At 45.1% G+C, this 57,920-nt stretch overlaps 5 protein-coding genes across 6 annotated transcripts; 2 read left to right on the plus strand and 3 right to left on the minus strand.

Moving 5' to 3' along the window:
• Positions 1 to 1,288: 1,288 nt before the first annotated feature.
• On the plus strand, positions 1,289 to 7,237 carry LOC117837237 (probable RNA-dependent RNA polymerase 1). Its single transcript, XM_034716827.2, has 5 exons — positions 1,289 to 1,435; positions 2,303 to 2,847; positions 3,570 to 5,416; positions 5,702 to 5,852; positions 6,132 to 7,237. The coding sequence occupies exons 2-5, from the start codon at positions 2,317 to 2,319 to the stop codon at positions 6,963 to 6,965; spliced, it is 3,363 nt and encodes a 1,120-aa protein (XP_034572718.1). The 5' UTR covers positions 1,289 to 1,435; positions 2,303 to 2,316; the 3' UTR covers positions 6,966 to 7,237.
• A 3,473-nt stretch (positions 7,238 to 10,710) lies between these two features.
• LOC117837245 (MACPF domain-containing protein At1g14780) lies at positions 10,711 to 16,961 on the minus strand. 2 transcript variants are annotated; one of them, XM_034716848.2, is made up of 8 exons: positions 15,893 to 16,961; positions 14,712 to 14,953; positions 13,453 to 13,651; positions 13,255 to 13,341; positions 12,995 to 13,178; positions 12,697 to 12,866; positions 12,517 to 12,581; positions 10,711 to 11,644 (listed from the first exon to the last, which is right to left on the minus strand). In XM_034716848.2, the coding sequence occupies exons 1-8, from the start codon at positions 16,133 to 16,135 to the stop codon at positions 10,978 to 10,980; spliced, it is 1,857 nt and encodes a 618-aa protein (XP_034572739.1). In that variant the 5' UTR covers positions 16,136 to 16,961; the 3' UTR covers positions 10,711 to 10,977. The 2 variants fall into 2 exon arrangements, with proteins under 2 accessions (XP_034572739.1, XP_034572731.1); XM_034716840.2 differs by having other exon boundaries at positions 13,255 to 13,374.
• A 149-nt stretch (positions 16,962 to 17,110) lies between these two features.
• Positions 17,111 to 21,259, minus strand: LOC117837261 (dihydropyrimidine dehydrogenase (NADP(+)), chloroplastic). The gene is made up of 7 exons (XM_034716855.2): positions 20,927 to 21,259; positions 19,762 to 20,025; positions 19,511 to 19,681; positions 18,821 to 18,933; positions 18,561 to 18,744; positions 18,250 to 18,359; positions 17,111 to 17,506 (listed from the first exon to the last, which is right to left on the minus strand). The coding sequence occupies exons 1-7, from the start codon at positions 21,197 to 21,199 to the stop codon at positions 17,350 to 17,352; spliced, it is 1,272 nt and encodes a 423-aa protein (XP_034572746.1). The 5' UTR covers positions 21,200 to 21,259; the 3' UTR covers positions 17,111 to 17,349.
• Positions 21,260 to 22,679: 1,420 nt separating this feature from the next.
• On the minus strand, positions 22,680 to 28,651 carry LOC117837279 (nicastrin). Its single transcript, XM_034716879.1, has 16 exons — positions 28,444 to 28,651; positions 27,771 to 27,884; positions 27,531 to 27,648; positions 27,223 to 27,302; positions 27,065 to 27,141; positions 26,876 to 26,953; positions 26,693 to 26,764; positions 26,499 to 26,572; positions 26,188 to 26,320; positions 25,952 to 26,023; positions 25,536 to 25,655; positions 25,187 to 25,258; positions 24,374 to 24,514; positions 24,158 to 24,242; positions 23,636 to 24,077; positions 22,680 to 23,363 (listed from the first exon to the last, which is right to left on the minus strand). The coding sequence occupies exons 1-16, from the start codon at positions 28,634 to 28,636 to the stop codon at positions 23,099 to 23,101; spliced, it is 2,136 nt and encodes a 711-aa protein (XP_034572770.1). The 5' UTR covers positions 28,637 to 28,651; the 3' UTR covers positions 22,680 to 23,098.
• Positions 28,652 to 29,203: 552 nt separating this feature from the next.
• On the plus strand, positions 29,204 to 34,967 carry LOC117837272 (ATP-dependent RNA helicase DEAH13). The gene is made up of 11 exons (XM_034716868.2): positions 29,204 to 29,337; positions 29,409 to 29,481; positions 29,596 to 29,664; positions 29,753 to 29,802; positions 29,903 to 29,963; positions 30,046 to 30,414; positions 30,539 to 30,751; positions 30,865 to 31,095; positions 31,522 to 31,635; positions 31,735 to 32,946; positions 33,046 to 34,967. The coding sequence occupies exons 2-11, from the start codon at positions 29,416 to 29,418 to the stop codon at positions 34,519 to 34,521; spliced, it is 3,861 nt and encodes a 1,286-aa protein (XP_034572759.1). The 5' UTR covers positions 29,204 to 29,337; positions 29,409 to 29,415; the 3' UTR covers positions 34,522 to 34,967.
• Positions 34,968 to 57,920: the final 22,953 nt, after the last annotated feature.

The following is a 57,920-nucleotide window of genomic DNA, read 5'->3' on the forward strand; positions in this document are numbered from 1 at the left end:
AATTCCTTCTCTTTGTGACATGACTATATATCATTTTTGGCAATAAAGTTTCCATGATCGTTAAAGCAACCATGTAGGATTTTAATGAAACCACCTCAGTTGAGTTGCTGGCATGCAAAATTTTAAAAATCACCTCAACAGCATGCAAAATATTAGCTGATCCAAAAGCTAGGATTGTACTAGGTTTTATGGGACAATTTTTGAATCTTAAGATTGTATCCATTTTAAAAAAAAACATGAATGACCCTTGAGTTCCGAGACATGACATTTCACATTATTAGGCTTCCTTCCAAACTGGCAATCCCTCGTTAAAGGATCATGACACCAATGCCCTTTCACGAGCCAATTCAATTCTTAATTATTTTAGCCATAAATATATAAAAAACAATTAGCCCGATTCTTTTTACCCCATCCTTAAGTTTGGGGTCTCCACCCCCGCTCATCCGGCTCTGGGTGTTTGATTATTAAGCTAAATTTTAGTCCATGTCACATTGAATTTTCAGAGGCTAATTAGAAGGACTAAACCTGAGTTAATTATAAAACTAATCACACAAATGGAGGCTAATTCGTGAGACGAATCTATTAAGTCTAATTAATTCATGATTAGCACATGTTTACTGTAGCATCACATTGTCAAATCATGGACTAATTAAGCTTAATAGATTCGTCTCGCGAATTAGCCTTCATCTGTGCAATTATTTTTGTAATTTGTCTATGTTTAATACTCCTAATTAGTATCTAAACATTCGATGTGACAATTAACCTCCATCTGTGTAATTGGTTTTGTAATTAGTCTATGTTTAATACTGCTAATTAGTATCTAAATATTCGATGCGACAGGAAATAAACTTAAGGTCCCGTTTGGATACCCGCTCCTAAAGTTTAGCACATGTCACGTCGGATGTTTAGATGCTAATTAGGTTGATTAAACATAGGCTAATTATAAAACTAATTGTACAGATGGAGTCTAATTCGCGAGACGAATCTATTAAATCTAATTAGTCCATAATTTGATAATATGGTGGTACAGTAATCATTTGCTAATGATGTATTAATTAGACTTAATAGGTTCGTCTCGCGAATTAGCATAGGGATTCTGCAATTAGTTTTATAATTAGCTCATATTTAATCTTCCTAATTAGTACCCGAACATTGATATTGATAAAGTTTAACAACTATTATCCGAACAGCCCCCTAAGTCCCGGAAGCAAACGGGGCCTGCCGTGTCATGGAAAAAAATCGACGGCGCTGCGCCCTCCGACTCTATCCAATTCATCCCAGAAACCATCGGGCCCACCATCCCGTCACCGTTTAAAATTTTACGTGCACATTGACCGACTCCATCACAAGTCTCCTCGCGCAGCCCGCCGCATTCACCATTGTTGTTGGCGACAGAAACCATCGTGCTCTCATCGGCGAGCAGCCGCAACAGAAGGTGCGATCTCTTGCGCTATCTGACTATCTCCCCCACTTCCCATCCCCGGCCGCCTCCGTCTCGCCGGCGAGCGCGCGGGGTCGCGGAATCTCGCCGTGCGTGCGATAGCTGTCTTCAGTGCTCCCTGGGTGCTGCAAATTTTAGGTTGCCCCTTTTTGTATCGGTGGATTTGTTGCGGAGTTGCATGCCTTTTCGGTCCTTCTAGGTGGCGTGAGAGGGTGATCTGGTGGTAATGCTTGTTTTTTCCGTGAGATTTAGTCGGGGGAGGAAGGGTTTTGGGTGGTTTAAGCGGAGGTATCTCAGTTGTAGTTACTAATAATGACGTGATGACCTTTCGTGTTTTTCCTTTTTTTAAAAAAAATAATTTTCGCATTTTATTTTTGAGGAGGATTAAATGTGGGGAGTGCAGCAGTGGAGACGTTGGGGTGTACGCACGTGTGTCTGATGATGATCAACGAACGTGTGTCTGTTTGTTGTTGCTTACTGAAGGAGCGACCTTTCAGTGTTTGGTTCTCTCGCCACGTTTCTGCTACTGCATTGCCGTGATTTAAGTTCCTGAGGGGGAAATGGGATGCTTTATTTTTGTAAGATATAATTATGTCTCATATCGAATCAGACAATGAATTATCCAAATACGTAGATTCCCGGTATCATCATATTCCAGTAAAGTAGTGATGGTTGAGTGTTTTGCATGCTTATGTTTCTGTTCTTTCATATGTCCTTGTTTGCTTCTTTAATTTAGAATCTGTCTGGAGAAAGAGACAAGTAAAATATGTGTTTCCTGAAGATTAGGCCTGGCTTATATATCCAGAGCTATGTGTCCTTCCTAATGACTAATTGATTTTATCACAACTTGTGTTGTTGTAGTTGTGATATGCACCATGGGAAGGACTATTCAGGTGTCAGGATTTGCTCTAACTGACAGTGCCGAGTATGTCAAGGATTTTTTGGAGCGAATTGCCGGCGCTGGAACCGTCTATGCTCTCAAGCTCAGGCATCCGAGGAACATCACTGCAACCTCAAAGGCGTTTGCTATAGTTCAGTTCCAGACACAGGAATGTGCTTCCTTGGTAGAAAATGCGGCCCAAAGAAATGCTCTCCGGAGCGGATGCATTTATCTGAAAGCCAGACCTGCAGATCGTGACATTGTTCCAAGACCAAGAATTGCAATGTTTTCTCTGGATGCTGCTGCTCTGCATTTGGGTTGCTTGGTTAAGGAAAACATTCTATATACCCTTTTTAGTGTGAGGAATATTTCGGTTCAATTTGGATTTGATATGAAAAAGATTTACTTTTACCTCTCCTACAATCTTATTAAATATAAGCTTGAACTTTCTTATGAGAGTATATGGGAGATGCAGCTTCATCGCCCCCCTGCTTATTTGTCACGGACAAAGTTCCTTTTGTTTCAGGTTTGTTTCCTGTACAATACACCTTTCTTGGAGATTTTCACTGCATTTTTTTTAGGTTCTACCTTCTTAATCCTCTGAAAGATACATAACTAAGTGATGCAAGCATAACTGACTACAAGAATGAGTTATGCTTATGTCTTTCTTATCTTATACATCTTCATATTTTCTTTGTATAAGTCTATAAATTGTGAACCTTTTCATTTAGGCAAATTTTTCCTTTTTATGGCTATATCTTTTCTAGCATACTAGGCAATCCAGTCACATAAGATTTTTTTTATCCTCTGAAAGATACAGAAATAATTGATGCAAGCATTACTGACTACAAGAATGGGTTATTTCTTACTAATGTCTTTCTTGTCTTTGCTTTTTTTTTTCGATCTTCTTTGTATTTTGTCTATGGTGCACCTTTTTCATTTCGGCAACCTTTTCTTTTTATGGCTCTGTCCTTTCTAGTATACTGGGAAATCCAGTCACATAAGATTATGTTAAATGACTTTAGCATACTTTTTAGTTTAGTGAAATGGAAATGACATGTTGGGTATAAATAATTTCCAATATGACATGAGTTTAGCATATTTCTAATTTCTAACATTATACCCATCCAATCAGTGATCCACCACAGTAGTCAGTTATCAATTTTTCAGCTACCTAGAAATGCTGCTATTTGGTGAAAGTTTTGAGCTTTAGAGTTCAGATAAACTCAAAACTTTGTAATGTTTCAGGTTCAGGCAGCTCCTAAAATTTATGAATTGCTCCCACGCCGTTCAGGTCTTATGTATGAGGATCCTTTCTTCAACTGGTTTAGGGACGACACAGATGAACAGTGGACAAGGACTATTGATTTTACTCCATCAGCTAGCATCGGGCAATCATCTATTCTCTGTCTGGAGGTGCCACAACAGTGTGAGCTCCCAAACATTGCTGACTACTTTGTTTACTATAAAGAGCACAATCTTGACTTTGAATGTCAGAAAGGGTATTCATATTCCTGTGGTAACAGCTTTGTTCCAATTGTGAAATCTCCTGATTACATAGAGGTCCCTTATGAGATACTCTTCAAAATCAATCATTTGGTTCAGAATGGGACACTCAGTGGGCCAACATTGGATGACAACTTCTTCTGTCTGGTTAGCCCAAAACATGTACCTATTGATCATATAAAGCGTGCACTTTTAAAGATGTCATATTTGAAAAGCACCTGCTTGAATCCAACAAATTGGTTAGCTCTGCAATACTCAAAAATTCGGAAATCGCGCTATGCACTGCAAAGGTCATCTGGTATATCTCTGGATGATGGATTGGTTTATGTCCACAGGGTGCAAGTTACCCCTGCTAAAGTGTATTTTTATGGACCTGAAATAAATGTCTCCAATCGTGTTGTACGGCATTTCTCTGCTGATTTAGATAACTTCCTTCGGATTTCATTTGTTGATGAGGACTGTGAGAAGCTCCGTTCAGTTGATTTGTCACCTCGTTCTGCTTCTGGAAATGATGCCAGGAGAACTGCTCTGTATAATAGAGTTCTGTCAGTCCTTTCAAATGGCATCAGTATTGGTGGCAAGCACTTTGAGTTTCTTGCCTTTTCCTCAAGCCAACTCCGAGATAACTCTGCATGGATGTTTGCTTCTCGGCCGGGATTGACTGCAAGTGACATCAGGAAGTGGATGGGGGACTTTCGCAATATCAGAAATGTGGCGAAGTATGCTGCAAGGCTTGGTCAATCTTTTAGTTCCTCAACAGAAACTTTAAAGGTACACAGGTATGAGGTGGAAGAAATTCCTGATATAACAGATGGCACGAAATACATATTCTCTGATGGAATTGGAAAGATCTCAGCTAACTTTGCATTGGAGGTGGCTATGAAGTGCAAATTGAAACGCTTTGCTCCTTCAGTTTTTCAGATAAGGTATGGCGGTTACAAAGGTGTTGTCGCTATTGATCCAGGATCAAATCGTAAGCTTTCTTTGAGAAAAAGTATGTCAAAGTTCCAGTCCGAAAATATCACCCTGGATGTCCTTGCATACAGCAAGTACCAACCATGCTTCTTGAATCGACAGTTGATCACTCTTCTCTCAACACTCGGAGTTAGTGGTACTGTATTTGAACTAAAGCAGGAGGAAGCTGTGAGGCAGTTAAACAGAATGGTAACTGAACCGCAGGCTGCTAGTGAAGCAATTGAACTTATGCCCATGGGAGAAGTAACTAATGTAGTTAAAGAATTGTTGTCATGTGGCTACCAGCCTGATCATGAACCATATCTTTCCATGCTGCTACAAACTTTTAGAGCATCCAAGCTGCTAGAATTGAAAACAAAGTCAAGGATATTCATCCCACAAGGACGGGCAATGATGGGATGCTTGGATGAAACCCGCACACTGAAGTATGGCCAGGTATTCATTCAAGCTTCTTACTGTGCAGATGACCATCGCAAATTCGTCGTAACAGGAAAAGTAGTTGTTGCCAAAAATCCTTGCCTCCACCCCGGTGACATACGGGTTCTCCATGCTGTCGATGTTCCGTACCTGCACCACATGTTTGACTGTGTTGTCTTTCCACAACAGGGACCAAGGCATGTATTTTAACAATATACTGTCATGTTTACTAGTAATTTTCAACAAGCTCTTTTCTTAAGAAAAATTAATCCTTGGTTTCATATGTTTGTACCAATAGAAATCTTTTGAATGGCACTGCACGTCAAGTTAAAGTTTTAGATTGCGTAACCTTTTTATTAGTTAAGTTTGGGTATTACTGATGGCTATGATGTTGTCCATTTTTGTCTTATGTGGATGCTAATCCTTGCATTGTGACATTTCTTCTCTAAACCACTTTCAAATTCTGGTATTCATGGATGCAGACCGCACCCTAATGAGTGTTCAGGGAGTGATCTTGATGGGGACATATATTTTGTTTCTTGGGATCAAACTCTTATTCCAAGTCGTATGGTGGAGCCTATGGACTATACTCCAGCACCAGCAGACATATTAGACCATGACGTTACAATCGAGGTAGTTTCTAATTTAAAACCATTCATCTTTCACGCAGTTGTTGCAACACTTGATCTATTTGCATTAATGCTATCATTAAGTTGTGTGTTGGTCTTTGAGTTGCTTTTTCTCATTGGCATTTTTCTCCTGAACAATAAAGTATTTAGTTGTATTTCTCGGAGTTAAACATTGTGTGCTCGTGGTGCTGTTATATTCAAATTAAATAGATAGAATCATCATCCACTTGTGAACATATCTCATACCATGCTTTGAAATGATTGATCTTATTATATTGTGCAGGAAATACAGGAGTATTTCACAAACTACATAGTTAATGAGAGTCTGGGGATTATTGCCAACGCGCATGTGGTCTTTGCAGATAAGGAACGTCTTAAGGCTGAAAGTTTACCGTGCATTGAACTGGCCAAGCTCTTCTCTGTAGCTGTTGATTTCCCAAAGACTGGAGTGCCGGCTCTGATTCCACCTGAGCTACATGTTAAGGAGTATCCTGATTTTATGGAAAAGCTCGACAAAGTCACCTACGAATCAAGTGGTGTGATTGGGAGGCTATACAGGGAAATAAAGAAGCACACTCCTCACATAAAGCACTTTACAAGGGATGTAGCAAGGCAGTCTTATGACACTGATTTGATTGTTGATGGCTACGAGGATTACATTTCCGAGGCTATAGAGTTTAAGGAAGAGTATGATTTCAAGTTGGGCAATCTTATGGACCACTATGGCATAAAAAGTGAAGCTGAGATAATTAGCGGATGTATTCTTAAGATGGCAAAGAATTTCACCAAGAGTAGTGATGCTGATGCAATTAGAATGGCTGTGAGATCTTTGAGGAAGGAAGCTAGGTCATGGTTCAACGAGATGAGCACGGGCGAGGATGGAATTGGTCAAGATGCCATAGAGGCCAAGGCCTCAGCTTGGTATCACGTTACTTATCACCCACAGTACTGGGGCAGCTACAATGAAGGTTATGACCGGCCACATCTTATCAGCTTTCCATGGTGTGTATATGACAGGCTTTTATGCATCAAGCAGAGAAGAAATTTCCTCAGAAAGATGGAGCCTGATTTGACGTCCCTCCTTAATAATATGAATCAGAACTTGAGATTCCATTGAGCACTGCCAGCAGGTTTGCTCTTGTACATATCCTCATCATTTGCAATCAGCATGTTGATTGTGGTGCATGAATGGTCTGATGGATCAAGGCAGGCAAACCGCTACGAGCTGATATCTGGTGTATATGCGACTTGGAACTTTTGTGTGCCGTCATTTCACTTCATGCTTGTAGCTTGATTTGCATTGGAACCTTGATTCATTTTTCGCCTTATTCTGAAGTTTGTAAAGTTTCTACCTTCGCTTAGTACGACTAACTACAGATATGTTGCTTATGAATGTTTTTAATGTTGGTGCTTCCGTCATCGGGTCAAATAACGCTTTCTGGTTCTGCAACAGTTTTTGGTTGCAAGTCATGCCATGCATTCTGTTCAGTTAACTGTATGGAACTTCCCTTAACAAAAATAAAATGATACATCTCGTTTGCAATGTTAATTTGCTACCTTGCAGCAACATTCACAGCACTCTTACAAGAACCAAAAACATGAAAGAATGGTTGAAAAACAAAAAGGGCAAACAAGATGTGTGTTCTTACAGCGGTTGGTTTTGAGGTTCAGAAAAAAACTGTACAATCTCTGGATGATGAACATCTTGTCAGTAAGCTAAACTTGACGTGCAGCGAGATCCTCCCGTGTCCCGTTGTCGACGTCGAGCCTTGCGCCGGTGACCAGCCAGTACCCAGGGCTGTCCTGCGGCCCCATGGTCACTTGCGAGGTGTCCGCAAGCCTCAGCATCTTCTGCGCGGCCACCGGCACGGGCGGCCAGCCGGCGAGCACGCCAGAGTCGATGTTGACGGGGCTGCTGCCTGTCCTGTGAACTGCCACTGCGCCGCCGCTGGAAGACCCCGCGGAGGACACGGCAGAATGGAGGCTCGACTTCCCGGACAGCCTCGCCGCGCCGCGCGTCCACCTGGACTTCCCGGACAGCCTCGCTGTCGCCGGAGGGGAAGGGGGAGTCCCGAGGGAGGAGCACGGAGGATCTCGCAGGCACAAGAGGGACTAATTTGAAAATACCAGGGGGGTTCAGTGCAAAAAATTGGAATCGCGATCCAATTTAGGGGGGTATATGAAAATATTTGGATCCCGATTATTAGTAGGGGTTTTCTGTAAAATAGTGGATCAAATTAAGGGGGTTTGTGTAAAATTGGCCAAAAATAGTGAAACCAATTTAATTAGTTGTATTTTATTTTCTTTTATGCATTAAAAATTTTTAAACCCTAAGGGAAAAATAATAATTTTTTAAGTATTTATTAATGCCTTGACGAAGGTATTTAAATAAATACTTAATCTTTATAAAAATGAATAAAATTCTGAATAATGTTTTATTATTCACAAATAATTATTAATCCATTGGATTTAAGTTTTTTTAGATTAGAAATTAATTATAATACTTTTCTAAATAAAAGAAAATACTTAAGTTAGGTAGTTAAAGGAAATTAAAATTGTGGGTTAATCTTTATGGGTAGATTAGTGCTGGCTTGTAGCTTTATCATGAAAATGAGTTGTATAGTCTTCTGTTTCAACAAGTTTTGCATCTCTGACTTTGGCATGCATCTTATCATAGAAACAGAAGCTTCGGAAGTGGATTTCTCGAAACTCTATGAAGAGCCTCAGGAATTCGAAGAGGTTATTGAATTGATCCCTTGTATGGAAGGATCTTCCAAGGATACTAACTTTTTTGTGAATCAAGGCAAACCCCGGTGCATCTAAGCCTATCTATTTTCAGAAATTATTATTCATGAGTCCAATTATTGGTTATTTTCTTATGTATGCATTAAGTCCAGGAGTTGATTGCAACCTGCTCTTGTGCATAATCTAACAAGACATTTTTGCTACTTGTTCAATTATTTAGTAATCATCCTAAGTAACTTTTGTTACTCAACCTTTAAGGTAAATTTTGGTCATACATGTTAATCATGGAAAATAACTTGAAATTTTGGAAAGGTGGACAGAAGCTAGAGATGGTAGTTCTGTCAACTAAGTTAATTTGGTTAAGGCCCGTTCGTTGTCTTAACCTTTGATCAAGTGATATTATCTGGTTGCTTACTATCTCTGGGGACCAGCAAAGCTCGATAGGTTAGTTGGCTCGTTGATTGGAAATATTTCGTACCCGTGCTTGACGTGCTGGAGAATGGTAGGGGCGTAGCCTGAAACTCACATGGAGATCAGGCTAGACGTGGGGTCCTATGTGGGGGTGCGTCCCTGGGTTCGGGTAGTTATATTTTCGATCTTTGGATATGGCTAATCGAAAGGTTGTTATGCATAACCTGATTCGTTGTGCATAGCTGGTGATGAGGTATCTCCTGCAGGATGTAAATCGGTCCGATCGCTGCAATGCTCAGTTATGAATGCACTTGATCATCGCTTAAGCATCATAGAGTAATCAAGTTGAATAAATGTTTTCCTGAAATTAATATATTGTATGACTTAGTTCCATCTGGTTGCTCAAAAATGTTTTATTCGTCTAGACTGGTTAGGTAACAACTAAACTGAAATAAAATGATAAAATTAAGGTTCCACTAAGCTTTCCGCAAATTTGTGAGTCAGCCAGTACACCATAAAGCTTTCATACAGTATTTTTAATCTATATATTAGTCAAGTCAGTCTTGTTGAGTACCCTCGTACTTAGGGGTTCCCTTGTTCTTGTTTCCAGAAGCATAGCAGAGGACAACCAAAGAAGAAGTCCCGAAAAACTAGGGTATTTATGGGTCTCATAATACCTAGAATAAAACTTAGTTGAATAATTACTTGCCATTGGACTGGTTTCATGTTCAAAACTCCTAGCAATGATTTAACTTGCACTGATAAGTTTATTTCAATCTACGGTTTGTAATAATTCGTACCTCCTGTATGTCTGTAAAAATGTAATATTTGTTGACGCTTGCCCATCGTGGAAGCAATCCTAAGGTATGGCTATGAAACACGTCGTGGATGTTTCGAGGCATCCTAGAGACACTCGACGGACTACTGGGCTTACACTATTTTAAGTGCGTTTTGTATAATTGTCATTTCAACAGCGATTAGGCGCACTTAAGTCAGTTTAAGTCGGACGGTTCCGCCACAGTTTTGTACCCGATGGATGAGGTTATGGGCATTAGTTCTTGCCCACGGGTGAGGGTACGGGCATGAATTCTCGCCCGCGGGCAAGACGCGGGTAAGAAACCTTACCCGTGGGTATATGTCGGGTTTCATGTAAATTACCACTCGTCAAAGTCCAATTACATAGATATGGTCCAAACTCACCAAGAAATTCTAGCCTTTATATTGTAGTGCTTATACATGACTAGTGAGATGCTCAGATAAGATACCCTACTATATTTATTTGGCTTGTGTGTGGCTACTAGACAATATTTAATCCTTATATTGTAGTGCTTATTTGGCTTGTGCGAGTGAGACTTATGCGTGTTGATATCATTTTGTGGATGGATTGATCACCGGTTGTGAACTTTGAATTGTGTTTATTGCTTATATGGTATTGTGGTTGTCAAATTATTGTTGTACTCGTTGATATGAATTTGTTGATATGTCTTTATTATGGCGCCTGACAGGCGCCGATACCCGCCGGGTACCCTGTGGGCACGGGCACGGCCATAGAATTTTACCCGAAACGCTTCGCGGGTACGGGTAAAATTCATCTTGTCGGGCATGCTTTCGGACGGGCAAATGTCTTACCCGCACCTTGCCCAACCCGTTGCCATCCCTAATTCCAACAATGTTTAGCTGCCAGTCATCCATGCATTCCGTTCATAGATATTACAAGGGTTGCACTTTACTGTATGGAATTTCCCTTAACAAAAATAAAATGGTACATCTCGTTTTTTTGAAAAGTAGGTACATCTCGTTTGCAATGTTAATTTGCTACCTTGCAGCAGCATCCACAGTACTCTTACCAGAACCAAAACATGAAAGAATGGTTGAAAAACAAAAAGGGCAAACAAGATGTGTGTTCTTACAGCGGTTAGTTTTGAGCTTCAGGAAAAAAAAACTGTACAATCTCTGGATGAATGAACATCTTGTCAGGAAGCCGGGGCAAGCAGGGAAAACTTGACGTGCAGCGAGATCCTCCCATTGTCGACGTCGAGCCTTGCGCCGGTGACCAGCCAGTACCCAGGGCTGTCCTGCGGCCCCATGGTCACCTGCGAGGTGTCCACGAGCCTCAGCATCTTCTGCGCGGCCACCGGCACAGGCGGCCCGCCGGCGAGCATGCCGGAGTCGATGTTGACGGCCTCTGGTTTACTCGGCTGCTGCCTGTCCTTCTGCGAACCGCCACTGCCGCCGCCGGAAGACCCCACGGGGGACACAGCCGAGAGGAGGCTCGACTTGCCGGACAGCCTCGTCGCGCCGCGCGCCCACCTGGACTGCACGACGGCACAGCCGGGGAGCTCGGCGTAGAGGAGGCCAAGGTGCAGTACGTCGGTGGAGTCGTGCGCCGCGACGTGGAGTCGCGCGCCCGTCACGACCCAGGCCGCGCGCCGGTCGCGGTCGCCGGCGCCGGCGCCCCGCCACCCGGGGTCGTACTTGACCGGTGCCGTGCACACGCGCGCGAACATCCGCCACTGGACCGGCTCGTAGAAGCGGTCGTCGGAGGCCGCCTCCGACCCTCGCCATGCCGGCGGCTTGTCGTGGCGCGCGGCGGCGATGAACGCCGGCGTGGTGGACAGGTGCTGCAGGTGGATGGCCAACCTGATGCACGAGCACGAACACGCTATAAGCAAGTCGGAAATCGAGGCCGTAACAACTGCGCAGGTATGCAACCGCTAGCAAGGTCGGACAGGGGCGACGGTGGCGAGAGACGGGGTACGCGGGGGGCGCGGAAGAGGAGATTCGGTGGCGATGGGAGGAAGAGGAGATACGCAAGACGAACGAGATCCCATTCACGCGGCGACGCGGCGCCCCTCGCCGTCGCCGGAGGGGAAGGGGGGAGCCAACATGGAGGAGCACGGGGGTCGCAGGTACAAAAGGACTATTTTGAAAATTATTAGGGGGTTTAGTGAAAAATATTGGATCGTGATTATTAAATCGCGATCCAATTTAGAGGGTTATATGCAAATATTTGGATCCCGATTATTGATCGCGATCCAAATTAGGGAGGTTTATGTAAAATTTTGGATGCGATTCAATTTAGGGGGGTTTGCGTAAATTTTCTTAACAGTCCGGGGAGCAAGCTTAATGGCGACTTCGGGTCACCCCGCCGCCGGGAATCCGGCGTCGGCGGCGCCGAAACCACCCCAGCTCCCCACTTCGACGATGGGGGACCACCAGATCTACTAGTCCCCCGCCTTTTCCCCCGTCGCTCCGCCACCGTTCCCTCGCCGCGGCGGGCAGCTGGCACCCGCTCTTGCTCAGGCCGTGCTCACCCCTACGCCGGCGGCGACCAACCACCGGCAGGCGGCATCGATTCCTCTGCTCCCACTACGGAAAAGCCTGAATGAGAGGGAGACGACGACGGATGGATCTCCAGATTGTTTTTCCTCTTGTTTTTTTAACAAAATTATTCAGTTATCCATCAAGAACAAACGAACTCGTATTTCCAGTGATCAGGGAACATGTCTTACCGGTTGTGTTTCTTGCCCTCCAGGTGCAGTCGCATCCCAGTGACCGGCAATTTAGGAACAATCACCTGCATTTTGTTCAGTGATCATGTCATCTTTCAAAGAAACGAGCGATCATCTCACTGGTTTAAAAGCCTGCAAATTCTATACTGAATCTGCTAGCATTGGGTACAGAATCCTCACCTGGCTTGAGCTGACATAGAGCTTGGAACCCAGCGGGCTGAAATGCAAGGCCGGGCTGGAGCCCTGCCGGTTGGAGCACGGGCCGAGGGGCAGCTCGCCGAGCACCGGAGCCCACATCTTGTGATGCTGGAAATCCAGGAAGTACTCGAGGTCAGCGACATGAGGTTTATCTGTAAGTAACAATCACTTTCGGCTGTCATTTTGCTTGTTACTATGCGCCGCTGATGATAAACTACTAGTTACTGATGGCCACCTGTGCGAGCCAAATGTGTATGGTAGATGGCAATGGTGTTCTTACATCTGAGATAGAGGTTGATGGCGTGCGAGAGGTAGCCGGCGCCGGCGACGCCCTTGATGAGGGAGGTGATGGGCACGGCCTTGACGCTGATCAAGTCGGGCATCGCCGGCACGGTGAGGAGCCACTCCGAGTGGCTGCCCACCGTCGTGTTCCCACCCCTCTTGGAGTAGATCACCGTCACGCCCTGAAGAAGAACCAGCTCAAAACCTCAGCGAAATACTCTCTGCCTACTTTGGTCACAAGATCGTAACAACTGTTACCTCTTTGGAAGATACCAGCGTGGTGATCCCTGCTTGAAGCCGCTGCTGTGCTACCTGGGCATCGAACACGTTAAAGGCCTCCGGCATCTGGCACCATTTCAGTGTTTCACCGTGAGAATTCTACTGCAGTCATTTTGAAATTACTACACTGCAGTCTACAACAGTAACTAACACTGTTAACTAAGTAGTAATTTGGACCTTGAGCTTGTCTTTGGACTTGCCGCGCAGGGGAGGCATGGCGCAGGCCCCGGTGAAGAGCTGGTCGCCGAGCCTGTCGAGATGCTCCTTGATCTCCGATGGCGACAGAGCCGACGACTCGTGCTGCTTCACGTACACCACGTCCTGCCCGCCCATGCTCAGCCCCACGACCACATGCGTCCCGTACTTCTCGATGAACCTGCACAATCATACGCCCACCGGATCGGATCAAGTCAGCCAGATAAGTGTCAGTGTCAGCGTCAGTTCAGAGTCTGAGAGCTACGCGTCTGGTCTCCATGGTTCAGCTCGTCAATGCCGAACCTGTCGGCATGTTCGATGGGAGTTCAGACTTGTTCAGATTCAACAATGACGGACAAACAAATTCGAGGAAAAAAAAAGGGAGATCTATCATCTATGTGTGTGTACAGGTCAGAACACGGTGCATCATATTCAATCAGCTGAAGAGCTAGCTGTCTGGATTCTAAAGCAATCGGAGGCGATGAACCGCGTTGTTTAGTTTAGAGCTAAAAAGAATACCCTGTCCCCGTTTGTTGCAGCGGATCTTGGACGTTGGACATCTGAACTGCTTGGTGCTTGGTTCTTCAGACCTGGAACGAGTCCAAGTCTTGCAATAACTGCCTTCGTTAGCTTTTGCAGTTGAACGTAGCGTGATACGGAGGTTTCGGAAAGGTGATCGAAATTCGAAAACACTTGTTTGGTGAAGTCAAGGAAGTCTACGTCGTCGTTCCGCAGGCATCTAGCCCTTTCAAGCTCTCTGTCCATGTCACAACTGTTCTGTCCTTGGGCGTACTTGCATGGTGACACCAACGTTTCAGGACGTAGAGCCGCCGCCGCCGCCCATGCGTTGTGAACAGGATCCTTGGTCGGGAACCTCCGGAAGCACAAGTCTCGGCTCAGCAGTTTTAACCTGTTCTCGGTGTGAACTTACTGTTTTGTAGTGATGCTGCGTTCGTGATCGACTGTCAGAATCACGGCCGACTAAACCATCAATCGGCAGTTTAGTCATTGCCACTCGTAATCGCTACGAGCTCGACACACTCGAAACCATTCGCCTCAACTTGCTGGCAGTACTGATGAATAAGCGACTTCCATTCCCTCCTTTTCATGATATTTTGGTAGAAATGGTAGAAGTTTTTTTTTATGCAGTAGCAGTGCTACTTTCTGAGGACTAAAAGGGAAAAACAGGCCATAAAAAATTACTGTGCCGCAACGCAATGCGGTTAATTTTGCGTACGAACCTTGCGATGGCGGCGGGGTCCCAGGCGGCCGGGACGTCCCGGAGGACGTGGTCGGCGAGCGCGAGTGGGCGGCGGTCGAGGCGGAGGTCGAAGAGGGAGATGAAGTAGCCGTCCATGGCGAGGCATTTGGTGGCGGGGGCGTCCTGCGCCCAAGCGCCGCTGTCCAGGTCGAAGCACGCGTTGAAGAGCCCCGACGGGATCTTCCCCTCCACCGAGCTCCGCTGGTTGAACAGCTCCGACATCTGCAACATTCTTCTCTGTGAACTCCGTGAACATTTTTTTTTAAAAAAAATTATATCATCTGTGATCATAGTTTAACGACGTGTACTCTTGCAGGAACCAGCAGGATGCAGAGGAAGATGAACTGCATGATCTCTACGGCTTCCCTTGGGTCAAAGTCAAACGAGGGATCGTCCAATTCGACGTGCAATAGTTTATACACGGATGATTCCTAACTTACACGGAATTTGATTCGATCACAACATGGAATGTGCATAGTTTACGATCAGGACCAGCTAGGCTAATCGATATTTTTCTCCCTCTTTCTTGGTTGGTAATATTCCACTCAACTGCAGCATTCCTGACGGTTGACATGGACAGTAGTGCACCACAATTGGGATAAATGTTTATTCTCCCTATAGATTGCTGGAGAGACGTTGATGATTGCTTCTGTTGGTGAGATCACGTAGATTTGCTCAAAGTCCACTCAACATATTTAAGGGGACAAAATCTCTCTACCGACACTAAAATGTTTTTAGCTGAAATTGAAGTTAAGTTTCTCCAATTTAGTGAATTAATATGGCATCTTAATTCCCTAATAAGAATTAGCTCACATCCTATTAGTTTATACATCTTGTATTGGAGAGGGAAAGAAAAGTTTCTATATCTTTAATGGAAGAAATGAGATTCAGGCTGAGGACTGAAGATATCCTGAGACAAAAACAATGCAATCTAAAACATAGTTTCAGAGTTGCTAGCTTCTAATTGAACAGCACACTCCTTTTGATTATATTCAAACACTCAACTTATAAAAAAGAAACAGCTCAAGTTTACTTCTTTTTAAAAAAAGTTTTTCCTACAATTTATACAGACAACAACTTTAAGCAAAAAAGCTCAAATGGAACAAATGATCTGATGATGTCAAGCTTTCATGCACGGTATTATTGGTACGCATTGCTAACCTTGCTGAACTCGAGCACGCCGGACTTGAGCCGGACGCGGTCTCCCTTGCCGCACTTGACGTCGGCGGGCGCGCCGGCGACCGTCCCGACGCCCGGCACGGCGAGCGGCGCCGTCTCGACGCCGCCCCGCTCGACCAGGCACCCACCGGCGTCCTTGCAGTACTTGAGACTCATGTCGCACGTCATGTCGAAGCCCCCGCCGAGGCACCTCACCGCCTTCTCGGCCGCCGCCGCCACGGCCATCGCGCGACTTGCCTGCTCCTCGCCTGATCTCTGGCCTGGTCTACGATTCTATGCCGCCACCGCTGCCTGCAGCCATGTCCTGCTGGTAGGCTGCTACTGGTTGACTATATATGCCATTGCTTGTGCCTTGTGGCAACAAGTAGTGGCATGCCTTGGGAACTCTAGCGACATGTTGCTGTTACATACCGTGAGGATGTCAAGGACTTTGTGTTCTTGGTGTCAAACCAATCAAACAGGGATCTCTCTCTTCTTTTTTTTCTGCCTTTTTTTTGTTTTTGAAACGAGGTTGCTGGTTCTTGTGGTGTGAATCATGAGTCATGAGTGAGTAGTGGTTGTTGCTATATATGGGCAGAAGAAATGGGTATGGAGAGGACAGAGGAGACATGAGTGGCAATGCTAGTGGGAACCGAAGTTCCTTTGGTGGGCTTACCGAAAGGTTGAAGTTTGACTGACGGCATGGTGTTTCTCTGTTTTGAGTTTTAAGTTTTAGCCCTTGTTAGCGGCACTTGGAATTAGAAACCAACAAGCTTGGGTTTCTAGGCCGAGTATGAATTGGAAATTTGTAGAAAAGATCAGACTGCTGGCCCCATTTCCGTTTATGTAGACACATGTCTTAGCTCTAAAACCTGAACATGAAGTGAACTTGACTTCTCTGATAGACTGAATCGTCCTGTCCAACAGATCAACACCGTGTCGCTCGCAATTGGAGCATGTTCGTCGGTTACGCAACGAGCGCTGCAGCGAACAGGATGAGTATATGGTGAAGACTTGAAGTTGGACCTGACTTGAAGCTGAGGCCAGCATGTCCTCACACATCACTCAGGTCCGATAAGGAGACCCCGTACTGGACTTCAAGTCTACCAGGTCAAGTCCAGATATTCCTCAGCCCAGTGTTGCGAGTTCATGTTCACATGAAAAATACATCGCACAACGTTACCTGTTGTCACGGTTCACCAATCACCAGACGCTGAAAACGACATGCAAACTTATCATGACTTGTTCTATAGACTGAAGGTCCAAGGTTCTGATGATTACATGCTTTGGGTATGGCATTCTGGTGTGCTAAATTTATTTAACATGATGAAGCAAATGTTTTCCCAGTCTTTCGTCGTCAGGATGAAGCAAATGTTTTACATTCTTTCCTCGAACATGATGAACGCGGTTTAGTCACAAGTTGAAGTATGGTGGGTGGGATGGGGGATTGCAGAGATGCATCAGTTGGATACCATGCTTTCGGTCTCCTTGACAAACCCATCGCCTGTCCAGTCCTTGTCTGATTGAAGGCCCTTCTTGATGGCCTTCCTCTGCTTAATCGCTTCCTGTTGCCGGTGAACCAAATCTGTGTGTGTCGTGAAGTACGGGAGCGAGGCCCTGAGACGACGAGAAGACCGGTTTTAGTTTATGTGATTCAACAAAAACAGAAAAGCAGAAAATATCAGCATGTTTATCTTAAACTTGAAAAGGGGCAGCCCAGGTATTCTCTATAAGTGGTGTGCATATCTGGCACTGAACTAATGATGCTTCTGAGAAACTTCCTAGTGATAACAGACAACAGAGTAAAACGAGGTCAAATTGTCAAGGAATCAATCATCACATTGGTACGCAAGACTTTGTTCCACTTCCACATCATTCACACAGAGTAGGGCCAGGCGTGCAAAGCAGGGCACAAGGAATGTTTCTATAGGGGACATACTTAAATTAGGACTTGATCGTTACCAATTCCTCGTTTAATGATTATGTTCAACCCATTTACACCGCATCATTTTCTCTTTCTGGAAAGGGGCAATCTTTTCTAAGACTTGAGGGACGTCTTCGATAAAAACTCGCCTTCCACTTAGTAAAAACATGTGGCCGCAAAAGATTAGAAAGGAAGCAAAAGACATGTAGCCAATAGTCCTGAGCATTTATTTTTACTACGGAGGGCCCTGAGCTCTCATGTTGACGATTTACTGACAAAGTTTAATTGCCATGCTTTAGTAATGAAATGGTCCTTGGAAGATTGGGGCAAAGAGTTGAAATTTGAAAGGTAGAGGTAACACAGGACGTACAACATAAAGTAATTCCTCCGGTTGGCTCTAAACACAATAATCATGATATGGGGAGTAGTTGCATACCCGCGAAACTCTTCAATCGATGAAAAGTTGTGCTCTCGCATGAAATCCTGCAACTCTGCGCAAAGCTTCTTCACAAGGGGATAACCATGCATCATTACACCAGTACATACCTGTGAGTTAGGTCATTCATGGTTAGACAATTTCCAAGATATGCAAAGTGATAACTAGAAAGTAATGTTTGTTAAATAAACAATACAACTCAGCACCAACTATTGTGACAGAAGAAGCCATGAGTATGCACAGTAAAAGGCCTAGCAATATTGCTCCTCAGATTAGTAAGCAAATACGCTGTTAATCATTTTAAAGTTCACCTGTACAGTATCTGCACCAAGAAGAATAAACTCAGCAGCATCATTGCCAGTCTCAACTCCACCAATGGCAGAGAGAGACTGTCCATCAGCAAATTCTTCTTTCACCATCCTTGCTATCTGCATGACCTTAGCCAGTGCTATAGGGTGCACAGCTCTTGCAGAATAACCCCCAGGTGTAGAATACCTGCAAAACACGATGATGTTTCAACTTTGTAACAAATAAATGAGCATGTTAAATAACTCGGGGAATCGAATCTAACCCTTCCACACAAGGTTCCGGGCGCAACGTTTTGAGATTAATCCCCATCACACTCATAATTGTGTTAATGGCAGAAACTCCTTCACATCCAGACTTAAGAGCTATTCTTGCAGGCTGCAAAATGTTAAGTCAAGATGGGAAAATGAATTCTAATACCAAGAAAAAGAATAAAAAACTGACTCAGCAATCTAATGTACAAAATAGCAGTTCTACAGTTCAGTAAAGTACTACGGTACCATTGAGAAATCAGTAACTCTATTGATGTGAAATTTGTATTCCATAACTAATATGATGTCAGGGCCTCATGCCTTTGTGTGATGTCCAAAAGTATGATAAGACTTTTTTTAGGGAGATAAGTTAGCTGCTACGTATGTGGTTTCATTTACAGAAATGGCCAGAACTCACATCTTGATTTAATCCAAAAGTCATAAAAGATGTAATGGAAAAGGTAATACAGATAAAGCACATTACTTATTTTCTAATCAGACTTATTCTGGTTTTCTGGAGGATCAGCAAGATTTAAATCAGAGAATCATACTTAAATAGTGGAAAACAAGCTGAGGACGTGAAAACAAGTTAGGGAATAAATAATAATGTAGGAATTCATTGGTTGTTGACGCAGGTCAACAGAGAGAGGATAGTGTGACTATTTAGTACTGCATAGATGCATACCGACATATATTAAACTAACCTGTGTAATATCAGTAATGTTAGGAGTCATCTTTGCCCAAACAGGCACGGTGGCTTTCTCATTTATCCAGCCACAAACTTCCTCTAGCAAATCACAGTCTTGTCCCACAGCAGCACCCATTTTCCTCTCTGGCATGCCATGCGGACATGAGAAATTAATCTCAAGAGCATCCTAACAAAAACAAATATCAGTCGCATTCCATTATGATCAAGTATGCAGATGCACCAAAATAAACAAGTGAAAAAAGGTACCACTCCAGACTCTTCAACACGTTCAATAAGCTCATGCCATGCAGCTTTGTTGTACTCCTCCATAATTGAGCCAATGAGTATCCTGTCAGGATACTCTTTCTTCAACTGCTTGAACTCATTCAGCATGGTCTCCAGAGGCCTGTCACTGATGAGTTCAATGTTCTGCCATCCAATAATGCGCCCCATGGCAGCCCCATTTGGTTCTGCCCGAAGTTTTGCATAGCGAGGAGTTACGTTGATAACTTTTTCAGCATCCAAAGACACCTAAAAGGCATGACGAAACAGCAATGCTTAGCCAGTGTTAAGGGATCAAAGAACAGATTGGTGGTGAAGTGATGACTACACAGGTGTAATGCAGAGTGGGACCATCAAAGCTAAAGTCATGAACTCATGATTGAGAAGGTCCAAACCAATGCAGAACTGGCCCAGCAGAGTGAAAGTTTCTTTCTTATATTTACTAGTAACTAGGGAGGATACAGGGTTGATCAGAAAAACTGGTTATCCAACTCAAAATGCAGGTCAACAAATTATTGGAACAATGTGGTTTGTCACATTTCGCAGAAATGGCTTATTCTTAGAAAAAAAGCTTGGCCATTAGGAGTTTAGGAAAAGTGATCTACATTAGCAGTTCAGTGAGGTCAAAATGTATATGCTGCAGGCAATTCCCTGGTCATACCCTAATAGCAGCTTCTCTGCATTGTTCCATTTTTATCAACTGATATCAATTGTCGCTTGGGCACCCACCATAGGATTTGTCCCCAGAAGAAACTTATGCGATCAGCACATCCACAGTTCCATGGTTAGATTTCGATTTCGCTCAAGCAGCCACGCAGCCCACTACCCCCACCTGTTCGACACTAACCTAAGAGAGAGCACTAATTCATAGTTCTCAGCAACCTTTTTTTAGAATTGGTCCCCGCTGTACGTTCCCACCCGAATCGAAATCATACGGCCAGACGGCAATGGCGTCAACTCCTTAAGTGATCGGAGGAATCGAGCACTGAATTTCTCAACTACGGCCCACAGATCGTACTCAAGTGCACCGTAACGACGACGGATTCAGACCAAACAAGGGTGCCAACATTGTGAGGCAACCACACAGCGCAAGTGCGCGACACCAGTGCCACCGCGCGCGGAGGGGGTGGAGAGGGAGAGCGAGACTCACGGTCTTGGCGATGACGCCGCCCCAGCCCTCGTCGAAGGCGCGCTTCATGACGGTGTAGTTGGTGCCCGGCGGCCCCGACCCGATCACGAACGGGTTGGGCATCTGCAGCCCGTTCACGCGCACCGAGAGGTCCGGCTCCCCGGCGCCGGACGCGGACGCCGCGGCGCGGACGACGGACGTCGTCGCGCGCTGCCGCCCAGCCGGCAGCCGGCGCGTCTGCAGCGGCGAGGCGGCGACCGCCGGCGAGGCACGAAGCGTCATCAGCGACTCCATGGTGCGGTGGCTTTGGTTTTTTCTGCGAGGTGTTTCCTTTGTTTCGATAAGAATCTGTGGGAGTATCACGGGTGAGGGAGAAAGGCAAGGCAACACCTTTTTATAAATACGGGAGCTTTGTTAGATGTACACGTTAATTACCATTTCAGTTATCTAAACGAGTGATCGTGGGATAAGCAAAAAGCGGAAAAGGTGGGGTGTGGATTGTGATCATGAGTTATCATGACTCAGCTCACAGGGTCGTCGTGTTCTGATCAGATGTTGTTCAGTTACTGGAGCACCGTAACTATTCGTGTCCTGATCATGCTTACGTCTCGTGCTTGCTCCTCCTGTCATCATGCACAAGAGAGTCCTAGACAAAGACAATGCAAGATGATTATTAAAGATACAGCTGCTAAGCTGCTTCTTCTCTTTTAGCTGATACTACGATACGGAATTACGTATCCACGTTTTCTAACAAACCTTTTTTTCGGATACACGCCTCTGACTTGACTTGTGAGAGTTCTCTCAGTTCTGTAGCATGAGGAGGACAATCACGATAGCGACGACGTAATCAAGGGGACGTTTGGATACCATGCGCTAAGCTTTAGCTGTATCACATCGGATGTTCGGATGCTAATTATGAGGATTAAATATGAGCTAATTATAAAACTAATTGTAGAGCTTCTAGGCTAATTCGCGAGATGAATCTATTAAAGCTAATTAATCCATCATTAGCAAATAATTACTGTAGCACCACATTGTCAAATCATAAACTAATTAGATTTAATAGATTTGTCTTATGCAATTAGTTTTATAATTAGTCTATATTTAATACTTCTAGTTAGTATCAAACATCGGGATGTCCCCCGAAATAGCATCGAGCATTGCCGTAGTTGCTCGATTGGTCCATTTTATGGATCCTTTGCTTTTAGCAAACAGACCCTTAAAAAGCTAGCTTGATTTGACAAGCAAGAACTTCTGATGCCGTGTGGACGACTGACGACGTTAACAGCAACAAAGATTCTCGAACCACCACTGGTGCGGCTGATTAGAATATTTGGGCCGTGACTTGTGATCACGTCCAAACGGGTGGGTGATAGAGGCCGGTGGCATCGTTGTCCTGCGCTGGCGCCGCTGCGAACAACGTCGTCTCGAGCGGAAACCTCCATCTGTCGCTTGCTCCCTGCAGGATCTGTGCCACGCATTCCATGCAGCAGGAGACCCCCACAACTGCTCAAGATAAACTGAGCTGCCCGAGCCTACATGCAAAACGAGCTCGTTCAGTTCTCTTGTATGAATTTGCAGATGCAGAAGCATGACGTGCTTCTCATCCTCCCAACCCAAGGTGGCATGCAAAACGAGGTCGACATGAGTCACATGGCAGCTGCTTGATCGTCGGTGGAGGAGGATAGGATCGGAAACGAACGACAAACTTATTCCATACCATGACAGCTGGAATGGAAGCCAAACCCGGCTCATGATCCAATCACGATGCGAGTACCAGACTACCAGTATAATAATTGGCGTGTGCAAATCCATAAGAGTCGTGAGGGACAGGCAAACGCAACCAAAACTGGATACGTAGCATTCACCCAATGATCCACAAACCCAGAAAAAGCACACGTTCCTGGAAACATCCACCTCGAGACAGAGGCGTATGATAATCTACCAACCTGTTCAGTGCCAAGCGTATCTGGGGCACCTTTTCACATCACAACAGCCCAGGACAAGGGCTCCTTAGCTGGACGGCTCCATAATTCCTTGCGGCTTCTCGGCAGTTCAATCACCCTATCACATGTGCTGATGTGTAGCTAATGTTCTACAAATTGCCAACTCAATCAGTTGTATTGTCCAGATCAAAATCCCAGAACATATAGACCGGGGTACCCAGAGTCAGTGGAGCAGGTCAATAATGCTTCAGTCCCGCTTGACGACCTTCGAAATGTATGCTCTGCCAACGTGCACGGCGCAGTAGGAAGCGGTAGTGACACTGAGCCCGGCAAGGAGGATAAGCCAATCGTATGTTGAATCTTGCACTGCGTAGACCCTGAGGCCAATTGTGTTCCAGTAGCTTTCGGTCCACACAGGATCCACGACGCCCATTGGATCTGACGAGTTTGCTGGAAGTACGTGCCATGCATTGTCCTCAAACTTCACCCGTGTCGAATACGCAGGAACATACCTGGGAAGTGATGTGTTGCAATAATCAGTAGGTATCCAGGGTGAGAAAGGGAGAATGTTAAGGAATCGGCCTTTTGCTAAATCACAAGGATTATAAGTGAATCATTTATAAGTTTTTTTTAAAAAGAAGAATCATTTATAAGTAGGGTGATAACATAAAAAAGTACTAAAGCCAGAGTTCTTCTGGGTCCTATAAATTGTTTCTTCAGCAGCAGCTGGATATAGTAAAAATAACGCAAAATTAGCAGCATAACTAGTAAACCCAGAAGGTACCTGGTTGTAGATACAACACATCTACCTCCACCCTCCACCTCTGCCCTTATGCATACTTCACCTTCATCACCACACTTTCCAGTACAAGAGCTTTTATTGCCCACTGAAGTAGAAGTTCTGTCTGCCAAGAAGTTCCATACAAACCGAGAGGTGTCATCTGCATATGAAGGAAACTGTGTGCCGGAAGGGTCATCCAGAAAAACACCAACATAGTGACTTGGGCAGGAACTGCTGCTTGGAGAAATGAAGCTTTTCACGAGGTCACAAGAAAAACCAGGATTGCAACTAAGTAGACATCCAACAAGTTCTTTGACCAATGAAACATTCACTTTTATAGTGTTCAGTGTCATGAGATCGACAACTGAGTCAGCACTAGCAAGAATATACAGCGACCTGGCAGCTAAAGCAGCAGCTGCTGCTATTGATGAAGAATTGATGTTTGCTGCCAAAAAGGGAAACGTCACAAGTTAGCAGATGAGTTTTCACAAGAAATGTTGTCACATTTATGCATTTTCAGCTTACCAGGGTTATCCAAATGGCTATGATAGAATCTATTGGAAAAGTGGGAATCAAAGTCCTCCAACACAACTCCAGAGGTTGACATATTCTGCATTCATTAATTAATAACAGATCATGAGCAGAAATCTTCAAATAAAAACATATTGGGAAAAAATGTTATGAATGTTCAAGAGAAAAAAAAATGTCCCTCAAACAGATATTTGGATGGTGAACAGCTACCTTTCTTATGAACGACATTAATGAGGATGGTGGAACCCCAGGATTTGATGAAGCTGCTTGCTTTACTTTAACATTATCAGAACCAAGTGATTTGCTGGCACTTTGCAGTGCATCTAATATTTTCTTTGAAGCTGATGAATTCTGTACAAGCAGAGAAAAAATATAAATAGGAAGGAATGGTGTCTATGAATTAATCACTAAATTTGCAATTTTAGTCACAAATACATCCATGGCCATTCATATTAGGGCCCCCTGTGTGATTTATGCCTTTACTCAAGAAAGGAACAGCATTTACTCTGGTAGATCTCATCACATAAGTATCTTCATGCATAACATAATGATACATGGTTGCCTATAAATTTGAAGAAAAGAAAAACTGCTTCTCTTCTGAATTGAACAATCAAAAGGATTGCAGCCAGAATTAATTGTACATAGAAGTATGTTCATACATGATATAATGATACATGCTGTCCTATAAATTTGAAAAAAATGCTTTTCTTCTGAATTGAACAGTCAAAAGGATTGCAGCCAGAATTAACTACATAGGATGTCCCATAGACACTTATCAGAAAGGTTCAGTATATGCATAGAGTCTCTGCAATGTCCATAACAACTAGCACAGAACAAATACAATCGCCAAGGTCAAGGCTGGTCAGCTTTTGTGTAAAGAAAATGGTGTGGTTGTTTAACATATAACCATACTAGCACTAAGCCATCACGAAAGGTATATTGAACGAAATAATCTAATTGCACCATGTGGTGAATGGTAATCAGTCAGTTCAGTTCATATAGTGTACTTCCGAAAATCCTTACCCCTGCAGCATGTGCATAAAATGATGGATACTCCTCAATCACAGCCTGGCCAACAGAACCAATCTCCAGTACCTAAATCATATCCAAAGAGAGAGCTCAGATAATTACACAAGTGAGTACTAGGAATGGTATTAAAACAGATATGTATATCGCTTGAGATTCGAAGCTGCAAATAAATTTCCGAAATGAATATTCATTACAATTAGGAGCACATAAACTCTGCAGAAAGCCAATATCATAACACAAGACCAAAAAAAAAAGTGCTGCAAACAACACCTTTATATGTTTGAAAATTATAAATAATAGTAGGCTGCCATTGCCAAAATTAACTTGTCTGGCTGGCACTCACCTGGTCAATCATTAAACTGTTAATTCCATTCACAGAATCAGCACCTTCATCTAACTCATGTAAGAATCTCCGGCTACCAAGATAACCCCAGGCTTCACCATTAAAAACAGCGAACACAAGCTATATGAGAAAAGGGGAAAATGTCAGGAAGAAGATGTTGCTTCAGGATCCAATCACAACAAAACCTCAATGAGTGAGATACAAAGAACCACAATAGATCTTACATTCCGTGCATAAGCTAAGGTATAAAGAAATTAACAAAGGTACCAGTAGCTAGAAGCTCACGACGAGGATAAAAAAAAGGTAAACATGTGGACAAGATCTGCTGGTTACCTGCTCTAAGTAAGAGAGGAAAAATATCCATCGTAATAACATGGAAGCAACTAGCACACACAATTCCAGTGGTCATGTCATACCTGTTTCTTAAGGTTGCTTAGATCAGGAATGTGAGAAAGAGCATCGACAGCAGTGAGCAAGGCAATCAATCCCTGTAAATAACTGAAAAATTTATTTTTTATGCAAACAGGTAATATGAATCAACATCAACATCAAAGCCTTTCAGTCCCAAGCAATTTGGGGTAGGCTACCCAACAGGAACCACTTAACAAACAGGTAATATGAATAAGACAATAAAAAATGAGTACCAACTTACAGATATGGGAGAATCTGAACCAATGCTACGGTCCCGAAAAAACGATGCAGAGTCTTGCGATGTGATAGCCAATATTATTGGTTTCTGATGCTCTGCAGATCCATTTTTAATTGGCGGTAATGAAGCCCATACACTGCCCTTCAAATACAAGGATTTAAACAATGATATAAATCAAAACTAAATATAAAGATATCGTACTCAACAGGTACAGGTAGCAACTTCTGACAGGCAGACTTTACTGTATAGTGTATATTTATTATGCAAGCATAAGAGCAGTGTTGCAACATAGCTATGAAAGAAAAATCACACACCTGTGTCCTCCTAAGGGCAAGCATGAATGCTCTTTGAGGCAGGATGCTGAATCATGTGTTTGAGCTTTAGTTGTCTGAAGTTCATGTCAATTATAAGAAGAGAATCAGAATCCCATGTGATCAAAGGTCATGCTTCTGTTGTCAATAAGACATAATAATGTAAGACAGGAAGGACTATTAAAAAAAATTCAAACCTGCATAATGAGGTCGAATTCTGCAACATTTGCTTTATATCCATTGTCAGTCTTCTCATTTTTTTCAGAAACCTTTTATTGACAGTCACCAACTCACCATCAATATATAACACAGTGCTAGAGATTGGACAAACAAGACTTTGGACATAAAAAAAGTATATTACAAAGCAGCAAGAAAACTACCTCTCGCAGAGTCTGAGTGCTCTCCTCTGAGAGTAGAAATACAGGAAAGTCATATCTGTTCCACATAATACCTGATCCCTACAATATATAGAGTAACTAAGACATATTCAACGCATGATGTAACTTTTACTTTGCAGGGAAGCAGCATGTTTGACTCTTGATACCATTGTGATCAACCCTGTTACTTACAGCAGGATTCCAATCATGGCTGCGATTTGAGTAGGGTGCAAAAGCATCTTGTGGAAATTTTCTATCCGGTGACAACTCTATATAGCCACAGCATATTCTTAGGATGAGGCAAAATATGAAAATAACACATAAGAAATTCGAGAGATGCTAATACTGACCTTGCAAGTTATTATTGGCACCATTTGACTCGATCAGTACACCAGACACTTTCTGGTGAAATTCTGGATTATTGGATACCCTGGATAATAGCACCCAGACATTATCATCTATTAACACCTCAAAGGCAATATGACTTTAAATGAAAACCACAAAAAATTGTAAATAAGCTTGATTGCCTTTGTTTTCTAGCAAGGCAAAAAGACAAAAACTTTGACACCCAATGTTTCACAAGCACATACAACCTAAAAGCACGCAGATCATACAAACTTAGAAAAATGCAAATAATTAGAATTGTGACCGCACTTACCTCAGAAAGAAATCTGACATCTGGTCTAAGGGAAGAAGAACAGTGGATGGTTGAACCAAATGATCGCTGCCTTTTTTGAATCTTACAATAGGTGCAATGATCTTTTCGCTTCCAGGATCTGACAGCACAAAAGTCATTCCGATAATGACATGAGGGGGTCAGCTTTAGCGATGACAGAAGATGCCGGATGCCTCTATTTAAGCATAAATCATAAGTGTAAACTGGAGAGTGGAGACTCACTAGAACAGCCAATTTCACCAGAAAGATTCAGCAGCCTCACACAAGGGAAGCTTTCAATGTTTCGGTACATTGCCTTCACAAGGTCTGGAACTGACTCCAACGTGGCACCATCTCCTATAAAATGAAATGGCCATAGCAACCTCCAGTTACAGTCGAACAGACGAGTGGAGAAATATAAAAAGAGCTATAGAGCAGCCATATACCCCATATGCCCCAAACATGTCACTCTTATCTCCCAGATACACCAAAATCATAACTCACCCCTGACAGATTTTCGTTTGCCCTAAGAGGGCATGTCACAATCTAACAACACGAATCCACACCCATTCCAATCCAAAACTGTAGTCGGAGCACTGGCAACAATTCATTCAATGAGAAGTACAAAGCAGCGGGGGGAAGTCTCAAAGCGCCATCTGCACAGCTCCAATCTCAAGTTGCCAGCACAGCAGCGAAGGAGTTTGCCAAAGCTTAGAGCTAACTAGGTTTACTACTCTACTACCCAATTCACCTCGAAGTCGTGCTGGACCTAACACCTAAACCCCATGAGATTTACCCGAAAATATCAGCATCGCATAGAGGACTAGGCAACGGAAGCAAGCGACCGCCTCGATTAGACTGAACAATTCCCGCATAAACAACTCGAGTAGGCGATGGAATTAAAGGACCAACTCACCGGAGACAGCGGGAGCGAGGACGGCAAGGGCGAGGCAGACGGCGGCCGCGACGAGGGACAGCGCGGAGCCGGCTGCCATGGCCGAGCCGAGCGAGGGGCCGGCGATCTGGAGGAGTGGCCGAATGGGAGACTTGGTAGCAGTGGAGGTGGAGGACCGGAGGCAGAGGCCGTTCGTTTGCACTGGCCTGTGCATGGGTCAAGCGACCCACCCAATCCATCCGTGTAGACCCAACCCAATTCGAAAAAAAAAACTACATCCATAGGTTGTACCTCGTGACCTCGTGAGGCGCAGGCCGGTTGGGCCGTGTGAGTTATCGATAGATAGTGGGCCAGGCAGCTAGTCTGAAGCTATGGGCCGGTCCATATCACCGGCCTGCGTATCGGATACGTATCAGTAAGTATTGGAGAAAAGAATAATTAAAAAAATGTTGATACGTTCGCGGGTACGTATTTGGACGATTTCGAGATACGGCCCAGCCCAACATCCCGGCAGTCCCCAACCCCGACCCCCTCGAGACACATTGCGCCGCCGCCGGCTCGCCGCTCGTGCGCCGCTGCTCGCTCGCACGGCGGCATCACGCCGCGCCGCCGCCGCTCACCCGTACAGCGGCAACAAGAGCGCTGCCGCTCGCCGACGAAGGACCTCCACCAGACCACCACGCACGTCCAGACAACGGCAACTCCCAATACGGCCCCCCATTCGCCGCCACCATCTATCAGGGTCGGCGGCGCCGGAAAAACGCCGCCTCTGGCCCCGCGTCGCCTCAGTGTTCGCCGGCGAGTTGAAAACAAAGCGCGGGAGCAGTCCAGTATACCTAGGGGCCGTCGTCGGCTCGCTTCTCAGCCGTTGCTTTTCTTTCCCAGCGACGCCGGGCGAGTGAGCGCAGCAACAAGGTGAGTTCAGTCTTCAGGCAGCCTGTGTTTGGGTCGTCCCTGAGCTTTGTTCGAGATTGCGGCCTTTGCAGCGCAAGCATGGAGGATAGCAACGCCCTGATTTTGCCCTGCAAGAGGAAGAACAAGGGGCAGGGGAAAGCCAAGGTATCAGCTTAACATGGAGCCTGTTTATTAGCTTTCCTTGACAGCTCCTTGCAAAACCAATGTTATGAACTTATGATGGTTCCTGTGTGAGCTCTGTAACCTCTGAATTGCCAGGACGGTAAGAAAGCCAAGGAGGACCCAAAGATGAGCAAGACTAAGCTAAAAAAGCTGCAGAAATTGGAGGTACGCCTACTTACCCTTACCAATTGGTTCCCTTTTTTCGCTGCTGTTATTTGGCATTTACAGCTATTTCTGGCTTGGCTGCGCCCAGGAGGAAAAGCGAAAGAAGCTGCTGCAGGCTCAAAGCATTGATATTTTGCAGTACGCACCTTACCTTATTCTGTACAGAACGAGACATGTTTAGTTATTTACTATGATACCTTTTCTGATGGTTTTATACAACACTGATCCCATACAATAGGAAGCACAAGATCTCAGAAGATGCATATTCACTGCTGCATGCTTCAGGGACTATTGGTCAAGTATGGTGGACCAACCTATGACCCTCATAATTTAGTTATTTTATCAATATACAGGTGCATTTCAAATTACTCTGTTATTCAGGTTGAGACTTTGAAAGAAAAACGTAGGCGTGCCATGCAGTTGTCCAAGGCTGGTTTGGATGTTCCGGAAGAACTCTCGCTATTCAAGAGAAATGGTGATCAGAAATTTTCTGAAAACAGTGACCCCGTGGAGCACATTTTGCCACCCAAGTTTGTTGAGCCTGTAAAAAGTGAGGATCCTGGTAGGTTACATGAGAAAAACATGAAGAATGATCCAAGGAAAGCTATGGAATGCCAACCAAAGATGGATGTTGGAGTAAGCATTCCAGAGCCCAAAACTGAGGAGCCTAGTGATAACGGCCACCTGTTGGCAAATCAGAAAATTCAGTCTTCAATTCCAAGTTGCTCTGGATCAGAGCTAAATTTGCAGGTGATCAATCTGCATATCTGCTATGTTTAGCTCACCTTTATGATCATCAGTAATACTATAATGGTAACCTGTGTTGTAATTATTTTAGTAGTTATTTGATCATAATAATTCTTTGTATTGGCAGGATAAAGAGCCAGGACAAGGGGAAGCTGCCATGCAGGAGTGCATAAATCCTCCAATTGTTGTGCCTGTGTCAAGACCGCATGAGGTTGAGAAGGCAAGGAGAGATCTCCCAATAATAATGATGGAGCAGGAAATAATGGAAGCTATTTATGAAAATTCTATAGTAATCCTTTGTGGAGAAACAGGCTGCGGTAAAACTACTCAGGTCCCTCAGGTGAGTATGTGCACACACACATTGTTCATCTTGACATGGTATTATCTGCTTGCGTTAACTGATAAATAGTTGCCAAAATTGTCATTGCTTCTTATTTTATTTGTATTCTACAGTTCCTGTATGAAGCTGGCTTTGGCACAAGTGATCGAGCTGACAGAAGAGGGATGATTGGGATCACCCAACCACGACGTGTCGCTGTCCTTGCCACAGCTAGGAGGGTGTCCTATGAGTTAGGACTTAAGCTGGGGAGGGAAGTTGGTTTTCAAGTTCGGCATGACAAATTGGTGGGAAGTAATTGCTCCATCAAGTTCATGACAGATGGTATTTTGCTGCGAGAGCTCCAGGTTGTTTATCCGCCTTCTGTTATTCTGTGGATCTATTTATTTGGTAGAGATATTTTCTTCACTCAAGTTATTGTTTATCCTGGTAACTTATGCCTAAGGAAAGCCTCTAATAAAGAAATGTAATTGTAGCGATGTGCTGCAGTCTTTGAGATCATATCTTTAGTTTACTGCAAAATTATCGCATCTGCTGGTCCATATAAACTATTATAGTAAGGTTTATTCATGCTACCAGTGGTTTACATTGCCAATCAGTTAGTTGTTCCCTGATTATGTGATCACTGAATCAGTTGTCTTCCATAATTTATGCATACAAATGATGATGATTGGGATCCTGAAATGTATACGTAGCAATATGTTGTGATTGAATACGAGTAAGACATAATCTGAATCATGCACACAATCACCTGATGTACTAATCTTCTGCAGGGTGATTTTCTGTTGAAGCGCTATTCGGTGATCATATTGGATGAGGCACATGAAAGGAGCTTGAACACAGATATACTTATTGGGATGCTTTCTAGAATTATTAAGGGTCGCAAGGTTGAAACTTAAAAACTCTATTTCGTTATCCAAGAAAAAAAACCTTCATTTCATATAAATTAAAGTAAAAGTGCACTGCTAACCTTTGGCACTTGGCAGAATTTATATGTAGATCAGCAGGATAAAATACGATCTGGAGTGAAAATCAAGCCAGAAGATATGATCAGTCAGTTGAAAGTGGTGCTCATGAGTGCTACTCTACAATTGAAGGACTTCATTTCTAATAGGAGATTGTTTGATGTGATCCCACCAGCTGTTAAGGTACCTGTGCGGCAGTTTCCAGTAACAGTTCACTTCTCAAAGAGGACACATGATGATTATTTAGGGCTAGCTTATAAAAAGGTTATGTCAATCCACAATAGGCTTCCACCAGGTGGAATCCTTGTATTTGTCACTGGACAACGAGAAGTGGACTACTTGTGTAAGAAATTCCGAAGAGCGTCCAAGGTGCAAACTGCTAAGAAGCCTGAAAAAGTTGATGGCGATGATAATGGTCCGTTCCCAGAAGTAGATGATAAGGAAATTTTTGAAGCATATGATATTGATAGGAACAAATCTGAGCACCCAGATGACATATTTTCTTCATATCATGATGATGATGATATGGATCCTGGGCCAAATTCTTTTTCTTCTGACAATGAAACAGAAAGCGAATTGGATACTGACACTGACGATGAAGAGTCTTTTACATATGAAACCACGGAAGAGGATGCTCCAGTATTATCATTTTTGAAAGACGCTGAGAACTCATCTGTGTTGAAGGCGTCATTTGGAGCTCTGTCAGGAATATCAGGAGTGCCGGAAAGTGTTGAGAAATCAAGTGATGCTACAAGTGAAGAAAAGTCTAGTCCCTCTGTTAGTTGTTTCGGTAAATGTACAGAACGTATGCCTGTATCGCATGGCAGACTCCGTGTCTTGCCACTTTATGCAATGTTACCAGCTTCACAGCAGCTTCAAGTGTTTCAAGATATCCCTAAGGGGGAAAGATTAGTTGTGGTGGCAACTAATGTCGCAGAAACCTCTTTAACAATTCCCGGCATAAAATATGTAGTTGATACTGGGAAAGAAAAGGTTAAGAATTACGACCATGCTACTGGGATGTCAAGTTATGAAGTCCAATGGATAAGCAAGGCATCGGCATCCCAGCGTGCTGGAAGAGCTGGAAGAACAGGGCCTGGGCACTGTTACCGTCTCTACTCAGCTGCAGCATATGGTAAAGACGATTTATTTCCTGAATTCGCTGAACCTGAGATCAAGAAAATTCCAGTTGAAGGCATTGTCCTTATGCTCAAGTTTATGGGTATCCATAAGGTACTGAGATAAAAGGCTCATTTCCACCATATAAATCATCTATTCTTAGATTTTTTTTTCCCTTTTGTGTGCTAATATGAAACATATGACAAATTTCAGGTTGTGAACTTTCCTTTCCCTACTCCTCCAAACAAGGAAAGTTTGGTTGAAGCTGAGCGTTGCTTAAAGGCATTGGAAGCACTTTATAGCCATGATGATTATGATGGAAAACTTACACCAATGGGAAAGGCTATGGCACAATACCCCATGAGCCCACGACATTCTCGTCTTCTTCTGACAGTGATTAAGATTTTGAAGAGCCAGCAAGGCTTTGCTAGATCTAACTTCATACTGGGATATGCTGCTGCTGCTGCATCAGCGTTGAGTTTTACTAATCCATTTCTCAAGCAGTTGGATGAAAGTGATATTAATGGCGAATCGGAAGAACATAACACTAATCCAGAAGCTAATGATCCATGTGAAAGGAAAAGACGGAAGAAGCACAATGCCATGGTTAGAGAGGCACAGGAAAAATTTTCTAACCCTAGCAGTGATGCTTTAACCATTGCCCGTGCCCTACAATTTTTTGAGTTGTCAGAAAACCCTGTGGAATTCTGCAGAATAAATTCACTTCATCTCAAAACAATGGAAGAGATGTCAAAATTGAGAAAGCAACTTCTCCGTTTAATATTTCACCACAGCAAATTTTGCAAGGAATTTGCTTGGAATTCTGGAGATTCTGATGATGTTGAGCAGGCCTGGAGGAATGAGTCCAGTAAAAGACCATTGCAAATGAATGAAGAGGAACTTCTTGGGCAAGGAATCTGTGCTGGATGGGCTGATAGAGTTGCAAGGAGAAATCACACCTATTCCAGAGCATCAGGAGATGATCGTAAGGTTCGAGCTATTCGTTATCAATCTTGCGCGCTTAATGATACCATATATCTGCACCGATCATCGTCTGTTGCCCAAGTTGCCCCAGAGCTTGTAGTTTACTCAGAGCTACTTAGTACAAAGAGGTTATACATGCATGGTGTAACCACTATAAAGCCAGGGTGGCTTTTAAAGTATGCCAGTTCTCTATGCACCTTCTCTGCGCCATTGGAAGATCCGAAACCCTATTATGACCCCGTGAATGACCAAGTCTATTGTTATGTTAGTCCAGTCTTTTCTCGACATAATTGGCAGCTTCCCTTGCATAGTTTACCTATCAAAGACAACACCAGTCGCCTGCAGGTATTTGTGTGTGCTTTGCTTAAGGGGGATGTCTTGCCATGTCTAAGGAATGCGAAAGATTTCCTGGCACTGTCACCATCTTTTGTCTTCGGGCCTGCCAGCCAAAGAAGAGTTGGAGATCTTCTTGACAGGATGCATATTAAACAAAAATCAAAGATTGGTAAAAAATTAATTGACAGCCGAGCAGCACTGAGAGATGCATGGAATGCTGATCCAAATTTTCTCTATCCTGAGATAAAGGCGTGGTACCAGGATAAATTCCATAGCCAGTTTGACTTAAAATGGGAGCAGATGCACCAAGAGGTTCTTCTTGAGGGGCATGAGCTTTTCCCAAAGAGGTCCAAGAAAGTTAAAGGCTAGTCAAGAAGATTACGGTGCAGTTGGTTAACTGATAGAAGCTTCTTTGCCGTGGTGACATTTTTTCAGGATGTGCCCTTTATAGGCTCATCTAACATCACCTTGGACTTGTAGCAGAAAAGATACAAAAGAAGCATTTGTCATGGTAACACACTGTATGGTTGAGAACTTGAGATCGCTAATACTGAGGACACGGTGTAAGGACAATTGACGGCTAAACATACTGGATTCTGTTCTAAATATTAAACCAAGGATTAGTTTGCAATAGATTGGTTACATGTTTTGTTTATGGTTTTAGCATATGCAGTGTATCTCTTTTCAAATATGAGGTGTGACATTGAATTGCAGAATCACAGTTGAGTGTATTTTAGCCCTCAGCATGTGAACAAAGGTTGTCGTTAGGCATGGCTGCCTGCTAGTCTGCAAACGAAATTGCATTTGCAGTTCAATGCGACTGATTTCACTTTTACAAGCTACTGCAAGACTGCCAATTGTTGCAGTCTCTAGTTCCACGTACAAGGAGTGGCATCTCGTCGTGTTAAATTTATGAATTACGAGATCTGGAAGAAACAGCGACAGAATTAAGATATGCTATTATTAAGTAAATCCACGGCCTGGACCTATGAGATTATCGACAAACTCCATGGAAAACATGTAGAGCTCCGAGCATTTCCCATGGCATCTTCCTGAAGATCATCTCCAGCATCAGTCACCGCTCGTTGAGTGCAAGCTTGTACTTGCTGCTCGTCTCTCTTCGCACATACTTTCCGCCTGTAGAGTTCTTTTGTTTTCTTGTACCGTTAGTATAAACGAAGTAACCCTCTAATCAAGCAGAGGCGAGAACAGATTTGAGAAACAGAGGACGCTAAATGAGTAATAGACAGGTAAATAGTTTTTTTTTCAATCAAGAACTTAAAAACGAGGGATAACTATTGCCATGTGAGATACCACCTGCTGAACAAATTGCTTAAGATCATCTTCAGAAAATAAGACACAGCAGCGCAGACAAACAGTAGCTAGGGACTGCATAGAGATACGAAAGCAGACGATACGAAGAACAGATTGCAGAGACACGGCAAATCAGAACTGGTGGATAGTGGTAGCTGGTAAGCATGCATCGACACAACGGCAGCACAAACAAAAAGCAGATCAGCGTGCTAAGCAAACATGAACGGACGGCCCAGATAAAAGGTCAGGCCGTGGCAAATCCGATCGGCACCGTGGATGTACATGTACTGTTGTACAACCCACGGCTACTTCCCCTGCTCCGCGCCGTCTCCTCCTGCCTCGGTCGGCGCCGGGCGCACGCGGCAGCCGCCGGAGTTCGCCGGCCCGCCGGCCAGCGGGGAGCTGAGGAGGAGGCGGCGGAGCACGCCGCGGACGATCCCCTTCAGCACCGCCCCTCTCTTGGGGATGTAGCGCGGGTGGACTCCCTGCGGCGGCGGATTCTTGTCGCGGCCGCCGGCGCCCGCGTATCCACCTCCGGGACTCATGGTGGTTGCTGGCTTGGAGAGTAGCGTTCGGAAGCTGAGTCTAGTTGGGAGCGCGAGCGCACTGGGAAAGTGAGGCCGCTGCTGGAGCCATGCGTGCCCATTTATAAGCCTGCGCTCTGCGATGTGGTGGCTGCTGCTGCTCGGCACGCCCGCGGTGGCGTGCGGGCCGAGGATGCACGTCGAGCCGAGCCGGCAGCGAAAGGAGAGGGAAAAAGGCGAGAACTGCAGGGGAAGAGGCGCGTGATGGCGATGGCCCCCCTACGGGATCACCGGATGGGGGATGTTAGCGGGTGAAGTGGTGAACTGAAGCTAGCGGGAGCCTGGGAGGGACCGAGGGAAGGAGGGGGAGAGTGGAAGCTTCTTTTCCTGCCGTGGCGTTGGTGCGCCGTGCCGAGGCCTCGTCAGCTCTCGGGAGTCGGGAGGGAAAGTTGCCGGGAACGAGCGGCTGGCTGCCGGCCAGGCGCGCCACCTGCCCCCTGCGCCGTGCGAAAAGCTCGCCGCCCTGCCCGCACGGGCCCCTCCGGATTGCGGCGGGCGGCGAAAGGTGCCTGCGGTCTGCCTGCCGCGCGCCCTTCTGTCCTCCACCCGAGCGCTTTCCTTTGCCCTTTCTAGCCTGATGTGAGCACAAGCGCGGAGGATCTGTTTGTGTCACCATCGCAATCTCATCTTTGCTAAATGCGAGTGCCTATGCTATGCTAATGTGCGTAGGATTCTCCTCGCCAACTGAACGCCAGCACCGCTAGTTTTGGACAAGTTTTCAGTGCGTGCCACCTGACCCGTCGAATCCCATCTCATGCCGTGTCAGCAACAAAAGCGCAAGGAATTTTAGCAGCCTGCGTCACCTACTCACCGTTTGCAAACGTTGCTGCGAGAGCGTGTACATTATTACGACAGATTCGTGTGCACTGAACCTCGACCGAACTGGACCTTCTCGTACGTGGCAGTGGCACTGCCGCATGTCCATCGCGTCGCAATCGATCGATGATCGCTGGCCGTCGTTCGAAGCCAACTGGCTCCACGCCGGGATCGCGGGCGCCGGCCGGGCGATGGCCGATGGGCCATGGATGGATGGTCAAGTCATCGTGGACTTCTCGCTTCACACTGGGACTGTGGAAGAACCGGTGTGCCGTCACTCTCCAGGTGCCCAGATAAGACTGTTTAGGGCAGCAATTTGGGATGTGGAAACGGAATATTAGGCCGCGACTCGCGAGTGATCCAGCCATCGGGGACCTTTTTCCTCTGCATACAGTATATAGTACTGGAGTGCAGTGTAATGCCAAAATGCAAGCTGGGGTAGCAGTGTAAGCCTGACGTGGACTTCCGGGGTCAACTGTTGGATTCAGACGTCCAGACGCAACCGTGCTCGCTTCTAATCAATGCGCAACGCTAGCTTATATAATAAATCGCTGAGTAACCACTGCAGCTATGAATCGCTGCAGATCGATCCCGCCACCTAACCCCACCATTGCAGCAGAGAGAAAGCAAGTCCAAAAGGCCAAGTCTAAAGGCTGACTTTGACTTCAGGACTTTTCTTTATCATTTTGTTTTGTCCTGTCCTCCCCTGTGCAGTCCTTTCGTTGTAACCAAGTCTCAGACGATAACCCCCAGCTGACCATTTCTCTGATTCTCTCATTCCTGCTCTTTTTCTCCCCCTTCTTTTGTTTTTTTTTTTGTTATCATGTGCTGCAGGGCAAGACTTCATAAATGCAAGTATGCAACGAAAGATTCAGGTTTGTCAGGTAGAAACAAGCCTGAACCATTCAGGAATGCAAGAAAACAGGTGGTACTTCTCAAATTCAGTACAGATGGGTTGAGGTAGCAATCCTGGTGTATAGACAATCGAAGACTTGATCTCACACGAAGCAAAGAGGAAAATCTCGATGAGAGAGGTTCTAATCAAGCTACGTTAGTAGGTACAGTCAGGAACCTTTGGGTACGGTAGCTACAGTACATTGATCCTAATACTGGACGGAAAAAGGGAAATGTCAGCGTCATGGCTTCAGTTTTTGGCCCTTCATTCGCGCGCGGTCCTCCTGGACGAGCTGTCCATGGTCTCCGCCGCCCTTCACCGGCCGCGCGCGCGGTCGATCGATCAAAGCGCCGCCCCTCACCGCGGCAGAGGCCGGGTCTTGGAGGGGCGGAAGCAGCCGAACAGCGCCCCCAGCACGCCCTTGAGCACCTGCCCCCGCTCCGGCACGTACCGCGGGTGCACGCCGGCGGCCGCCGCACCACCGCCCGCCTTCCCGCCGACGCAGCGCATTCTCGCCAGCTTCCTCCTCTCGGCCCTCTCTCCTACGGAGACTGACCGGCCGAACACGAACAAGTTCACCGGCACCGAAACAGAGCTGTGCCGCCGCCCCCGCCGCCTGCCTCTCGCACGCTCGGCACTGCGAAGAGCTCGGTGCTTCGAGCGTGCTCGGCTGACTGCGGCTGCGTGTGCTAGTGTGATCTTGGGATGGTTGGTCGCTTGCTTGCTGAGGCGCTGCGGTGGTTTGCGATGTGCGTGCTCGGCAGGGCGGGCAGTGAGCTGTATTTAAGCCGCGAGCGCAGGGGCGACTCGGTCCGCGCCGTACTTTGTTTGCTAGCCGCGGGCAGGTTGGTCGCGGGCGCCTCGGCGTCGGCGGACCGGGCTGTGTTGGCCGCGACCCCGCCTGCCGCCTGCCTGTGGGCGCGCGGGCGCCGGGGGTCGGGGCGGGCTCACACGGTCAGGCGTGGTGAGGGAGACGCATCCGGGCCCGTTCGTGGCGGACGTGGGGAGAGGCATGGGGGGGATGGTTTTGTGGTTCACCGGTTGGCCAGTCGTTAAACGAGGCCGCGTTTGGAAAAAGGGTACGGGGAATTCTGTGGAGGTTTGAGTGGATCAACGCTCGCACCCGGCGGCGGTGACTCGGTAGCCGCGGCGACGTGGCGGTGGCGGGCATGGGCAGGCCGCAGGCTCGGCGCTCGGCTGGCGGCCGCTCCGGCGTCACCTACTTAGCCCGCCTCCGTGAATAGAGCTAAAAAATTGTCTATCACTCGCGCCTCGAGCTGCTGGAGGTGATGAATTTTCACAGGAAGGCTCCTGATTTCCTCTGATAACGTTTTGGAATTCTTTTGGCGAGGTGCTACTACCAGTAATGCTTCGATCGCTGCTGGTCGCGCCTGCACAGACCAGATCTGCTGCTGAATGCAGATCTTTGAGCTTCAGCATTCAGCATCAACCCGGCCCATTCATTGACCCTCTCGTCTACGAAAGGCCGGAATAAATTGGGCCTCTTGGTATGGCCTAAATTCGACGAGACTTGCTGTGTGGGCTAAACAAAAGGGTACTGCAGCCCAGATTCTGATGCCGGCCGAGCCCGCGTTCCCAGCTTGAATGCACCAACCCAGCCCACCCATAAGGCCCATATCCTCGATACGTCTACGGCAGTACCAAGCTCAAGCTGAGACACCTAAAATCTTCTCAAACGGAGATGGAGGTTGCAAATCCTGATGAAAAATATGTGCTTAGAATCTTGCGATTGCTTAAACCCATTTCTATCAAAAATTTTAAGAAACTGGCTAGGACAATAAGCATACTTTTAAATAAAACAATTTCTCCCTTTTCATTCTTTTTCTATGCTTGCGTGTTTTGCGCTGTTCGTAGCATATAGTTTTCTCCTACTTAAAACAAAGACGTGCAGTTCTCCTGGACTTTCTAGTAAAAAATAATTTCAGCTCTCCCTCAGAATTTTTAGAAACATAAAAAACGTGATCATTTTGTATGAAGTAGATATTTGTGACTAGCTATATAGACAGCTGTCGGCTGCGTGGATTTTTTTTTTATGTACTTGTAATCTCCATTTCAGTCATTGGCAGTTTGGCACCATTGCATGCTGCATCCTAGAACACATAGTCAAAATAATCTCCTTTCATTTCTGATCTACTTGGCACGGGTTGGTTATGCTTTTAAGGCATTTGAGAGGAAGAACTCTCTAAAACAACTAATGAAATGGATATAGGTCATCAGTTGAAACGGAGATGTACTGGATCGCTCATGTATGATTATCATTCTACCAGAAGTCCAGAAGGCGACGCAAGAGTCATTATTGATTAAGGCTTGACCTCTGCCTTCCCTGGCGATCTCAGCAGATATTGCACGGTCGTTTACACGTTTATGATGTATGATTGTAGTGCAGCCTCCGGCGAATTCAGAAATAAAAGTGCGTGCATTGGACTATACTTAAAATCACATGCAGGTGATGTGGCATACCTTAAGCATCCTAATAATTTATCCTGTTGCGAGCATAGTCCAACATGAAGAAAAAATGGCACACATTAGGTGGTGTTAGTACTCCTCCGACTCAGAAAAAGAATGCAGTTGAGATGAACTGCACGCAATGCTAGCTCTCTTCCAAGATGTGCATCCATATGTGTCTGCCATTGCAGAGCTAGTCAAGGTACATCGACCAAACCTATAACCAGGTGATTAGGTAGGGATCACAAAATTAAAATACCCTCAATTTAAGTTCACTGCAACTTGGTTACATAATAATAAGAGGATCTTGACTTGGTAATTACTCCTATGGATCTCCGATCCTCGTCAGTCGTCACCACGTCAAGTTCCCTGACCGTGTGGTACTCGTAATGGAAAATTTTTTGCTCTTGACATCAACCATGGAAAATTCACCCCTACTTCAGCTTGTAGTAGCGTGCACCGTGCTGTAGCAGGACAAATCTTATTCTCTAAAAACTTCAATAAATCCTAACGCCATATGTTGGAAATAAACATCATGATTATATATGCTGGAAATAAATTAAACTTCAGCTAGAAGGCAAGAAGAAGTCTAATCTTATGCTGTATGATTGAAATAATTTACTCTGTGTGTAAGTAAAAATGAAATGCGATGAGCCTCTAAATTCACAGGAATGTTTAAAAGAATCCATACAACATAGGAAAAAGATGAAGCTGTATATGTGTACTAGTCATCCAGAACTAGGAAAATGAAATCTCGTTGATTGTTCTTTATTCAGAGCTCAGGGAAGATATCTTTTATCTTGTGGTGTTTTCTTGGAAATCTGCAGGAAATAATTAGACTTGAATAAAAAATACGAAACTCTGACCAACCAACAACAGTGGAAGAGCACACTGTCGTATACCCTAAGGAATCCAGACGAGTTGTCGGATAAACTACACAAGTACAGTACACTTGCATGATGATGGACCAACAACGGACATCCCATGAAATTGTAAGTCATATAAAGGCTGCAAGCTAAGGTCTTCTATGCTTACAGCAACGCAACCGTACAGGACAATTTGGTAAGACTGCAATACGTACAATTCAAAGGTTTTCTTGACTGGAACGACTGGATTGAAGTTTTTGTTCAAATGCCTACAATACGCACCAACCACCGCTTACTGGCATATCAGAAAAATCAAAAGTTATGTTGATAATTCGCGGGCTCATGGCTTGGGAATTCGTTGTAAAGTTCCAACTATAGGCGACTTGGGTTTTACTCATCGATTTGAATTCAAATGCCCGCGCCAAGTCGTCCCACGCAAGGAGCAGGCAACTTCCGCAGACAATTCCTTCCTGTATCCATGGCTCTCTATATAATGGTTTATTCAACCAGCGCCAAGCGTATCAAAGCCTACATCTTGCACATTATAGTAAAGGGCATAGGTCATACTAATTAACTGAGAGGAGAGAGACGTGAAGATAGAATCTTGAGATCATGGCCGTGCTGAGGAACCTTGTGCTGCCGGTGATCATGCTGGTCATGGTGTTCTCGATAGTGGTCGACGCGGCGCGGCCAATCGCGGGAGAAGAACTGTCCGGAGGAGCCACGGCCAGCGAGTCCATCGTCAGGTTTATCCGGCAGCTATATTGGCAACGGCTGAGCGGGCCAGGTCACTCGTGTCCAACTTGGGACCCAAACCACGGATGCCCATGAGTTGCAGAAGCTAACGCATGGCAACCCAGCCATCATCACATCATATTGTATGTAGGTTATATATTGGGGCCATTTATAATGGGGTTGTAGTAGTAATAGCGTTCTTATTTGTTTTTGGAGATCAGGAGCATGTTAAAATCATCTCCGTTGTACAGAACGCCTGCAGGCACCGGCCGGCGCACCGCCTACCAGCCTACAACTCGATCTGTCAATCATCACCTGGATTATCATTTTATTGTTGTCTTCGAAAATCTATGAGGTACAAGGTACCTAACTTAAAGAAATGATTTGTTTGTGTGACGATGCAGGCGTGTCCAGGTTTAGCGAGAAAACAACAAAAAAGGTCTATTAAAATAAATCCAAAATTCAATATATTGGATGATTTTAATAGTTCTCGATAACGCTTGACCGTGATCTCAGCTGATCCAATTGCACAAACTTATGTATAAAATTTTTATTGTAGTGCAGAAAAATCACGACGTCAAGTGCATTGGTCGCGTGGTGATGTGCGGTAGAATGGGTGTTCTCCAAGCGTAGTTCAGTTGTAAAACATCTCCTTACCAAGAAGAAGATACTGATTTGATTCCTGTCGCTCGCCATCTTAATTTAATATTTAGTAAGGTACTATGATAGAAAAATTAAGTTTAGTTGACTACTTAACTACTTCTAGCATTAGTAGATAAGGCGTGAACAGAGGCGGATCTAGGGGGTGCAGGGGGCTCCACCCCCCCCCCCCCCACCCCCACCCCAAAACCACCGAAGTTAACGTGGCCAAACTTAATTAGATGGTGTTTGGAGGAGCCAACCATATTAATTCTTTCGAATTTTTATTCACTATAATTTGGTTGCCATGAGCAAGCATCCTTGTAATTTGGAATACCAATAGTCCGCCTCAAATACTTATTTTGACCTTTTCATAATCTATAAAATACTTATTGTTCCACAATTCTAGGCAACTTTGAACTATTTTTCAGTTTTAACACTCTTAAATTGCATAATTAACGATCTTTTTTTCAAATATGCACACTTTGATGAATGATGAGGCAAATTGAACGTAAGATAATCGTTTTACCGAACGCTATAACAACGCGTATGGCGAACCTGTGAGAGTAGAACATGGCGATGATTAAACGGCTACACGTTAATTATAACCTTTTTTTTGCCAACTAAGCTTTCCCTGATTGCTACATAGAGTAGGAATGTAGGATCTTGACTCGGTAAATATCTATACTTGTCACCGAGTCACCGTTTAAGTTCCCTGACCGTGTGGTGCTTGTATTGCAGAAATGTATTTGGCTCTTGACGTCAGGCATGGAAAGACACGCATGTGACTTGCACACCTGCTTCAGCTTGGAGCTGGATTGCTATATGTCAAATCTCATGCTCTGGAATTTCAGAACTCCTAACCCAAATTGACGTTAGAAACAGACACCATGATCGTGTAAACACGAAACTAGGGAACAAGGAAAGGATTTGTCACGTGATGTGTGGAATTGAAGAAATTTGTTCTCTGTGTAGAGCGCAAGTAAAAAGAGGAAGCGGTCAAATGTCGTGCCCTTATTTGAACAAAATGGTGTTCCTTCTTATTTTTTTTACTTGAAGAGAGATTTTAGAGTGATTGAAAAAAAGAGACCCATCCATCCCGAGAAATCGAACGGTGGAAACAAAGAAAGTACCGTGAAAGTACCAATTTGGTGAGATCAATTACAAAAATAGTGAGAAATTACTATGATGCCCTTTATAATATGTGTAAATCTATTTAATTTGTTTTGGTGAGAAGGATAAACAAGGAAATATGACTGCAAGTACTACTGGTACTTTAAAACCATTGTAACAAAGCTCTTACTTGAAATGTTGGAGCTTTGGTATATCACTGGAAAAAGTTGTAGAATACTTAAAACTGCTAGACATATATGGAGTTATGAATTTGTCTAGTAATCTTCAACTTCTAACTCAGGGAAGGAATAACTTAAGGAATTTTCTTGGAAATTTTACGGGACTCTTACTTGAGAAAAAAAAAACACAAACATACATTGACCAATCAACAGTGGAAGAGCAGCAGACTGTCGTATTCCATAAGAAATCCAGGCTTTGACCACAAAAACTAGTTGTGGAATAAATTACATGCTAGCTGCTCATTAATCATTATGGTTGACAAGCGACGTTCGTCGTCCCATGGAATCCGAAGTCTACGATCCTGACAACAACGCAACCATATACAACTAGCTCATACAACTAAGACTTCATCTCTCTCTTTTTTTTTTGAACGAACGGCACGGATTGTGCCATTTCTATTAAAGGACTTCATCTCTCCGATAGCACTGCAAATTTCGTCCAAATAAAAGATTATCTCTTGACTGAATACGACTGATATTTATATGTTTGTGCTCAAATGCCGGCAGTAAGCATTTTCATACTGCTTTGGCCAGGGTTAGTCCACTGTCGAAAGCTAGTGTATTATTGCTGGCATCACACAAAAACCAAAAAGTTGCGTTGAGAAATCTCAGGCTTTGTGGCTCTGTATTTCGGTGCAAGTTCGAACAGTCGAGCTATTGGCGACTTGGCATCCTACTCTTGAATCGAATTCAAATACACGCGCCAAGTCGCCCACGTAACGCGCAAGCAACTTCCGCGGACAATGCCTGCCTGTGACCTGTGTCCATGGCTCTCTGTCTCTCTCTATTTATATGGTTTCTTCGACCAGCGATTAGCGTGTCAAAGCATACAGCTTCCGCATTTTTAAGTTCACAGCAGCTAGCTAGCTAGCTCCGAGCCGAGGTGAGAAGAGAGAGAACGCGGAGAGAGAAAGCTTGAGACGGTCATGGCCGTGGCGAGGAGGTTCGTCGTGCCGGCGATCATGGTGTTCTTGGTGTTCTCGGCGGCGACAGTCAGCGCAGCGCGGCCCCTGGCGGGGGAGAAACTGTCCGGAGAAGCCACCGCCGGCGAGTCCGTCGTCGTCAGGTTTCTCCGGCAGATATATCGGCGGCGGCTAAGCGGGCCAGGACATTCATGCCAGACCTGGAACCCCAACGGCGGATGCTGATGGACTGCAGAAGCACGCTTAACAGGAAGCTAATAGAGGTTTTATTAGGTTGTATATATAGTTGTACAGAAGCTAGTAGAGCCGTAATTTTCCTTGTACTTGGATATATTTTTTGTTATTTTTTTAACAGGGATAGATTAAATTTCCCTGGTTGAAATTTCCTCCCTGACATAGCAGTTTCATCCAGGTAGATAGCAACTGTAGACAAAAACGCTTTGGTTTTGTGAAGAGAAGATGATTAGACATGTGTACTTTTACATGTTTTTGTCGTCTAGATTCTAGGTGGTGGAAATTTTTCTATTGTAAGGCTCTCTTTTCTTTCCTTTTTAATTTGAAGTACAAACGCATGGCCGATCTGAAAATGCCATTCCATGATCCCAGAGCCGCGGTAGAGCCCCCCTCCCTCCACATTGGATCTGCCTTGGCATGTATTTGCCGTAACATCTGGCTCAACTTCAAACTCTATTCTGGTGCATTTAGATGTAGTTAGAATTGTGACATCCTGAATTTCGAGCATTGGGGCCTTGGGGGATTCATGTACTTGGGTAGCAAGCCATCGATGCACGTTCTCTGCGGAAACCAGCCACGGCCAAGCGGTGCCTGCTAACAATAACGATGTTTGCTTGATTGACCTGCACTCCCTTTCAGATCTTGGGTTGGCAGCTGTTGACCCGAGCAACAGCTTGCTGACGCATTGCTATTTGACTAATCGCGCACACGCCGTGGCATGCTACAGCCAATAGGCCGCTATAGCACTCGTTCGCCCGTTGCAGAGATCAGAGATGTGTGCGTGTGTTGGAAAGTCTCCGACCAACCCGAGCGTTTTCGGCATCCACGCTCGCCCTTTCTGCCAAACGTCCGTGTACCACCAACGCTGGTGTTCTTCGTCAGAGCCGCTAGCGCCGAACTGAAGCTCGATCCGGCCGACGGAGACGTGCTTCCGCCGCCGACGCAGCGACGCCGCGCGCCGGCGCCCCGTGACCGTACCCACGCGCGGTCTGGTCGTAGACGTGTGGGGATCCTGGGCGCTTCGGCATCCAGCTGCAGCTGGCTCGTGTTTTCATTATTATTTGTTCAACACTTTGAACTCACTGCCTGACGAGTCGCGCACGGAGCTCTCATGAGCATGGAATTTTCGGATCTTCCGTACAGACAGCAGATGAGCACGATGCCACCATGCATGTTTTTGTTTCCTCTGACTCTGGGCACTACACTGTGTCTGGAGTATGAACATCCAACGCACTTGTGCCGGGCTTTTGGCACACTGCTGTTTCCTACTGCACTCGCACTGTGTCTGTGTGTGCATTTTTAAATGGAACAAGTGTCTCTCTGCGATTTGTGAACAACCGAAAGTGCCATTTTGTAACTGAAACAGGGTTTGTCACGAACAGGAAAGCAGAATCAGGTTAGTTGCGTTCTGCCTCTTTCTCGGGATAGTGTATCCATAACAAGCTGCCTCCTTTGACGATCTCAGCAGATATTGTACGGCTCATTATATAATATATACTCCCTCCGTTTTGTTTTAGTTGGACTAAGTAACTCACATGGTGATGTGGGAGAGAATGAGTGTCATGGCAGCTTATTCTGTTGCAAAGTGTTAAGCCAGTCAATCCTGAAGAAAACTTGGCATGCTAGTGGAAGCAATAGTACTATTTTTTCTTCCAAAAAACAAATGTTCATGACTTGCATGCAAATGCTTGGTCTCTGCTAAGATGGTCACCCATATAATAGTGCTACCAGCAGCTGAAGTCAAGGTACTTAAACCAAACTTAATTATGACATGGTGTTTGCCTGTTTGGGGAAAACAAATGTATGCATATATACTTCATTCTACTACGGTTTTCCTAGAAGGTCGTATCATCACGACATGGTATTCTTTTTTGAAATTTTAGTTTTCTACAATTTGGTGCAAGGGTCATCCTATCAACTTGGAATTATAATGATCATGAAGAATCCGCTACACGTTAGATACAAGCTGTTTCCTACTGAACTTCGTGACTGCAACAGGAAAGTAGGATCTTGACTCGGTAAATACGGGTTAATGTCACAGGGTCAAGTTCCCTGACCATGTGGTACACTCTTAATGCAGAGATGTATGCGGGTCTTGACGTTAGGCATGGAGATACCAAAGACCCTTTCACCTGTTTCAGCTTGGAGTACCTTACAATAAGTCAAATCTGGTGCTCTGGAACTCCAGAAATCCTAGTGGCACACGCTGGAAATGAACATTACGATCATGTGACTTCAGAGTCTCAGACAGAAGGCAAGAAGTCTAATCTCATGGTATATAGTTTAGAGAATATATATTCGGCAAAAAAAAACTTGCCAAATATAATGCATTGGGGAATTCTAAGAAATTTCCACTTTTTTCATTTCTGAACAAAATGCTGAGAATTTTCTTTGACGGGAAATGTTGGAGCGTTCATATATCGTAGGAAGAAAATGGAGTTGCATCTGCTAGTTCAGTGGAGCTAGGAAAATGAAAGGTTGATTATTCTTAACTCGAGCTCAGGGAAAAGAATATTTTGCGCACGGATTTTTCTTGGAAAATTGCTGGGACTTTGACTTGAATGAACTGAAAACATGAAACATTGACCAAGAGTGGAAGAGCACGCTTTCGTAGTCCCAAAGATATCCAAGTTTTGACCATAGAAACGAGTTGGCGAATGAATTGCAATAAACAGCATGATGATTGACCAGCAACGTACGCCCCATGGAGTTCAAAGTCATACAAAGACGCCAGAAGGTCTTCGATGCTTACGGCAATGCAACCATAAGAGGACACTTTAATTTCTCTATAGTAATACTGCAAATTGCGCCCAGTTAATGACATGTTTTCGTGTTCATTAAAAACAAATGTTTTCTTTTATATTAAAAATAAATGCATGATTTCGTGACTGAAAGTGTATTTTGGTTAAAATGCTGGCACTACGTATTCCACTACTAGAAAAACAAAACTATCTCTGAGCAAATACATGTACTAATTGAGTTACTGACATCACACAAAACGAAATTTCATGTTGAGATAGATACCGGCGACTTGGTGTCCTGCGTGCTCATCGAATAAAATTCAAATCAACGCGCCAAAGTCTCCCACGTAACGCGCAAGCAACTGTACATAGGCCACCAAATCCCTGTGCTCTCCCCTGTATATATAGCTGGTTTCTTGGAGCAGCGATCAGCGTGTCAAAGCATACCCTTGCGCATTGCAAAGTCATTCGAGCTAGCTCAGAGGCGAGAGAAACCGAACAAGAGAAGGGAGAGAGCTCGGAGAGAGAGAAGCTTGAGATCATGGCGGCGACGAGGAACTTCTTTCTGCCGGCGATCATGGTGTTCTTGGTGCTTTCGGCGGTGGCTGTCGGCGCGGCGCGACCTTTGGCTGGAGAGGAACTGTCCGGGGAGGCCACCGCGGGCGAGTCCATCGTCAGGTTTCTCCGGCAGATATATCGGCAGCGGCTAAACGGGCCGGGCCACTCGTGCGAGACTTGGAACCCAAACGGTGGATGCTGATGAGTTGCAGCAGAAGCAGGCTGGCTTAACTGGAAGCTAAAGCGTGAGCCACTACTGAAATTTTGGGCTGTAAACTGTACATAGGAATTTTATCTATGTACATTGAAATTTATGTTTCACTTAGATATAGTTCTCTATGTATATTTTTTGTCAGGGGTTCAATTTCCCTTGTTAAGATTATTTCCCACAACATAGAAATTTTAGCTAGGTAGATGGGCAACTGTAGACAAAAAACTATACAATTGTATGAAGAGAAGACAGTGACTAGTACAGTTTTGTACGTTGTTTTGGTGAAGCATTGCTTGTCCCTTTACATGTGTTTCTCCTGTCTCATTCTTCCCCCCAGACACACACACACATTTTAGACTTTTACTCTGAACCTGAATACCGTGATACTTGACATCAACTCCAAAATGTGGCTCTCCACAGGACAGCGTTGTGAGTTGTGACACGTCCTGAGTTTTCAGTTGCGTATTCAGTGTATATTGAAAATTTGAAATGCATAAGCCATACCCATACCTCGCATCCTAGAAATCGAACAGGGTTCGCAGGGTTCCAATTGCGTCCTCCAAACAATCCGATCGTCGACCGACGCACGATCTCAATCTCTGCCCAAAAAACACTGTGCAGCGGTGGCTTCTGACCATGTTTCCTTGATCGATCAGTACTCTTCTTTCTCCTCCCTCCCCTCCATATCTTGGTTTGGCAGCTGTATGTTGACCCAAGTATAACGTCTCTCATTATTCATCATGCATCTGCTCGTGGACTAGCTAATCGCCACACACGCCATCGCGTGCGCGTCCAACCGCACGTGGCGCCCTCAACGTCGTTCGCTCGTGCAGACGCGCGTCGCCGGCGTCGGTGCGTGTGCCGGAAAGTCTCCGACCACGGCAGAGCGTTTTCAGCATCCAGCTGCCCTTTCTACCGAACTTCCCCTGTACCACGAGCGCTGGTTCTTCAGAAACTGCTAGCGCCGATCAAAAGCTCCGGCGGCCGATGGAGACGTGCCTCCGTCCATAGCTGACGCCGCACGCTAGCGGCCGGTGACATGAGCGCGAGAGCGGCGAACCGGTCGTGGTCGTGGGTGATCCTGGCGTCCAGCTACAGCTAGCCGCTGCCCTGGTCGTGACGCGGTCGTCGTGAGGTGAGGTGCTGTTTCACGCCCGGAGGCAGAGGGCACGCCGTGCCGCCGCGCGTCGCTCGCCGAACGCCGCCCCGGCGGCAAAGGAACCGGTCGGTTTTCGACTCCGTTCACCGCGATCCATCAGATCTTCCCCTTGCGAAGACTGTTGATCCGGAACCCGCGTACGAGCAGCGCTGTGGGTCAATGGGTCCGCCGTCAGCAGTTCGTGTAATCGTGTTTGATCATCTGTTCAACACTTTGAACTCGCTGCCTAAAGAGTCGCGCACGCAACGCGCTTGAGCATGGAAGTTTCAGATCCCCCGTACAGACAGCAGATGCGCATCGATGTCGTAGCTGATGGCGCGCACAGTATGGCACCTTTCATGTTTCCTCTGAATCCGTGGTACTGCCTGAAGTCTGAACACATATCCTACTACACCGTGGACGTACTTAAGGGCTTGTTTGGATGAGGTCCCTGCTGCCAGGCAGCGATCCTGACCCCAGCGTACAAAATCAAGCGCCGGGATGAGTTGCCTGGCTCAGGCAGATTTCACATGACTCGATCCAAACTTGACCTTATTCCTTATGTTGTAAGCCTACTTCCTTCCTTCCGTGGTGTCAAGGCTGGCCCATTAGCATGCTATAGGGAAGGCGGCTAGGCCCATTTGCCGTTTTCTAATGCAGTGGCTACCTACATGTGCTCTTCTTCTTTGCGATTTGTGGACAACTAAAAGTGCTTTTTTTCTCACTAACTGATTAAGACAGACTTTGACTGAAACATGAAACTCTGACTAACCTCATTTCCTATATACCAGCTGTCCTGTCTCAAAACCATGTAAAAAAGGGCGGAGCTTAGTATAGATATAAAGGGTCCTGTCCCGGTCCATAGTAATTCTCCACTAAATAAACAGTAAAAATAGCACCGGAGGTTGATGTTTGATGCGCATTTCCATCCATTAGCCCCCCTACTTTATCAGTCAACCACCGCCAAAGCTTTTATCACCCAACACATCGGTAGCTTTGAGAGGATCAACATACATCACATTTTCCCTCTTTTCAATAGAGCATGTGTCTCTCTCTCATAAAGCCAGTGCAACTTCTGCAAGACATACATTCTGACACCCTGCGAAGCCATCACCAAGGCTACCGTGTTGGGCCCACCTAATGCCAAGGATACTATGGACTATGGTCTTGTTTAGTTCCTAAATTAGGAGTGGCAAAGTTTGCATTTTACTATAAATGCTCAACCGTAGCATTTCGTTTGTATTTGTGAATTATTGTCCAAACATTGACTAATTAGGCTCAAAAGATTCGTCTCGTAAAGTACAACAAAACTGTGCAATTAGTTTTTAATTTCGTCTACATTTAGTGCTCCATACATGTACCGCAAGTTTGATGTGATGAGAAATCTTCTTTTTCATAGTGCCAAAGTTGGGAAAAAGAGGGAACTAAACGAGGCCATGTATTTTGCACTGTGGCAGCAAACTCATTCCAAGCATTAATGTTTGAGGTTAAGAAGGCTTATAGGGCATATGCCCCCGTACAAAGGCCCACTTATATTTTGATTTTCACATGGGGTCCTATTTCATGCGACTAGCTTGGAATGTCCGTGCACTGTTTAATTTAGGGAATACTTGCATATATGTTCACATAATGGCTGGCTAAAGTTGTTGATGCCATAATTATTAGATACAAGTTCGTTCCAAATATAGGTCATTTTAAATTCAAACTTCGATAAACTTATAAAAAAATATTAATATATAGTATATCAAATAAATGCATTGCTGACACGAATTTTATGACAGATTTAATGGTTGAATTTGATGTCGTCGTAGATCTTGGTATTTGTTTAAACTTTCAACCTACATTTTGGAAGAGTGAGTACATACACAACTTAAGACCGTGTATCACCGGGGCAGGGTGTGTGTGACGTGCGTGCCGGTACATTTCACACCCACAACATTTGGGCAACAGGAAGTCAGGAGCCGATCGATCTTTCACACTCTATCTTTGTAAGTTTTCACAAGTGCATGCATTTTTCCCTTAATTCGGAACATCCAGTCACCTCGTGGAATTGCGCTCGTAATTATCACCTCGTGCTCTTAGTCCACCTCACTGTGTCTAGTCACACGCAAACGTAAGTAACGAGAGCTAGCTATCTCGCATGAAATTTTCACAAAGCTTTAAAACTTGTATATATAGGTACCAGTGCGTATTACTCGGCATTCACCGTGTAGAAAATTTTAAGCTTCTCCTCGTTCTCTGAGCCCGCAGAGATCGATTGTGTAGCAGGAGCAGCTCATAGATGGCCATGACGACGATGAGCAAGTTCGTTTTGCCATTGATGACGGCGGTGTTGATGTTGTTGGTGGTGTTGGGGTCGGCGCGGCTGCTGGAAGGCGATGAATGGAACGGTGGCAAGGCTGCCTCCGGCGAGCATCATCCTGTCGGGCAGTTTCTCGAACAGAGGTACCTTCAGCGACTGCAACTGCAAGCACGTGCGTCCTGCCGCTCCTATAGCACAACAACCCCACCATGCCCGCCTCACCACCGAAACTGAAGTATGGTGCATGCATTGATATACTATGTACACGTTTAATTAATAAGGTTGGACGTGTGATATTTCTTTGTGTAACGCGTAAGGTAGATTGACAAAATGATGGTGGGTACTGTATGAGTTTCTGTGTGATTTTTTTCATGTAGTTGAGTCTCGATGTATTATGCTGATCTTCTGAATAAAGTGGTTGTACACTTGTATTGTACGTAATTTCTGAATATCCACAGAATGCAGCAGTTCGGCATATCTGTATATATACCTGACCTGGCGTGTTCTAAAGAATGATTTGCGTGAAGGAACTGAAAGTACGATTAATTGTGGAACGTACAGTAATCCTTCCGACATGATTGTACGATGACTTCCTCTAAAACCATAAAAAAGGATACGCAATGTTATCACATATGTGCGTGAACCTTCGAGTATGACTAAACATTTCACATTAGAGCGATCACTACAATATATCTAATATTTTTCGAATGCTTTTTCTAAATGCTTGAGAGTTATTGTTCTTAGGGCATGTACATTCTACATATCAACATTCTCTCATAGGTTGTCGCATGCAGGTCATTGTAGGATTTTTTCTAATGTGGAGAAGAGAGGGTGAGGAAAAAAAAAAGCGGTTGTTGTTTCACGAAACAACCGCCTCATGATCTAGATTTTAGATCTATAAGACGACTACAAGTTGTGGTTGCATGCACAAATTAAGAAAATCACTACAAGACTTAGCACTTCTGCCGAGAGATTGTGTTGAGTGGCCGACGGTGATCTGTTGTTTTATTCTCTTTGGTCAGCAAATGCTTGTCTGGAAATCAGCTGTACTCTCGTATATTAGTTCCATAAAACCCAAACACTCCATAAATACTAAGCAAATCAGGTCTTGTTTAGTTGCCAAAGTTTGGAGGTGCCAAATTACTGTTACAGTACTGTAGCATAATGTAGCGTTTCGTTTGTATTTGTGAATTATTGTCCAAACATTGACTAATTAGGCTCAAAAGATTTATCTCGCATAGTACAACAAAACTGTGCAATTAGTTTTTAATTTCGTCTACATTTAAGTACTCCATGCATGTACCGCAAGTTTGATGTGATGGGAAATCTTCTTTTTGCATAGTACTAATGTTGGGAGTTGGGGTGAAAGGGCTCAATCCCCTTGGCTACTCGCACCGAGATCAGATGCAGTCACTACTGCAACTGCAAGTTAGTGCCTGCACGCAATCTGGACCATCCATCTTCCCTGCGAATGGACTAGATCGTCTGCTACAGTAGAATACAGTACCAAACAGTATCAGGATGAACAGTACGTCTACTGTGCAGCACAGTGCAGAACAGTTCCTCCTCTGCTCCGGTGACTGCTCCGTGGACTATCGGGTCACATCGGAAGTTTGATACTAACTAATGGGTATTTGTTTCGTTAATCTCTCCTAAAATTCCTATCACATCAAATGTTTAGATACTAATTAGAAATATTAAACATAGACTAATTACAAAATCAATTGCACAGATGGAGACTAATTTGCGAGATGAATCTATTAAGCCTAATTAGTCCATGATTTGACAATGTGATGCTACAATAAACATGTGCTAATTATGGATTAATCAGGCTTAATAGATTCGTCTCGTGAATTAGCCTCCATCTGTGTAATTAGTTTTATAATTAACTCATATTTAGTTCTCCTAATTAGCCTCCGAATATTCGATGAGACATAAATTTTTGTCCGGACTAAAGATCCAAACAACCCCTAATTATAAAATTAATTGCATAAGTCGTGACTAATTCGTGAGACAAATTTATTAAACTTAATTAATCTATAATTAGCACATATTTATTGTAACATCAAATGGTCAAATCATGAACCAATTAGACGTAATAGATTCGTCTCGCGAATTAGCCTTCGTCTATACAATTAGTTTTGTAATTAATCTATATTTAATATTTCTAATTATTATCTAAACATTAATGGGACATAAGTTGCAGTCGTACCTTCAACTGCACGGGAACCGTGCCCCGCCACTCAACGCAAACTCTCACGTAAAATGATGAATCTTACAGTGAATAGAATTACTATAACACACTTACAAGAACCAACATTCCTCTAAAAAATAACCATAGTCCACTTACTAAATAATTCTAAAAGATCTAAAAATAATAATCATAGGCCACTTAATAAATAATTCTAAAAAACAAAATTATGCTGCAATTTGTCAACTTATAATGATCAAAGTAATGCTTATTGCCTGTCTGAGACCAGGGGCAAAAATGACAGGGAGGTACCAAGGGCCCTCCTGCTATGCTAGACGCACTCTACATATGTTAGTATACACATGATTTTTATCATATAAACTAAGAAAAAAAAGTTAAAGTCCTTTTCAGTCTTCCTCTGTCTATTGTTGACTTTACACAAGCAGCATGCGTAGTACCGTCCCAGATGTATATATTCCATCTTCACTGACAGGTGGACCCCTGCAGTTTTAGGTGTTAAAAAAAAGAGAAAAGAAATATCCAGAAGACTCGACCTCTTGTAAGTTCTATCCACCCGTTGGCCGTTCTTCCGGTTTCGATTACGGCGCCTCTAATCCCTCCTCTCCGGCGCTGGAGCCCGCACTCAAGTATAGATGTCCATTTGGACCGCTCAGCCCGGTCCGGTATGGACCTAGCATGGCCCGTTAATTTTCATGCTGGGTTAAGTCCGTCACGACGACTTCGTCGTGCCGTGCCGTGCTGGCCCACGGACCTCACCGGCGGTCAAGCACGGCCCGCAAGACCTTTTCCGTGCCGAGTCAGCCCGTCAAGCACGGCCGGCTTCGGACCACGCGAGGCATAATGGGCCGCCGCTGCTACCGTCCCCATGCGCCGCCGCCACCGTTGCTGTCCCCACGCGCCGCCGCTGCCGACCTCCCGCGTCGCCGCCGCCGCTACCGGCCCCGCGCCCCCCCGCTCCTCCTCCCAGCCTCCTGCGCTGACGTTGCTCCTCCCGGCCCCGTGTCGTTGGTCCTCCCGGCCTCCCGCGCCGCCACCGCTCCTCCCGGCCCCCCGCGTCGCTGCTGCTCCTCTCGGCCCCTCGTGCTGGCGCGTGGAAGTGGAGGAATTGGGGCGGGAGGAGACGAAAACCGTGGACGCATCGACGCTTTCCAGAGGCACGCGAGGGAGGGAGGTGGTGCCGCCGGCGGGTAGGCGGCTCGCCTCCCGTTGGAGGTAAGGTCGCAAGCGGAGGGGAGGACGGAGGGGAGGCGACAGGGTCACAGGGAGTCGGGGAGACGGCGAATGGGATCGGGAAAGGAAGGCTGGAAGGGTGGCGGTGGGGTAGAGGAGATAGGGTGAGGGTTGACTGATGGACTGTTGGTATTCATACGGGCTTTAATGGGCCGACTCTTTGTCACCGTGTCGGGCCGGGCTGCCTGTCGTGCCGGGTAGAGGCCCGCACCCGACACTAGCTACCGGGCTGGGCTAGTCCAGGCCCGAAACCCTCCTTGCCGGGCTAGGCTAGAGCCGGGCAAAAAATTGAGCTCCGTGCTGGGCAGGCGGGCCACGGGTTGCATGAACATCTATACACTCAAGCTAGGGGACACCGCAACGGCGCAGGCATTTGAGCTCCGGCCTCCTTAGCTTCAATTCCTTGACTCCCAGCTCCCAGGCCCTCGCCGCCGGCGCGGGCCCTGAGGACACCGCCTTCCAAACGCCCATCTGCGCGGCGCTAAGCGCCACAACGCCGCGCTCCCGCCGCCGCCTTGGCCTCCGCGCCTCTACCCAACACCAATGTCGGCATGTCGCCCTGTTGAGCTGCCGCTGCTCCGAGCGCCGACCCGCCGGGCACCCGCCGTCCTAATTAAAGGCACGCTCCACCGCGCGGGGTACACAGCACCGCTCGCCGAGTCGCTCCGCTCCCATCACTGCGTGGGACTCCGCGTAGTGCCAAGCGCCACCCCGTGGCTTGCTCCACCGCGCCGGGCTCCGTAAGCCGCATCGCTGTCAACTTCAATAGCGACAAATGCAGTAGCTCCATGATGTGATTTTTTTTTAGATAAAAGCTCCATGATGTGATGATTGATGAAGAGCAAGGCGGGGACAAGATGAAGAGCAGAAAATCCGGCTTGCTATGTGCTCTGGCTAATCGATTCGCTCAATTCCTTCTCGATTTATGGAGTCACGACCGAATCTCACGAGAGGGAGTTTTGTTCGCGTGAAGATCAGGATTCAGGATGAACCAACGGGAGGAGAGAAAGGATGAAGATGAACAGCTGAGCACTCCATATTTTAATTGGACGAAGGGCCCACCACCAGCACTAGAACGCATATGAATACCCCTAAGGAAACTACAAATCACAAACTAATCTATGGGATCATATCGTAGTTAGACCAAACGATAATTGAAAAACTAAATATGAATAGGCAAGATAGAAATACAATTGAAAAACTAAATATCAATAGGCATATATTTAAAAAGTTTTTTACAACACTATTATAAATCTTGTCAGCATCTATATACTAATTCATTGATTACAAACTAAATGTTGTCCTGTAATAATACAATTCGATTCTAACCATCTCTACTATGATTAATTCAGAAAATTTACAGCCGCGCCAAAAAATGTAGTTATCTTATAAATTATTCATTTTAGATCAAAACTACTTAACATTTTTTTCTCCGAACGGGCGCGGCATCGCGCGTCATTCTGCCTAGTTAAGTTTGATCGTTCTTGCTTGACGTCCATAGTGATGACGACGACGCCGAACATGCCATTTGCGCTCATGCTTCATGCATCACTATCTTTCCGTTGCGAAGACCGTTGATTTGAAACCCGTGTACGATCAGCAATATGGCCCTTTGGGTCCGCCGTCCCAGCTCGTGTTTGATCAGCTAAAGCCACTGTCTGTCGAGCCGCTCGCTCATCCTACTGGACCGTGAGAGCGCACTAGTGTCGCCCGGGCTGCCGGCCCACTGTTTTGCCACGCGTGTCGGTCAAGCCTCACTGCTGGCCCACTAGACACGGTCGGCCTATGAAGGAAGGAAGGCGGCTGCTTCCTCCCAGAAAGGTAAGAAATATTTCCTCACAAAAATAGAAACAAGGAAAGGAAAAAAAAGTACTAAACTTTTCAAAAAAGTTACTCTCCGTGAATTGTGAATAAGAATGACTGAGTGACATCCGTGACCGACTTACAATTAGATTAGACATGGGCAGTAAATTCTGACCCCTTTTTTCTGTCTCTATGATATGATAAAAAATCCTTCATCCTCAATGAAAACGTTTGGGGCGGCAGCTCCAATCCACCCCTAAACCGTAGTGTTGCTCCTCGAGAAAACGTACGAAACGTTGGTCAACTTTCTCAAGGAAGAATCGGGCAATGCATGCACAAATTAAACAACATAACCAGAAGAACGTGCGACCAAAATTTCTTAATAACGTTTCTCAACGTGTAACGTGCAACAAAAGTGACCGAGGAGTAAAATATGAAAAAGAAAAGGAATTTATGTGCAAGTGATGATGCAAAGTCTAAGTACAACCAACATGGTGGAGTGGAGCCCGTCTTTCCAATACCATGACTCCATGAGCTCAACTATTGTGATCTTGACTCTTGACTAAATTGATATATATTTTCTGATCCAGTGTATGCATATGAACATATTTATTTCAAGGAGCACCATCAGGGTGTGTGGTTTATTCCTTCTTGCACAAATAAGAGATATTTTGGACATCGTCACGGTCTCAAAATATTCCACTCCTTCTAAAACATATAGCTAAATGTAGCATTCAAATTCGCCTAGA

This window comes from Setaria viridis, chromosome 1 (assembly GCF_005286985.2).
Source record: "Setaria viridis chromosome 1, Setaria_viridis_v4.0, whole genome shotgun sequence".
In the NCBI taxonomy this organism is placed as follows: domain Eukaryota; kingdom Viridiplantae; phylum Streptophyta; class Magnoliopsida; order Poales; family Poaceae; genus Setaria; species Setaria viridis.

What these genes read in the sequence shown, in the direction of transcription:
- LOC117837237 (XM_034716827.2), top strand. Translation starts at nt 2,317, where the DNA reads ATGGGAAGGACTATTCAGGTGTCAGGATTTGCTCTAACTGACAGTGCC. An exon ending in TTTCCACAACAGGGACCAAG is followed by an intron (nt 5,417 to 5,701) that starts GCATGTATTTTA and finishes TCATGGATGCAG; the next exon opens with ACCGCACCCTAATGAGTGTT. An exon ending in ACCATGACGTTACAATCGAG is followed by an intron (nt 5,853 to 6,131) that starts GTAGTTTCTAAT and finishes TATATTGTGCAG; the next exon opens with GAAATACAGGAGTATTTCAC.
- LOC117837245 (XM_034716840.2), bottom strand. Translation starts at nt 16,135, where the DNA reads ATGGCCGTGGCGGCGGCGGCCGAGAAGGCGGTGAGGTGCCTCGGCGGG. An exon ending in GCGTGCTCGAGTTCAGCAAG is followed by an intron (nt 14,954 to 15,892) that starts GTTAGCAATGCG and finishes AGAATGTTGCAG; the next exon opens with ATGTCGGAGCTGTTCAACCA. An exon ending in CGCTGGTATCTTCCAAAGAG is followed by an intron (nt 13,179 to 13,254) that starts GTAACAGTTGTT and finishes GTTCTTCTTCAG; the next exon opens with GGCGTGACGGTGATCTACTC.
- LOC117837261 (XM_034716855.2), bottom strand. Translation starts at nt 21,199, where the DNA reads ATGGAGTCGCTGATGACGCTTCGTGCCTCGCCGGCGGTCGCCGCCTCG. An exon ending in ACATTACTGATATTACACAG is followed by an intron (nt 18,934 to 19,510) that starts GTTAGTTTAATA and finishes AACATTTTGCAG; the next exon opens with CCTGCAAGAATAGCTCTTAA. An exon ending in CCGGAACCTTGTGTGGAAGG is followed by an intron (nt 18,745 to 18,820) that starts GTTAGATTCGAT and finishes CGTGTTTTGCAG; the next exon opens with GTATTCTACACCTGGGGGTT.
- LOC117837279 (XM_034716879.1), bottom strand. Translation starts at nt 28,636, where the DNA reads ATGCACAGGCCAGTGCAAACGAACGGCCTCTGCCTCCGGTCCTCCACC. An exon ending in ATGTCAGATTTCTTTCTGAG is followed by an intron (nt 27,303 to 27,530) that starts GTAAGTGCGGTC and finishes GCTATTATCCAG; the next exon opens with GGTATCCAATAATCCAGAAT. An exon ending in TAAGCAACCTTAAGAAACAG is followed by an intron (nt 25,656 to 25,951) that starts GTATGACATGAC and finishes TTTCTCATATAG; the next exon opens with CTTGTGTTCGCTGTTTTTAA.
- LOC117837272 (XM_034716868.2), top strand. Translation starts at nt 29,416, where the DNA reads ATGGAGGATAGCAACGCCCTGATTTTGCCCTGCAAGAGGAAGAACAAG. An exon ending in AAACTACTCAGGTCCCTCAG is followed by an intron (nt 30,752 to 30,864) that starts GTGAGTATGTGC and finishes TGTATTCTACAG; the next exon opens with TTCCTGTATGAAGCTGGCTT. An exon ending in GAATTATTAAGGGTCGCAAG is followed by an intron (nt 31,636 to 31,734) that starts GTTGAAACTTAA and finishes GGCACTTGGCAG; the next exon opens with AATTTATATGTAGATCAGCA.